Here is a 60,948-nt window from a genome sequence, read left to right on the forward strand (position 1 = left end):
ATGTTTCAGTTCCTTCATGTGTGACATACGCATTGGGTAACATTGTGAAGAAGCAGCCCTTTGTATGATCCTCAGTGCATGAATTTACTGACACAACCAAACTTAAATAACAATTTCAGATTTTTTTCAGACTGTTTCAGACTATCTTCAGCAGTGCTCGAGTCTCTTCAACCTCAACCAGATTTCCCTTTGAGAACAGTCTCACCCTACAAATGAAGTGGTTTCATTCTTTGAAATTGATATTCAGCCTTGTTGGCTTTAAGTGTTCTAAGCTCTTACAATTTCCAGTCCTGTCCTCTACTATTCTTGAGATAAGGGTCCCTGCTGCCCAGTCTGTTAGTACATCAATGTAGATTTTCTTCTCTGCTAGGCATAGCCCTTGGGCCCACTATACTGCAGCCAGAAGAACTGTGCTGGATATATTCAGAAAAGCCATTTAAGAATGCAGTATTTGCAAATGCTGCTCTCTAAGTGGAGATCCTGGAGCATGTTGTGTTCCAGCAGAACTGTTAAAAAAATCATGCCATTGCATTCAATTTATTAAGAATTTGGCTAATGGCATCTCAGAATGGCTTTTATTTCTTATGGACAAGTGAAAGCATTTCCTTTCATTTGTTTTTTTGATTTAACTCCTTTGAGTTCACAAAAAGTCCTCTGTATGCTCTTTCCTGATCCTTATGAAGTCAATCCAGTCTATTGGTTCTTTTATTCTTCTTTCTGTTGTACAACCTGCCTTCTATCCTCTTTTAAAACTTGCAGAAATTGTCACACCCTGCAAACACTGGATATGCTGTTGGATGCTGTGGGGAGCTCTCCGCAAAGTCTGTTTAACACCCATGTGTGTGGCTCTAGATTGTCCCGAAAAACAGTGGCATGTAGCCTCTTGATCAGACTAAGGTACATATATATTTTTAACTCCCCACAAAATGACTTACATCTTAATTTCTAACCTTTTCCCATTATCAAGGCATGCTCTTCCAGCTCAGTCACTGTTCTTCCAAATAGCAGTTGATTGCAGATATGTTTTTAACCCTTCCATTTTGACATACACCTTACACTGACCATGCTGTTGCCAGTGACGGATGGGTTGTGACTATAAATTGAAAATCTCTTTTCATTTTGATGCCTTGTGTTACAATCCTAAATACACCTCCTCCTTGTCACATGAAGAATCCCTTTCCTTGCTCACTATGCAATTTTCCTGCTTTTTGTAGATGTTTTAACAGTTGCCTTGATCTGTTCTACATATTTTTTGCATCATTTGTGCTGATCACCACACCACTGATACTGTTTTCTGCTTTTCATGTTTCTGCCCACCCATCGATTTCATTCTGTTAACTTTTTCATAAATAACATAGCTATGAGCACTGAGTGATTTTTTCAGCACCTTCATCTTCAGGAAAGACACACCAGGAAGGTGCAGTGGTGGAGTTGCCCTCTATATGAGGCAACACATGGAATGCATGCAGCTCTGTCTTGGGGCAGATGATGAGCACGTAGTGAGCTTATGGGTTAGGATAAAAGGGTAGACTAGTAAGGGTGACACCATTGTGGGTTTTTGCTACAGGCCACCTGATCTGGAGGAGGAAATGGATGAGGCCTTCTACAGGCAGCTTGAAGCAGTGTCAAACTCTCCAAAAGACACTGGTTCTTGTGGGGGATTTTAACTACCCTGACATCTGCTGGAAAAGTAATTATCCATCCAGCATCTATCTGGTCAGTAAACTTTTTAATATCCCTTACTGATAGAAATAAACTCTTAGTCCTGAACAAATATCTGTACTATTTTCCCTTTGCTGTCACCTTGAGCCTTTCCTCAGTAAATGACTTTTTTTTTGCAAAAATACCTTAGCAGCTCCAGACTTTTCACAAAATGCCCTGTCTTACTCTCCCACTCCATCACATGGTGTGATGGCCTTACCTCACACATGCGAGTCTGCATTGTTGAGCAGTCTTTTATATTCCTCCAGTTTCATTGTCTGAGTAACTTTTAATTTCCCTCAGACACTTCCACATGTCTTTAATGTGTCCCATGATGCTCAAGGCTTCTTAAGCTCAGGAGCAGCTTTCAAATATACCTCTCTTTCCAGGTGTCTCTCATTTTGTACTGCTGTTTTCTTGATGAGCAAGACAGGTTTCATGATAAATCCTTCATGACAAATGAAAACGATGCATGGAAAAAGATTTGGGCTTTTTTAAATCTGCTCTTCCCTAGGTGCAGGCTGTCACCATACGCTGTCCCTGCGCTCTTTTATTTGACATTTAGCAGCCTGTGTGCTGAGACACACTTGTTGAAGCCTGCCACAACTGGATGTCTGCACAACTTGTCATCAAACATGTGCATCTCATTAAACTTCAGGTTTCAGTGCAAACCCATGGCTTCCCTAGATTATCTGAAACCTGCTGAGTTTCTGAAGCTTCTAGATGAGGCTTGACTGGAGTGAGGTGACTTCAGGTGGAAATAATGAAAAATTTGAACGTTTTTCTTGGATTCACCTCAATTTGACTCCAAAAGGATCAGAGTTAAAGCAGAGTAATCCAAATGAGTGTGACATTTGAGATTTCCAGTAATGGAATAACATTTGAGAGTTATATATAATGTATATACCACTGTAATTCTGCTGTCCTCATGAAACTCCAGATTGCTGTACAACCAAATATAAACATATATATTTTTAAGCAGTACTTGATAATGAAGTTCTGAATTGACAGTTCACAGTGCAAAAAGCTGTTATTATTAAATTACTGCTATTCTACCTCTTCAGATTGACTATCAGGACTGGCCTTTGCAATATTGCACTTGGCCAGTTCATCTTGTTGATAGAAATCTGCTTTTGCTCAGTGACATATTCATATTCCTTATAGACAAGAGAGAAGGAAAAAATTATTTCAGCTTTTCTCTACTTTTGTTGTTATCAAATAAGTCTGTGTGGCAGAGTATTCCACAAATACAACCTTCATCCAGTGCCATCCTGTCTCTGCTTAGAGTCAATATCCACATGCTCATGGCTAAAGGCTCTGGGAAGAATTGCTGCCATTCTGAACACTGTTTGAAATAGCAAAAGATTTCCGCATGGCTGAAAATTTTCACTGCTCCAGGAATTTCATTGTAACACAAGCATGGATCTGTCAAACCAGCTCTGCCTCTCCTTTAGCATATTGGCATCCGAACACCAATCATGGTAAAATACAAGGCAGCGTCAACAAAGCTCAGACTTGAAGAACTAGCCTTCCTTCCCTCATTCTTGGCCTGCAGCCGTGCTGCCACTGGCTGTGATCTTGTCACACACAATCCTGTATCCTCAGGAAGGTCAGCTTGGGTACTAGCTTACACAAAACTCAGCTGCTGAGGGGCCAGAAGGGTTTTGTGGCAAAAGGTTATTTTTTGGGCTCAGCCTGTGTTTCCGTTCCCTTCTCTTCCCTGTGAACTTTTAACTCTCCATGTGGTTTCAACCCAAATGCCACCAAAGTTAAACAATACTGAGGTCAATCTTTCAGTAGAGTCAAACTGGATGATGTGGGATTACTGGACATGTCATGCCACCCTTCTCAGTGGAGAAGGTTGTCCCTGGGGTGTGCTGAGTCCCACTCTAGATGTTGACTTCTCCTTCCTACTGTCTCACCTGTTCCAACAGTTTCAGTTTCCCAATTACAAACCCATGTGTGACACTGAGGGTCCAAAGAATGCCAGTGCCAAGGCATGTGTAAATATTTGTGTAGGTGGAAGAGCAGGGTGAAGTGGAGCACTTCCAGTTTCTGAAAAGCTTCTAGGTCAGTCTGTGGCAAGTAAGGTCTAAATTTAACCCTGCCTATATATACACACATACGTATGTGCACACGTACACATGCAAAGATCCATATCCTCTCATTTATGTAGCTCCTGTCATCTTCTGACTACCTTACAGTATTAAGAAGAACATCCTCTACGACTCCTTGAAGCTACAGGGATGGGCTGTGTTTCACTGAGTATTGAAGAAAGCACGTATTTCCCAGCTCTCCCCAGAGGTCACTGAATTCACTGAGCTTTGGTACAAACTGTAGCATTTCCATGAGTTACGACGTGTAAGGATAGTTCACATTATCAGCTTTATCAGCTTTTTAGTAAGGAACATCTCTTTGCAAAGGGCATTATAAGATGAATATTTTGTGTCTGAGGGCCCTGAAAAAAGGGAGTGTCACACATCCCTTTCCATCGTGCTTTGCAAGATGATGTGATATGACTTTGAGCAGTCACAAAAAAATACTCTTCTTTTCCCTCTTAAAGAAAAATGTTCATTTTTCTTCCATAAAGAAGGTGCAAGCTTTGGGTCATGACAAGATGAATGCCTTGTGAAAAGCAAGAGGCCAGCATGGTTGGTTTTCTCAGGGTAAAACTAAACCCAGTGTTAAATGGAGAAGTTTATTGCTAGCCATAAAATTTAAATTATGTTAGTCAAAGCTTTGATTTTGTCAATTAAGAGACTATTTTCCTACAAAGTTTTTCCCGATTATATTGATTCTGTAATTGAAAATAAAATTAAGCAGAGAAAAGTCAATAAGCCTTCTACAAGGTTTTAGTACTATCACTATGTCAGTCAGCAGCTCTTTTGCTTCACAGTTCACTTAAAACTGGGATCCTGCTGGCAGAGCTTGTGCAGTCCAGGAGTCTTCTAGAAAGAAGGCTACATGATTATATTTCTGACACTGTGCATGGGAAGCAGAAGGCTGGTTTATATCCCTGGGCCAAACTGAGTTCAATAATTTGCTCTGGAGGCATGGCAGATATCCCTCATGCCAAATGGGACTGCACATGCTCATACTTGGAAAGACTTTGGACTTGCATACACTTCTGAAATAAGCTTGAAAAGACCACATGGCAATCAAGACATGTCATAAGAAATCCTAAGTAAAGTTTAGAATTGCTGATATTCAGAGATTCTTGAAAAAATAATGCTTTTCCAGTTTAAATCTTAAAATAAAAACTCAGACCTCATCACCAACACAGGGCCAAGTGGTGAGGATGTGCCTTTGTTACATGAAAAGCGTAACACAGAGTGCTGTGCACATCCCTGGTCATGCTGGAAAATAGAGTTCCAGGAGCAGAATACCCTAGATGTGAAAATGGACAAAAATATCCTACCTGCACCTTTCAAGGGAGTGAAGGGTTACTACTTAGGTCAGATGCTGTGGATAAACCTTCACAAATTAAGGATAGATAATAACGTGCACACTGGCATGATGGACTTTGGCAATTTCCAAACTTCTGTACTGAGATCTTACTTTATGCAGTACCATTCCTTTTTTCTTGTCAGGAAATGGCTAATGTAAGAATCCAAAAGTATTAGGGTCAACACCCTACCTACAATTTTGCAAGTAAAATGTATATCACTTGCCTTTGAAGTGTTAATTATTTTAGCACCTAAGAAAATATGATTCCAGGGTAAACGAACTGATGATTTGATGCAGAATTTGCTCTGCTATCCTCACTTGGCGGAGACAAGTATCTAGGCTATTCTCTACTTCAGCCAAAAGCTACAAGATCCAACTCAAGACTAACAGAAAGGAGCTTTGTGCCCTCTGTGAGGTGGGAAGGGTGGAGCTAGGCAACGATAGTGATCCTTTTGATTTAAGTTTGTGACCCTGCCTTTCTACATTAGCCCCATGGGAACAATCACACAGATCTCTGACAGCAGCAGAGCTTATAAAAGAAATAGTGGGAAGGCAGGATGATACTCATGGCAGAGCTGACAGTGGTGGCGGCTGTTGCTTAGGAGTGGACATAAAAAGCAGAATTACACAGTGGCTGGGAGTGCTTTCAAGAAAGCAATGGCTGAGGCTTTACTACAGAGACTTAAAAGCTGAATCCCCAGGGAAAAGGAAAGCAAACTGCCAGCATATGTTAAAAAAGCCCTTTAGTGTGGGGTTTGTTTTTTGTTTTGTTTTTATTGTTTGTTTGTTTTTAATTTTAAAAAGGTAAATCGCCTGAGTTTTTGAGAAGGCGGTGTTTGCGCCTGGGCGGTGCAATGAGGGAGCTGCTCCATCGGCAGCTCTGCCCGAGCACCACAGCACAGCAACAACAGAGGAGCCGGCGACAAAATAGCGGGGAGGAGGCACAGTCTGACTGCACAGAGATTAACTCCTTCCCTCCACTTCCCATCTCTCTGCAAAATTCTGCCGGAGAGGGAAGAGAAAATTCCATTTATGTCGCTTGCACTCCTGTAGCCGACCAGAAGCACGTTATGCCGTGACTGATAAGGAGGAGCCTGCTTGTCCCGTCCTCACCTCCTGGCATCCGGCGACTGAACGGATCACTTGCAGTGAAGACGACTTTCCAGGGCTCGGAAACACCAGCCGGGTTTTCCTTTCAGCTCTCATCAGATGCTGCACGATTCCCTTAATTCTTTGGGTTAGTTCCCGCTTTCATTATCTCTGCCTTTGTCTTGCTGATGCTGGCTGCACCTCGGTCTTGCTGAATCCGGGCCGTGCAGAGCATGATGCCATCCCAGCTACGGAGTTCGGGGCCATCCCGAGCCACAAAGATTTTGCAGTTGTTTCTTTCAAAAGCGAGCAGGAGAGCCTTTCTCATTCTAAGGTACAACCCTGGGAGGTGAAAAGAGGGTCAGGTGATTCTGTCGTTTAACTCTTTTCTAAGTAGTCAAAGAAATATCAGTGTAAATTAAAAACCAGTGTTAACACATGCATCCCCACCCCAAGTCTGCATTTCTTGTTTGCCCTTTTTAAGCACTTTGCTCCAAAGATTTTTTATTTAGCCAGTATGCTCAGGGAATGTCGGGTTTTCATACCAATAGCCTCGTATGGATGCAAACAGTTCACAAACAAAGGAACCGCCCCTTACTCGTTTACTACAGTCATCCTGGATTAAAAAAACCCAAACCAACAGAAATCCAAGACACCAAGAACAGGAACAAACCCCCAGTTGATTAGTAATTAATTTTCAGAACTCAGTTTGTTTATTCACAAACAAACCATAAGCTGAGTCAGCAAGGGGTTTTTTGTTTTGTTTTGTTTTGTTTTCTTTGCTAGGTTGGGACAAGGAGAAGGTCTGTCTCCTCTTGTTGGTATTTGGGAGATGACACAAGGGATTTTCCTCTGCTGCTAAATCACATCACCACCAAACATTTCCCTTATCTATCTCGTAAACCACAACTGGCAGATAATTCAAATCCACCAGCCCAGATACACCTGTGGGATAACCACATGCGATCTGTTGGCATCCAGGGGCTGCCCAGGCCAACCAGCTAAGGTCTGGGTCTAGCAGCTGGACTTAGTGTCTGGCTCTCCTGCTAGGGGTCATTAGGGCAAGCGACTTCTAGGTCTCACTTTTCTCTGTCATTCTCTGTGATGTGTTTGCAAGAGCAAGTTTGCAAGAATAAAGCACTGCAGAGAAGCAGATAATATGTACATACAGTGCCTTCTACTTGGCACCTTAACCCCAAGTTTTTCTCCAGGCTGTACTCTAATAATAATAATGTAGAGATTAGTCAACTCATGATACCAAAAGCAACTTGAACATGCTGAAACAAATTCCAAGAGAACAAAGTAAAAAGAAAGTAAAAATCACACATTTTGCTTAGCAGCCACAGCAACATCAAAACCATCAGCAAGTATGAGATTTAATAGCCAGGGCATTGTCTCATTCCATAAGCAGTGTGAATATGTATTAATTGGCAGGCTCATTATAGAATTCCTTGAGTTAGGGCAGCAAGGGTTCAAAATAGAGGAAGGTCTGCACTTGAGCCTTCTCCAGTTGCCTCGGCTTATTTAAACTGTAGCAATGCCTTACTCTGTGCAGGTCAGATTTAGGTTCCTGTGAGACTCAGGGTTTATGCAGGGCTGCAACTATGCATAGGGCAGGATTGCTGCTGCTATGTGACAGTCCCCACAGAATGTTTCTGTCTGCCATTTCATGCATCATACCACTGAATAAAATCTGACTGCACAAAGCACAGTTAAAGGGTGGTATGGATCTTGAGTACCGGACATCCAGCTTTGGCTTTCAACATGTGCATGTGTGCAGGTGTATGCTGATTCCTGAAATAAATGGAAAGTGAGAAAGTGGAAATATTTAATCATCATTTTCCTGCCAATACTACCTCTCTGTAAGAAAAGAGATGCAGAAGTGGGACTGCAGGTGTACACTTTTTCCATATGAAAATCACAGAGGTCTCAGTGTAATGTAAGATAAAGATGAGAAGGTTAGAGGAAAACGGTAAGAATAGCAAGTAGATATTGTGAGAAAATGAGACCTTTTCCATCCTGCCTCTTTAATCTAGCTGGAGCATCTGCTATCCAAGTTGACATCAGCAGTCCAGCTAAAGAGAAATGCCTCCTGTCTCTTTAGAGCTACTGATGTGTTACATCTAAATGTTGTCAGTTCAAATTAAACAATGCTGTTTTCACTCTGCACCCTGCCTGCTGCCTGACTTGTTGCACTTCTGGGTGCAACTGCATCATATATACCCTGACAGAGGCTGGTAACTGCCCTACTACCTGCATAGTTTGAGGAAGCAGCAGTCAAGTTGGCAAAGCACTGGAGTAAGAATCAGACTTGCCCAGCTCTGCAGCTCTCCGAAACTAGTTCCTTCCCTCCTTATTTCTCTCTAACTGTTCATTTACAAAGAAAAACATCAGTTCAGCAGGCATTCAGAACAGGAGTCTGGTGCTTGTGCAGCCCACAGCAAACAGATTTCCAGACTCAGCTAAGTACATGGTCTCAAATGAATTGCAGCAGCACTGAAAGTAAGTGAAGAGTGTCCAGCTTTTGCTATTCTATATATTTAATAGTGTTCCATATCTAGATGCTTCTACTTTCTCCAAAGACCATTTTTCAACTGATTTGAAATGTCAACAGGGAATATTCAAAAGGTACAAATTGATACAATACTGTAGCAAGGATTTTTGGAGGAGATTAGAAAACCTCAAACTACCAAGATGTAAAATCATGTCTTTTTGACAACTGGAATAGACAAAACATATAACAACATTTTTTGACCCTGTGGCTTGCCTTCCCAATTCTTATGGTAAATATCTTTTTGGATCTAAGACTGTCATGGTTTAACCCCAGCTGGCAACTCAGACAGACAGAACCACTCACTCAATTCCTCACAGCAGGATGGGGTAGAGAATCAGAAGGGTAAAAATAAGAAAATTTATGGGTTGAGATAAAGACAGTTTAATAGATAAAGCAAAAACCATGCACACAAGCAAAGCAAAATAAGGAATTAATCCACTTCCCACGAGCAGGTGTTCAACCATCCCCAGAACAACAGGACTCCATCAAATGTAACAGCAACTTGGGAAGACAAATGCCATCACTCCAAACATCCATCCCATCCTTATTCTTCCCCCAGCTTTATGTGTTGAGCACGATGCCAAATGGTCTGGAATATCCCTTTGGTCAGTTGGGGTCAGCTGTCCCAGATGCATCCCTACCAACTTCTTATTCACTCCCAGCCTCCTCACTGGCAGGGTGGTGTGAGAAGTAGAGGCTGTGTAAGAACAGCTCAGAGATAACTAAAACATCACTGCATTTTCCAGAAAGTGCTGAAATCCAAAACACAGCCCCACAATAGCTACTGGGAAGAAAATTAACTCTACCACAGACAAAAACAGCACAAAAACCAAACACTCTTCATTTCCTCTCATTAAATGACATCACTGGACTGTTGAGTACAAGAGATTAGATCACAGCAAACACAAATTTTCCCTCATAACACACTGAAGATCAACTTTGACACCATGCCAGACTCTGAAGGGCTACCAAATTAGTGCTCTGTTTCATCTCCTTGAACTAGCAGACTGAGTTTCCAGGGCTCTTAGAAGTCATGTATACAGGCTTCAGATTGACTACTTCAGGTAAACAAGCATGGGTCAGAGAAAAACTTTTGTTTTAGTGTGGGTTGGAAAAAATGTTTTATCTCTCCTGATTTTAGAGACCATCATCCTTTTCTAGATGCTCCAATAACATTTTAGGGCTTCATGTATTGGACAAAATGAGGTCTATTTTGCACAGTCCAAGCTTTTCTTCCTATGTTCACCTGGGAGATATTGCTCTTTTGAACATCCTTCCTTATATAGTCATTGACTTCAGCTGCAATTATGCCCCTAGGTCCATGTGGCAATGGGAATTTCTTCACAACATGTGTATTTTTTTATGAGCCACTACACTCATCTCACAGGAGGAATTCCTTGCCAGAGCATATTTCCTCTTTGTGAAGACACACACTTCACTGCAGAGCAGTCCTTTGTTGGGCAATAAAGGAGGCTGCCTTCTCTCCCAAGTACAAAACAAGTGTCTCAGAAGGAGATGTCTATTCTCACAATTTATTCATGAAGTCTGACCAAAGAAAAAACAAAAGACAGACAAAGTACAGGTTCAGGTCCCTTAAAGTGTCCTGAGGATTATATACACTATCCATTTGGACAGACTGTAGTATCTATCCAATGGGAAACACCATTCGAGTCCATAGGCATAATGAGCCCATAGGACATCCTAACAAATTTCCAGCCTAAACATGGAACTCTAGCCTCTTGATTACTTACTTTGTGATTCTTTTTCCTTTGCATTTCTTCTCTGGTTCCCAATGCATTAATTTATCTTGTCCACAGACCCAAAGAAGCTCTAAATATTGTCTTCTCTGCCTGTCTCCTCTTAGATAGGGCATTGCCTTACTACTGAAGACTTCAACGGGATTCCCTGTCAAGTAAAGAAGAGCAACTGGCACTTGCTGGGACTTGCACATACAACCACACCCTTTCAAACCATTTGGAAGGAGTGTCTCAGAGCAGGTTTTCCTACTGAGAGACGTGATCTTCCACCTGTTGACCTCTGGCATGGAAATTAAGAAAGAATCCATCTCAGTAGACCATGCAAGTGTTGGGAGAAACTCTATTCCTGATGCTGTTGAGAAAATCCTCTCCTCCTCCTCTTCTTTTCTTGCAACCCTTCTTCCCAAATTGAAGAAATACTTCTCATTGGACATGCCTATTACATTTAGAGATACCCTGCTGCTTCAGAAAGGGTGATGTAATTAAAGATTTCTGTAGTCTCCTTCCAGAACTTCATGGTGCTAGAACAAATAACACACATTCACCATGGAAAACAAAAGCTGCATTTCCTACAGCAAGGCACCTATGGCCATGCCACAGGAAAACCACCTACAGAAAAACGGAGATTGAAAACTGGTGTCACCTGGAATACTGTGTCCAGTGTCATCCTAGCATGGAGTATTAAAAGAGCTATCCCTGAAAACCATAAAGCACAAGCAGCATAAAGATTTATACAGGCTAATTTACACCACTCTGCAGACCAACAGTAAGAGAAAGAATGCCAAAAGCTTAACATATAGCATAGTTTTTACTATAATTACAACCAACCACAATCTTTCTGTGATCATTATTGCAGAATAAACTGATTGGAAAGAGCAGGCAAGAAGTGTTTTTAAGGCAAAGGAGGTTTTGAATTTTATTCCTTTCTCTATTCTTTGCACAGTTTTGGCACTTACATTTAACAACTGTTCCAGTGCCTCTCACTGAACAAGGAGCTAGGTGTTACAGTAAGTCTCTGTCAGTAATGCTGGCTAAACACTTGTTGTCCTGAGCAAATGGAGAAATGCAGCTGAGTGGCATCACATGCGTTTTATTCGTTTCTCCTTTTCTCTTCTCTCCTAATCTCCACTGTGGAAATAAGGATTGCTGAATCCACTGAGTCCTTCCCTAATTTAGTGTCAATATCCAATTGCTTCTGTACTATTATCTACTGCTTTATCAGTCCAGTCTTACATGACTCATAAAAAAGCTTTCATCACTTTCTTTGTGAAATAATTCATCAGTCTCCTAGACAACATGACAGCTGTACATGGGTCCTAAAACTAAGCAAGAGAAGCTGTATTCTAATTCATTTGTAAAGACATCCTGTGAACAAACCTGGCTCCACAACTTTTCTCTTCGCATATTTTAACTACCACCAGATAGTTATCAAACCTCTGTAGTACAGCTAAGTTCTTCTTTATCTAGTCCTTTTTTCCTCATTATCTTGTTCGAATGTAAATGCAATTCCTGGTTAAAACCAGAAGCTGAGTGCTGTCACTAGGTAATTTTTAGTCTTGTTTGACGCTGAAGTGACTAAGCATTTCATTTTAACCCAGATGATCCCAGCTCTTTGTTGAAAGTTGATAAGGTATATTTGGGACATTTTTCTAACCACACCAAGTTGTTCTGTTTTCTCTCAGTTTCCTGTGTAGATCTTCCTCATTCAAAAAAGGCCTTCCTTTGGCAGAGTATATTGGATCAGATATTAAATTTTTTAATGACTGGCACTTGTTCTTGTTAAATCAGAAATCCAGCAAACCCAGACAGAGAGATTCCTAGTTGTGCAATAAATGGTCCTTGTTTAAGCCAAGATTGTAGGTGTGAGCAAAGGCTTCTACAGAGCTGAAGTTGCAATGCTGTTTAGTTTACCAGTAACCACACATTCACTGTAAGTCTTCTGCGGCGTATACACTGAGGCCCAACTCCTAAGAGGTTGCTTAAGCAACTAAGTGGAAATTAGAAATACCATTACTCACGGATTTGTGATGAAACATACTCAAAGTGATGACCAGGATGTGCATTCAGCATCTCTGAAATTCAGCCATGATCAGGAACTTGAGGCCAAACTCTATTACAAAACAGGGTGAATCATGAAGAATAAAATTGCCTTGAAGTTCTCTCAGTTAGAGGCCACTGGGAGCTTGCCATGCCTATGCAGAAATAACCAAAAGTAGATTCACCCTTGTCAAGATTTGGACTGCTACTCTGTCATATATGAAACTTGAAGTTAGTTGATAATTATTTATGTAGGCAAACAGTAGTGTGTTATAGTTTTACAACATGGGGACTCAAATCAACATAATAGAAAGAAAGAAGCAACTAGAAAGAAAAATCAGAGAATTTTGAGGGGATAGCATCTTTTTCTCATATCTTACTTACTACTGAAAAAATGCATCAATACAGGCTGAGAGTCAACCTCCTGGAAACCAGCTCTGCAGAGAAGGATCTGGGGGTCCTGGTGGACAAAAAGCTGTCCATGAGCCAGCGGGGTGTCCTTGTGGCCAAGAAGGCCAATGGTATCCTGGGGTGCATTAGGAAGAGCATTGCCAGCAGGTTGAGGGAGGTGATCCTGCCTGTCTGCTCTGCCCTAGTGAGGGCTCACCTGGAATACTGTGTCCAGTTCTGGGTTTCTCAGTACAAGAGAGACATGGAGTCCCTGGAGCAGGTCCATCAGAGGGCAACAAATATGACTAAGGGCCTGGAACATTTCTCTTACAAGGAAAGGCTGAGAGGGCTGGGCCTGTTCAACCTCAAGAAGAGATGACTGAGGCAGAAACTGATGCTCAGGAAGTTTCATCTGAATATGAGGAAGAATTTCTTTACTGTGTGGGTGACCGAGCACTCAAATAGATTGGCCAGAGAGGTTGTGGAGTCTCCTTCACTGGAGATATTCAAGAACCACGTGGATGCAATCCTGTGCCATGTGCTCTAGGATGACCCTGCTTGAGCAGAGAGACTGGACCAGATGATCCACTGTCGTCCCTTCCAACCTGACCCATTTTGTGATTCTGTGATTCTGTGAAGTGGTCCCAAACAGACAAGTATAAATAGAGACTTGTGTCATTGCAATTGAGATTGAGTGCTATAACATGAATCTGTAACAAAATGTTTATTAAGTAGAATTAAGTAAAATGCTTTGCTAAATCAGGAAGATGATTGCCTAACTGTGGACTTTGAACTATTTCCATTGCCTTTTTAAAAAAGAAAACTTAGTATCTTAGTGTTTCCCCCTCCTGAAATACTTTTATTCTTCTTTAAATGGGGCCATCACTGGGAATTGCTCAGCAACGCACAAGGAATGCACAAAGCAAGAAATGGTAGCATGCAAGCATGCATTTTGCCCTCCCTTTAAAACATACTACCTATTAAAGATAAAAAACCCACACATTTTAATCCCAGATCATTAGTATTTCACCCATTCAAAGATGGGAGAAATATTCATTCAGAGGTTAAGGAATTAGTTCGTCCACAAGAGGGGAGAACAAAATGCTGCTGCTGAAGGGAAAAAAATAAAGGGAGGGGAACATTAGAAATTAAATATAATATCCCTCAGGCTATTATGTTACCCACTTGTGTTTTTGTTAATATTCAATATTTCTTCTTTTAAATTGCAACTTGTATGCCTTGTATTTTAAGGCATCAAATTATACTGCCATATTGAGGATTATTTAAGCAATCCCAGAAAGTAGGTCAGCCAGTAATTTACTCTTGGTTTATTAGAGGGTGCTAAAAGAAAAGAGCAACACCGTTATTTGTTAAATGAACAGCTGGACCCAAATTGTTGGGGGAGAAAAAGCCATTAGTTGAGAAAGTGTTTTGTTAAGATTTATAGCATAATGAAAAATATGGCGAAATCTTTGTTTACCACACAAATTTGTGTAGGGAGCAAACAAAATCAGAGCAGTCTCCTTTGCACAGCAGGTTGGATTAAGCATCGGGAGCAACAATGCAGAGAAGAGCTCTGATGACCCAGGGGACAAGGTGGACGATGCATTAGGTCTTGTGTAGCCTGATTAGACTAGGTTTTTTCACAACTATGTTAACAGTCCAGAAGCTGCCACTGGAAGAAATAAAAGGAAAGGAATCTTTAGAATCACAAACAAAAATCATTCAGTTATTAATCTGACACACATAAAGGCAAAAATTATTAAATTGTCCTTATGAAACCAGAATAGCCTTCTGGCGCCAGACCTCAGATATTTACTTGGTAACTAATCTCCAATTTTTCAATGTTCCCACTGGAAATTCTCTCCAGTACTGTAATGCATCAAATGAATTTTAAAGAGAATGTATTGATTTTGATGTGTGGCTGTAGGTAAATATGTAAAGCTAGCATAAAGCTTTTAAAATACACTAACTGAATGGCATAGAAAGGGTGAAAAGGGTAAAGATTCAGTCTTAAAGCTGTCAGATCAGGGCTGTAATACTTATTGTTCCTTCTGAAAGCAATATTAGCAACTCCCCCATGTTAATACTCTGTGGTGAGGGATTTTCATGGATAGAGATGATGGTGATGTCCTGTCTGTGCATCATCATCCTCACAGTGACCCAGAATGGGCAATTGTGTACACTAGTACTTACCATTAATAACAGAGGTAAATGGTAATATTCTTTTGGCTCAGTTATTTTACAACAGTGTAACTGTGCCTGGACTGTGGTAGTAAACCAAAAGTTTTGCTGATGTTGGCCTAAAATGCTTCCTTGAATGCTGGCTTTTCATTACAGTTTGTCTTTTCCTTTGCTTCGAAACTTTGCTCCTTAAAAACAAGTTTTATTTGTGAACCTAGCTCTAGCTGGCCTTCCTCGGTGCAGGAGAGTGATTTCAAAAGTTCAGTTTCCCTTCTCCACCCTCACAAAGAAATTTTTTTCATAACCTCTGAAGCAAAAACATAATTAAATTTCCAAATCGCTGCTAGACAGCTTTATGGGAGGCTTAACTTTCCAGAGAAGCCTGCAATAAATCAGAAAGACTTTATTAACAGCTAATTTAAAATATCCTGATAACTTTTTGTATTTATAAAATCACAGAGAGCAAGTAAGATGGTCACATCTTTCTGCTATAGAAAAGAGATAATTTTGGGCATTGAGCAAGAAATGGGTAGTCAGAAGGTCAATACTGGGACGGCCCCTGGTCTCTATGTAGTTTAATTCTCATTTTTTTGAGTTCACAGCCTGTGGTGGATAACAGGATATTCCTATTAAACACTGGTCAATATTAAGCAGTTACAGAACACATTTTTGAACATATTAGAAGGACCAGCTTTCTGCAGAAGGCAGTATGTGCAAGTCCCCATAGTTCAGAGCTTTAGGAAAATATGGACAAATGAATGCACACAGGCTTCTGAATTTTTAAGGATTCAGGAAAACAAGTATAGACTCAAAATATGAACTGAAAATCAATAAATTAGGGTACCAATCTGATGGGGGAAACACATTTCATCATAAATTAATTTTCAAGAAAAGTCCTGGATCCTTCTCTGGCAACTGTCTTGTGAAGAGTCTATTAGCCCAGATACCTCAGACAGTCTTGTAAGCAGCAGTATCAGGCTCTCTTTTTCAGGTAACCAGGAATCAATCCACTTAGGACATCATGCATCACATTTCATCTGACAATCCAGAAGCCAGCAAAGATTTGTGTACAGCACAAATAGTTGTTTCCTGAAAACACTCTGCCCATTGACTGTTGAAGTCCTGAGGCACAAGGAGTATAAAAAACACAGGGTGTGTTTGACATCCTTCAGGTGACACAAGCATGGACTGCTGTTTTCTCCAAATTCCTAACCTAACTTCATTCCTGACAGTGATGGTGACCATGTCTGTATCCAGGCCCTGCTGCCAGCAGGACAATGCATAACTGACCAAACAAATCAAAACAAGAAATTCAACACCTTGCAGGCAGCGTGGCTTGCATGGTCTCACTGTTACCTTGAAATGGCTCTAGCACTGAGGAGGGGCTGACAGAAAAACTTAATATTCTCAATTCACTTTGAGATAACAGAGGAAGATGATGGAGTCAAAACAGGTAAGTAAAGCTTACTAGAGTCTTCTGCCAAAAAGTAAGGCCATCAAAGAACATGATGTCTAAGCATGTCAGTATTTCCACGGTCAAGAGAATCAGAGAGAGATGACCCAAAAGGATCAAGTGTTGACCACAGGCAGCCACAAAACTAATGCAGTCACCCAACTTTGTACAGGGTACACAAATTTATCCACACTCCAGAGAGTCAGAGGGTGTCAGGCATCCTGAGGGATGAATCACCTTTCTTCACAATTCTCTCCTAAAATAGGAGGATTATGAGTAGACTCATAAATAAGGTTGCAAACACCAGGAGAGCAAACAAGGATCTAGTAATCCCTTGTCTGAAAGCAAGCTCAACCCTGTGCTGCCCTCCCTCCCACAGAAAAGGGCACTGTCAGTCTGTCTTGTACACCTAACATCTCACCACAAGACGTTACAGAGACAGTCCATTAACAGTTTCCCTCTGCAAAATTCCACTTAAGAAAACCTTTTACTTCAAAAGAAACTGAAAATTTCAAAAAAAATCAGATCATCTTACCCATAAGACATGACAAAAATTTTCCACAAGAAACAGACAGAGGAACAGCTAGACTAAGGCAGCAGGATTTTACAAAATGCCTGCTCTATAGTATCTATCTGATATTATGAATCCCTAAATTACTGGCTTATAACCTGTGGAGTTGCCATTCCCTTACACAGCAGAGAGGAATATGGTCTAGAACATGCTCTAGCAGAACAACTCAGTAGTACAGCACTTAGGCACTAGCCACAAAATGCTGCGGAAAAATACACCAAAAGTAGGACCACTCCTGCTAGTCCTGCAAATAGCACCTTCTTGTACTTTAACCAAACACATTTTTCTGCCTTGAGTAAACAAATGTATGAGGAAAAAATTAACAACTAAGGTTTGTTGGTTTGGGTTTTTTTCCTTTTTTATGTCTAGTTTAAGTAACAAATAGATTGCTTCTAGGCTTATGAGTTCTCAATCAGGAGGGGCCATTTGACTTTAAGAGCTTCCAGGGACTGTAATTAGACCACTGCTGCTTGCTTGTCAAATATGGTAGTAACCTAAAGTTTCATCCCCAACATAAAGCAGTTGGAATAAGAATGCAAAAGAAGTATTTCTGTGTGAATGCAGAAGGGGTCGCATGAAATCCACACACAGAGCTTGAGATCAAAGATGCAACAGCATTACGAGGAGTATCTATTGTGCAACCCAAGGATTACCAGATGGTCAGAGCAGCTCTGACAAGACAATAATTGGGGGAGGGGGCATCAGTGTCAAGTGGCCTCTTTGGGGTATGGATGCATGAGACTGGCCAACCCTGTCTTGGCAGAAGCCAAGAGCACACCTGCATCAGATATTAGGTGTTACTACGAAAAATTAAGAAAAATTTATAGTATTTAACCATAAAGGAAAGACGGCTAATACTTTTCTGGGAGATATAATAATAAATAACAAGTTCTGATTTCAGTCATGCAGTCCTTTAAAGGCATTGCTCTTACATACCAGCTCTATGGCTTTCTTGGAGAGGGGAACACACCACCGAAAGAAAAGCTGGACTGGAGAAAAAAAGGTTATTCTTCTTTGCTTCTCAGTTTCAGCACAGAAGCTGTTTCGAAGAGAAGAATAAACTCGCTGTATTTCTTGAGGCAGCTGAGGAAAACCTTCAGGGTTTGCTGTCAAGGTGCACTAATCTCTCTGCATTCAGCACAACGCTGCACATGCAGCAACATCTTTGGCAGCTGGGCCTTACACACAGTGTCCTTTATGCGTGGGAACACAAGGCAGCCCTTAATGCCCAATTTCAAGACTGGAATTCTATTGTGGGTACATAAGGCAGAATCTATCAGACTTAGACATTTAACAAGACATTGCTCTTACCCTCAACGTCCTCAGTGAAACCAGCACCTTCCCAGTGCCTTCAGCTTTCCCTAAATCACAAGCTGTATGCATCCTGCAGCCACCTAGACTGCTGTTCCCAGCCACGTTGCCTACAGATTTGAACCCAGTAGCCTTTTCTTGGGACTAAACATTTATTAGCTGTCTGGCAGCCAAGTAGTTTTTTTTTTCCAAGATGATTGGGATGTGAAGAAGGCTGCATTGATAGACTGGGCTCTGACTCCTTGAGAGAGAACCATCCCTCTCTGCTTGTGGCAGGTCAGGCAGATATGCCCTTTTATGTTGGCAGACATCTGTTAGAGAAGCAGCTTTCTGAACAATGGTAAAGTGCACTTCATGTTCCTCTTCATGTGAAAAACCACTGACTAGAAAAGCCAGCGTTCCTTAAAAGAAAAAGGAGCTTCCCATCAATATTCAGAAAGTTCAAGAAAAATTTCCCCTATCATCAGATATACTTTTGTATTCAGGCAATAGAAATGAGAAAAAACAGCAAGGCAGAAGAAGCAAAATTCCTTTCCTTTCTGTATGTAGACACATGTGCAAGCATCTACTCTGATCACACCATCATTATTCTCACTAATCCTGAACATGGAGATTCCTTGTTTATCCTGATGCACCACTGACCAAGTTTCTCTGTTCCTATCCACCTCCCCTCAGAGGCATTTTAGAGCTCTTCAAAGAAGTAAATGGGTTTGGCATTTAAGTGACTGGCCTTCAGCTACAGACTCAGAGCCCTGAATCACGTCAGCCAGACCTGCCCTCAGTCTTGGAGCACAGGCTGCTTCTTTGTCAGTGCTAATGCAGCATCTGCACACCGAGGCCTCCTTTCTACTGCTGGTAAAACTACACCTCCTATAATGCTGATTCGGGTCTTGAAAACACACAGAAATTTCAGGAAAGCCAAAATTGCCAAACCAGTCTTCACCTTACAAGACCTGACACTGCACTTCCATGACCATGGTTACTTCTGTCAGAAGACTGAGAAGGAATATCATAAAGTTACAGCAAATCAAATAATAATGTGGGTACAATCTGCATTTGTAATTGAGGAGCAATAGTCTCTACAGCTTTGACAATTTTCCTTCTGTATGGTTTGAACAAGAATGACAATTTTGGGCTTCTAATAATACTGAAGAACTTTTTTTCCAGCTCATCCAGAAAGCTGGATGCAAGTTCATTATTTCACTAAAGGGAAACAAGGAGAATGTGAGAGGCTGAAATTCAGGAGGACCTTTTACTTTACTGTAATGCACTTTTTAAACATTCTGAAGTCATTGGAATAGACAACTTACTGACAGGGTACAAAAAAGAAGACTAGAAAGACAATAAACTAACAGAGAGAGACAGGAGATTAGTGAAATGTTTCACATGCAAAACTAAAACAGCCTTGATGCATCTGTCATCCCAGTCCTTCCCTAACCTTTAATGGCACCATTTGCAGCAGGAGGATTTTATATTTTCATAATGCTTCCTCTGTAAACTGCTAGCAAAGTGCTACAACTAAGTGGAGAAGCAGACAGATAGCTTTTGAGATTGACCAAGAGGAAGGTGTCTTCTGCAGAAGTCAGAAGAATAGGCAGGCATACCTAGAACACATTATAGCCCTTTTTTTTGAGTTTGTCTGATTATATCCTTCTGTCATTTAAAAGTATTAGCCCACTCATCAAGTTCAGAGCTTGCAATCCTGCCTCTTACACCTACCATTTTCTGGTTTCACACAAATGCCAAAGTCATAAAGATGGAGCCCGTAAAGGAGCGGAAAAAAAAACCCAAACAAAAAAAAAAAACAAAAAAAAAAAACCACAAAACCCAACAACCACACCAAAACCTTTCAAGCCAAAAAAAACTTGTTGCCAAGGCAAAGCCCAGTCCAGATGTGTTGGTAATTTCACACTTGCCTGTATGAAAAAATGAGTACAGAAAAAATTTCCATCCCTTGCCTTCCATTCTGCCTCAATGAGTAACACAGTCTTTCCACAGCTTAAAAACAGAGGCCTCAAACCACCTCCATATACATCCATGGCAGTAATCAGATATTGTTTTCCAAACTTCAGTTCTGGACAGAGATGAAAGAAGAGTGAAAAGGTCTTTTCCAGTGACATATTTCAATATGTTTTACAGTCACAAGGAAGCAGGTCAATTATGACAGTTCCTGAAGTGATAATAACGAGGCAGATTTACTGCATTGCTCTTTGGAGCCCAGCAAGACTTTCTATCATATTTAAGGAAGACATCTTACCAAAGCTGTAATTCCATTGCACTGAGATATACATACTTATCACAGGCACACTGAGTGAAAGCCTCAAAAGTAAGCACAGACAAATGATCTACTTTTTTTCACCCTGAGTGAACAAATTATCCACCATAGGGACTTTAGCAGAACTCACCACAGCACAGAGTAGCCAACTGGGCATTGTGACCAAAATTTTGAAAAGCAGATAGAGACAGAGCACCCACTTTGTGATATTTTACAGCGATCTCTGATTACCGAAGAGCAGAGCAACAACCTCTCTTAATTAGCCTGAGTTTGGCACCTTAAATGGATAGTGATTCCAAAAAAAACAAAGCAAAGGTCACAGAAAATTCCACCTCTACAGAGTGAATTTGTCTTGGACCTTTGTGAACCTCTCCTGATGCTGATCAAGCACTTCTTTAGGGCCAACATCCTGTAAAGTGGTGTGACACTCCCATCTGCAGAATTGTAAGGGTGGTACAGCAAAACCAATACTTTGCACTGTAGAGTTGTAGCAACAGAGAAATACCAACATTCCTTATGTCTTTCAATCTGAAATAAAACTGAAATTGTTTTGCCCACATAACTCATAGCTGGTACTGTATCCAAATGCCTTAGAAAAATTGGCTGGCTTTGAAAGAGATTTTTCCTGGCTTCCTTCCAGCCTGGTCTCAAAGCTACCTCCATAAGACACAAGCTTCCAATGTAACAGAGATGTAAGAAAAAAAGATACTCAATAGTTGCATATTAAATCCTGAGACATTTTCCATTGTTGCAGGTGTTAATAGAACATCTAGTCCAAACTTACTTCAGCTCATACTTTTTATTCTTCCCCAAAAGAAAAAGAAGCCGAAAGAGCAGAATTTTTTTAATTCCTCATCCTTCCCTCCCCTAAATTAACCTCTTGCATGCTTCCAAAATGTGTAATCACACGGTAGAAAACATTTTCCCTTTTCTGAGCAAGCAATGAACACAGTAAACTATATTCTTCTTGATGAAAATGATGCAGAGATACACTCAACTTATTTTTGTCACTTGACAGAAATGTTCTATTTTCCTTTTTTTTTCTTTTTTTTTTTTTCCAGGAGAGGAAAAATTCTTATGTCAGCCCTGGGACATGAAGTCAACATTACAAGTGCACAAATTATCCATGTCACTGCACCATTTCTGGGTAAGGTAGCCTCTCTGGAAACAATAGCTGGGGCTTGAGGTATGCACAGGGAAAACAGAACATCGGGCTTGATTTAATGCCCTTCTCTTGGGATTTACTCTTGGCAAAGTGCCTGTGTGGTTTATGTCAGAAGGGATACATGATTTGCATGTGGATCCAATGCTCACTGTGAGGTAATTCTTTACTGCTGATGGAGCATAAAAGGACTGAGCATTCCATGAATTAAAAAAAGCAAAAAAAAAAAAACAACCTAAAAAACACCTGAGAACCACCCTCCATCAGGAGAAAACCAAAGGCCTGACAGGCTCTGGTAGGAGAGGGAGAAAGATGAATAGCCATATAATTCTCCAACAAATCCAAAAGCAGTGATAAGAAGAAATTAGTATTAGGTTCTATAATCAGATAATGGCAGAACAGTGTCAGTGCATAAAAATCTGCAAAGAATATGAAACACATTTTTGTGTCCTTTTTTTGCCCTTTTTCTGCTCTTTGCATCATTTTAGAAACAGACACTACTTTTTCCAGGTGTGAGATAATTAATAGTAGTAATTTAGATGGACAAATAACACTTTGAACAGCATGCTTAGCTGGAATCAGATCATTACCCATCAGAAATTTTCCTGTACTTTAAAAGACAAACCAAACCAACAAAAACACAAACAAACAAAACCCAACAAAAAAAAGGAACAACAACAACAACTAAAACAAAACACCAACCAACTTAACTTGAGTTTGAAAAGGAAAGAGATGGATTCAGATACAACTCAAGAGGAAATGAAGGACTGTGTTTCAGAACTGACCTGGAAGTTGCAAATCATGGGCAGACTGTGGTCCAGCTGGTCATCTGCTACATGTATACTTCCTACAGCTAAAGGTAAGCCTGAAGAATCAAGCCTTCTAATATATGCTGCTGCAAAACCATAAGCAATTTTAAAAGCATCCAGAGGCGAGCATTTCATTCTAGAAAGCAGAGGGGGGGAGGAAGAGAGAAAAAAATAGCCATTTTTTAAACACCTTTTTGATACCTTTCTTTGCATTTGTATAATATCTAACATAGTGGGATCCTGATGTGATTGGACTTTGTCCATGACACTGTAGGATCAATATCAGGCTTACTGAAATTAGTAAACTCATAATTAATTGAAAGGGCTTTGCCTCAAGGCAGCAAACAATTTCTGGAGCGTGTTTTTCTTCAAATTCTAACCTTTGTTTTCTGTACAAATACTGCCTTCTTGCATTCATATCTCTTATGCAGAGACAGGCCAGACAGACAGACACTGGTGAAGGAAAGCAGGAGTAAAGCAGTGTTTGTTTGGTAGCAAAGCAGCATTCCTTGCAGCACTCTCCCAAGGACTTGTAAAATCTAACTATCAACAAATAAAACTAATCTCAGAGAAGAGAGGAGAGTAGAGAGAAGGCTGGAAGGGTTTTCACTGGGATCTAACCAGCATCCAAACACTTGCTGTGAGTTCTCTCAGGAAATTCTGCATCTTTGGCAAATATAATGTGCGTAGTTATTTGCAAATTAATTCTGACTGTTCCTTCCTGCCATGCAACTCTTCATAATTTATTCTCATCTCCCTTTTTCTCTTCCTCTACAACTTGCATTTCATTTTGGAAATGTACCCCATGTTTGAGAAACAGGATTTAGTATCATCCTAATCAGCTCTTAATTTTTGGGGAGGAGGAAAAAGAAACAGAAATTAATATTATTTCATTTGCTTGCATATGCTCACATGTTAGAAGGGTGTGATAAAACTGGGATCCATATTCAGAAAATTTTGATTTTCACCATACAGGAATTCTGTGGCGCAAAGGAAGGGTTTTCTCTCTGAACAGGAATAGTCTCTTCCTTGTACACAAATAATTTTGGTTTCCAGGCACCTTTTCTAGCCTTCTGTATCTGTTGCCTTCTTCCTAAACAGAAAAAGCCAGTTATTATTAGAGAGAACACTTATTCCTGTTTGTCTCTCTACCGTTTCCTATCTTTTTGTGCTGGACACAGCTCAGTGTGCACAGAAGCAATGAATACAACACTGAATGACACATCTGAAGATACTGACATGATTTATATTTGACAGTGGGGGGGGAAACAAAACCTAAAACAGGACTTATGCAAACCTCTGCAGATATTGATTAGACTGTTTCAAAAATAATGGAAAGAGTTGCTGTTGATAAGCATCAGTGGAGAATGTCTGAAAAATCTGCCTTTAGTGCAGTCAGGCAGCTGAGCTTTTATAGTTAGCATTTCCTCACTGTGCCCCGTCTTAGACTCACAGAAGAGATCCCTACAATAATCAAGAAATACAAACCTACACAGTTTATAAATAAAAATCTGCAAACCATAAGTGAATACAAGGATGTAATTCAGTCTAGGATTTCTGCAGCTGTTAATAAATCACTCAAGCTGCACTCTGGCAGCTTATGACATCAGCAGATCCCCTCAAGTGAATTACAGCCATTAATTTACACAGAGCAGGCCATCTATCATCTATTATTGACCATCTGCTACTAAGTATATGTACATTTTTGATAAATTATTAAGATTTTGGTGGGAAACATCTTTAATTTTATTCCTGTGTATATTCATCTGGGATGTTCAACTTTGGGGTTGTAACTGAAGCCAACTTGTGACACCAGCCAGAGGTGATTACACCTTGATGGTCACAGTCTCCCTCAAAGCACCTTTATAGAGGCATGGTGGATCGTGCTGAAGGTCCTGCTCCTGCACAGAGGGAAGGGAACAGTCCTCTCAAAGGTGTCACAGGAAGGTATGTTCTCACCCAGCATACAAAGGAAACAAATTCTCACGTGACCATGCCAACAGGAAAGTGTCGTTCACAATGTGGAACTTTGTATATCATCATTTCTTCCCAATAGTGAAAATAAGGGCTACAGAGCATCTCCTTGCTGTGCACAGAAGACAAAACATCACCATGAATGCAAGACCAAACTCATTACCCCTGATGATTTACTTTGGCTCCTTCCTTGTAGTTCACTCAGTGATATTGCTGGGCTTGGAAAACTGGCATAACTGGAAGTAAGGGCTTTGTCACAGCATTTCCAGTCTAAAATTCCAAAATAAGTTCTATGTAAGTCACAGCACAAGTCACAGTGTGCTTTAAAACTTCTGTTGAAGGTGCCTTATAGCCTGGCAGGCCTGCTAAAGAGCCAGAACGTGTATGACCACCCTGCTTTGACACTGGCACAGAAACACTCCCAGACGTGTGTTTCAGAACTGCTTATGCTGGGTCTGTGTAAAAGCACTACAGAATAAAAGTAAGCAAAAAAACCCCAAATGGCTGAGTAGAACTGTCAGGCAGGTGATGGACTTTTCAATTGTAATGATACGTTTGTAGATCTCCAAATTACCCACAGTATTTAGCTCAGATTTGCGAATAAAGTAAGAGTGGACACACAGGCACAAAACATCATTTGCTCAGCTAGAGCTGTATCTTTTTCAGCTTAAGCTGGATTTGGCTTCGTATCAATGGAAAGGTTTTGTTGCAGAGGTGGCCTGGAACAGGGAGGCTTTGGGCTGGATTCTGGCTCTGCAGCTATGAGCAGGAGTCTGGGCCGACACAAAGCCCCAGCGATTGCAATGCACCAGCAAATTCTACATGTAACTCAAGTCTAAAGTTCACCTTTTGCCTCTTAAAAGACATGGTTTGTACAAAACCCCTCATCACACAAATATTTTAATGACTACAATTTTTCAGTAACAACTGGATGACCAAAAATGTTTGCGATATTAGGATTGTACTGTCGTAGGACATGGGATGTTGAAAACGTAAAAACTATTCCCAAAGTGGGAACACCTACAAAATCTGCAAAAAGAAATTTTTCATAACTAATAATTTAGGAAGGCTACTTTGGGAACAAAGACTAATGATTCTTGCCAATGTACACTGAAATAAACTTACCCATTGTCCTAAGCACGCTCAAAATCTTTCCATCTAATAGTACCAGAAAAAAGCTCTCCAGCAGAAGTCACAAAATCATATTTAGATGGAGATACTTGACATGTATCTGCTGGTTTCCAGAAAAAAAATAATGGGCACATGTTTAACATAGTAAATTTATTCTTGAAGCATCCTCTTTGACCATGGTTTGACCATCCAACTTCCTTATTTTCAAAAACATTGTTTTATTGAATCAAAAGCCTATAATGGAAGAGTGTTATAACATAGAAGAAATAACAAACTCAGCTGTAATTAAACTGGAAACAGTGTTTATTTTTTTATTTATTTAACTTTATAACTTTTACCAGCATAGCAGAGGAAATAAATCTTAAACTAACGAATTCTGAAAAAAAAAGTATCATCCTTTCAGATGTAGCCAGGGCTTTGTTACCAGATCACCTGCTGGAGTCTATCAAAGGGATATAAATGGGGTTTTTTAATGTGTGCTGCTTCAACCACATTAAGACTCACCAACCACTGTTGGAGCTATGAAAAATTCTCCTTGCTGTAGGGACTGAACTCAGCATCTCCCAGTTTAGCTGTATCTAACCTTCCAAGATGAGTGTAGGCATTCCCATAAATATACAGAGCAACCTGGTGCACTATAAAACATAAACACAAGTCGTTACTGATATTATCACAGTGTCACTCCTTGTGATGTTTCTGACAGTCCATTCCAGCTTGAATTAAATCTTTCAGAGGTTTATAATTTATCTACATAGGCCTGTATTAATCTGGTTTAACAACTGGGCAGGCAAAATCTCAGCTTCAGAGGAAATTTCTTGTTACGAAATTATAGTAAAATCAATTTCCCTAGCAATTTAGCTTGTTGAGACACATGACCTTTCCAATATCATCTCACTTGTGATATTAAAGCAAAATTAAACAACGTCACATGCAAAATTATATTTTATTGAAAATCTTTAGCATCCTACTATGAACAAAACTGAGGATTTGGTACTCCTGGTGAGTAGCTGTTGACAGGAGAGGTGTTACATGGCAAATCCATTCCTCTTCCACAGACGTTTCTGGTTACTTTAGACCAAGTGCAAACAATCTGAAAGCTTTAGGAAACGTATAAAAATAAAGCTGGTATTTGCGAACGGTCCGTTCTGTTATAAGCACATCCAAAATACAGAAGAGATAACATGAAACATTAGGCCCGTCGTAAAATTCCTGAACGTCCAGCTTCCCTGAATTCCGAGCTTTCCAATCCCCGTGAACGCCAAAGCGCTCAGCAGCTACCGCACTGAAAAGCCTTTTCCCCCACCGACGCGTTTAGCTCAGCCTGTTCCCGAACTAGGGCGGTATCGCGACCGCCCCTCCCCGCCCCGCTATCGCGACAGGGCGCGACAGCCACGCACCGCCTTTGTTCGGGGCCCGGCGGCGGCGCTGCCCCGCCCCGCCGCTGGGGGGAGCCCGCGGCACCGCCACGCCGGGAGGGGCGCGGGCACCGGGCAGTGCCGCTGCCCCCGGGGCTGCCCCGGGAGGGGACGGAGGGAGGTGCCGCCCCAGCCCCTCCGGCCCGCGGGGGCCATTTTTAAATGCCTCTGTCAGGCAGCGGCTCCGGCCGAGCAGGTGCCGGAGTCGCTGAGGTTGCGGTGCCCGCTCCCCGCTCAGGCAAGGCAGGACGCGCTGTCCCCTCACAGCCCCCCGGGACAGATGGGTAAGGGGCTCCGGGAGGCGACACAGCCACAGACATCGCAGCCCCATCCCGGCACTCGCCCCGCGGCAGGGAGTCCCCCGCGTTTAAAGGGCAGCTCCGCGGAGGGATCCCGCGGCCGGCTCTTCTTCCCGCACACACGACCGTGCGAGGCGACCCGGGCCTCGTTCTCCCTCCCTCCGTCCCTCAGCGGGATCCCTCCGCCACGCAGGGCGGACATGGGACCCGCGGCCGCCGCCGTCCCCGCTCCGCGGCCGGACGCGCTGCCTCGGCTGCCCCCGCGCCGCCCGCGGTGAGGCGGCGGCGGTGGGAGGAGGCGGCGGCGGGAGCGGCGCGGCTGGGGGCGGGTGGTGTTTCCCTGCGAGAGGTGTATCCTTCCGCGGCGGCGGGAGTGCGGAGGAGACGGGTGTCCGCGGTGTCCCTCCGCCGCCGGGAGCGCAGGGGCACTCGGCGTCTCCCCGGACGGGGCGAGGAGGTCGCGGGATCCGCTGGGAGGAACAAGAAGAAACTTCGGGGCGCGGCGACCGGCGCGACGCCCGCCTGGCTTGGCAGCGCGGCGGACCGAGGGCTCCCCGCAGGGAAGGAGAAGAAGGAGGAGGAAGCGGCGGCCGGTCCTCGCCGCCACCCCGCGGGGTCTCTGCGGGGGAGCCCGAGGGACTCTTTCTCGCGGGGCGCGGCGGAGGGATCTCCAGACGGCTCTCCCCGCCGCCTCCCCCCGGTGCCGCTAGCCCCTCGGCGCCGCCATCTTGGATTTTAATCCGCCATTTTTTTCCTCCCCCCACTCGGAATTATTTTTTATCACTATCGCCGCTTTTTTTTTTTTCTCCCCCCACCTTGGTTTTCCTCCCCGCTCCGCCTCTCCCTCGCCCGATCTTCGCTTTCCCCCCGTCAGCTTCCTCCCTTTCCCTCCCCCCCCGCTGCCTTCCCTTTGATGATTCATTTTCCCCCCGTGGCAGCGGGGGCAGCGCCGGCGGTGAAAGACTCAGCGCGGGGCGGTGAGTGCGGGTCTCTGGTAGGGGGTCTGTGTGTGCTCTGCGGGGCGGGAGCGGCGGCGGGGCCGTGAGGGGGCTGCGCCCCTCCGCGGGGGGGGCGGTGAGGGGCCGCGCCCGGGGCCCGGCGGCGTGCGGGGCCCCGCGGGCAGGGCGGGGGGGCCGCCGGGGCAGTGACAGCCGCGGGCGGAGCGGGGGCCCGCGGCCGGAGGGACGGCTGCGGGCGGGGCCGCCACCCCGGGGCCGGGGGCGGTGGGGGCCGCGCCGGGCCGGGCCGCGCCGGGAGGCGAACGCCAGAGGGCAGCACAGCGGGCGGGGGCGGTGCCGCCCGGGCCGGGGCCGGGCCCGCGCCCCTTCCGCCCGGTCAGCCCGGGTGCCGTGCCAGGAGTTCCAGCCGGTGCCAGCAGTTTCGGGTCTGGTTGGAGTGACCCTCCCTAGCTTGCCTCAGTTTGGTGGAGAGCCCTGAGGTCTTGGGTTGTCTATTATTATTATTATTATTATTATTATCATCATCATCATCATTATTATTATTATTATTATTATTTTGTGTGCGTGATTTTTCATCGGGGAATACAAGCTTTCAAGGAAGGGGGTAAGGCGAGTCTTTGTCCAACATCTGTGTCTCAAACTTTAACGCCAAGTTTCCTCCAAGGCGTTACTCTCCGAAACATTAAAAGCGTGGGGTGGACGGAGGGGGGGGAGAGTACGGGGTGTTTGGTTGAGGTGTGTCACAGGCAGCGTGAGAACCTGAAACGTAGAACTTTGTGGAGTTTTCTAGTCTGTTGGATTCAGGCAACACGTCTCAGGACAAGAGGACATAGTCTTAATCTGCACCGGGGGATGTTTAGATTGGATATCAGGAAGCATTTCTTCACAGAAGGGGTTATTAGATGCTGGAACGTACTGCTCAGGAAGGTGGTGAAATCACTGTCCCTGGTGGTGTTTAAGGAAAGACTGGATGTGGCACTTAGTGCTATGGTCTGGTTGACGGGGTGGTGTTTGGTCATAGGTTGGACTCGATGATCTCAGAGCTCATTTCCAACCTAATTGATTCTGTGATTCTGTGTTATGAGATGGCAATCTGATCGAAGTGTTTAATAGTGTAACTATAAATACACAGTGTGAGGTTTTAATCACTGAGGTTAAAATGTATTGTAGGATAAGTTCACACGGAGCCATGACTTGTTTCCATAATTTAGTCGCTCTAGCTCTGGATGCATCCGCTTCAGTTTTTATTAAAACTGAACTTTTCTCTCGAGTTTTCTGAGCTTTATTCCTTGCAAGTAACAATGTGTGAAGAAATCAAGGCTTATTTGATTGAAAAGTGAGATTTTATTGGGTTTTTTTAATCAGGCTATTTTGTTATTAGGACCAGATAGACACAGGCATCTCTGCTTTACACCCATCGGAGCTTACAAACTGGAAAATCAGATTTATTTAAAGCAGTTGCTAAATGTATTGCATATTAAATGAATGAGTAGGATGATGTATCCTTGTATACTCAGTAGCAGGACTCATCAAGGCTCTTGAATATTTGTTCTGCTCTGTTAGCACTATCCTGTTCCAGGACTACAATTCCCAGTATGCTCTTCACTTCAAACAGCACTGTGCTTTAAAGCGACAGACAGTTCAATTAACACAGTAAGTGTAAGGTGGGATAGTTTTGTGCTCAGCAGTGAATCCAGAGCTGTGATTTGAGAATGCAGAGCATTTGGGAGAAGTCCCAGCTTCAGTACTCCTGACCACTTCCCCACCCCTGTGTGTTCCCCCTGCCCCACAGCATCCTCTTGTGCCATAGCTCAAGACAGCACCGTTCAGGCTTGTCTGACTCCCCCCTTGATTCGGTCACCAAGCCATTGGAGTCACTTGACTCTGTATTTGTTTTGTGGGCACAGAGGGAGGATGGCATGGAAGTGGGCACAAAAGTTGAGGAAGCAGCAGGGCTGCTTTTGCTGTTAATGCTGGCTTGGCGTCTTCACTGAACTGCTTGATACAGCCGTGGTGGGACTGCCCTGAACTGAACCTGTGTAAGTCATGTTGCTACAGACACACACAGGTAAATTGTCTTGTGGAGACCTGAACTCCAGAGTTGGTGGAAATGTCTGTGTGAACTGACAAGCAGGAGGAAGGAGGTTCTCCCTCTCCTGGAAGCAGTGAGGTTTTGGATTGTCTCTATGAACGTCTGCTGGAGTTGTTGCAGTCAGTTGGGGGGATCCCACAGGCTTCAGGGAGCTTTGCTTAGCCAGTTACTCAGCTTCACCCGGAGAGGGCACCCCGTGGAGGACATGGAGGGGCAGAGGAGCAGGGGCAGGAGCTGCTAAAGCACTTCTGTGTGTGTAATTCCTTCTCTGCCACTCACTTGCGCTCGTACTGGATTGTTTCTGTGCCTGCATTGTGCTTGGATTAGTATCCAAATTGACCCACACAAATCACGTGGCTGCAAAAGAACTGGCACAGGAGAAGGGGGGAATGTACAGACTGAGCTACTGGTGTGAGACTGAAGCCTGGGTTTGGGTCAGTTCTGGATCCATGTGTGCTTTCACAAACCTGCATCCTGGGGCTGCAGTTCTGTGACAGTGTGTCAAAACTGACTCAGGTCAGTTCAAAATCTTGCAACCTCCCAGTGTCACTGTTAATCCACGTACAGTTCTGCACAGAGCCTGTTCTCAGAACTAACTAGCTGAAAAGAAACACTTAAAAAACAGGTTTTTTTTCTGGGGGTCCAATTTACTGAGCATTCCAACTTACATCCCAAGGGCAGTAACCAAAATAAGATTTGAGGCTGTTTTGAATAGCTCCCTAAAGCTGTGCAAATTTTTATTCAGCTTTGATTTTGACCAGTCTTTTTTACTCTGGTGATCCTGTAGGAAAACTAGTTGCATAGTTTTGCTCTGCTTCCCAAATTCAAAGCTCTGTTGCTTTTTGTAGAGCTATTCATAATGAAACCTACATCTTTCCTCTTGATATCACTGATTTGTCCAGAAGGGCTGAGGCTGCCATCAGTGGGTCTTTTGAGTTTGTTTTTGTGTGTGTCTTATATTTGCTTTAGGCCACTAATAAACAAAAAAGGTGAGCCAAAATTTAGGTGTTTGCGTTCTTAAAAAAATGTTGAGAAACCATATTTTAGGAGGAGGTCCTTTGCCTGCCTGTATACTGGAGACCATGGGAAAGGGGAGGATGACCCTGCCTGTTAGTAAAACCTCCTGACCATAGTGTCTTTGCTTGTGTCCTGGAGAAGGAGGAACAAAATCCACTGCTTATCTTAGAAACTGTCCCTGTTCTTTAAGTAATAAATACTTATATGCAAAGAACTATGTTATGGAAGACTAAAATAATTGACACTTGAATTTCTTAAAGTAACCAGTGTTATTGTTGCTATGGTTTAGAGTTTTAATGATTTGGTTTTGTGCAACTTTTTTCCCCCTCAAAACAAGAATTTTCTGAATTGATAGATTTCACAGATGAGAACCCAAAATCCAGGAGGCTCAGACAACTTTTGAGATACATTTTAACAGCCATAGAATTTCTTTACTCAAATTCATAGGGATTTACTACACTTCCCGGTATGAAAGGACTAAGGCTTTCCAAATGGAATATAAATCTGAATGATACTGTTTAATCAGTCTGGCAGACACTTGTGGGTAACTCTGGCTTTGTTAGTATCTTGGGTGATGGCAGCATTAATGGTGTTTGTGCTTTAGTTGTTGATTGGTGCTTCCAAATGTTACTGAAATGCAAATAATGCCCAGAAAGCATGTTAATAGATTTAATAAATTTAAATACAGGTAAATGAAACTTGAGTTTTCATCGTTTAGAGTAGTGTTAAAATGAAATGCCAAATACCTCAATGAGAGGTGCTGAATGCAATTGAGCTATATATTGTCATTTGAGGAAACATGCCTGTAAAACTACCATAATAGCATTATAAAAAGCAGCAAAATTATAAGGAATAGTGGTTAAAAATGTAAAGAGTAGGGTTAAAACAGCAGTGTGGACATTTACTTTGAAGTAAAAAAGGTCCCTTGGAAGCTCTAATTGTGCTGGTAAACTTAACAGTGTAGATAAACCTGAAATCATAAGTGGTCCATATGTGGTGTTTTATTTTTGATGGCAGAGCCCTGTAGCAAGCATTTCGAATTATGTGGTGGTGTAAGTATATTTGAGTTTTTTCTTCAGTAGGAAAGATAGTGTTCATCTCTTGCTTTTCTCCCTCAGTTCCTAAAGGACTTCTCAGCATGAGTCTGATGTAGAAAGTAGTGAGAACAAATCACATCTGAAGATGTATTAAAGATCACATGGTGGTGATGAGTGGGGCATCTCTTGCTCCCTTTTAGGTTTTCTGCTGGTATTAGCAGCTGTGACATTCATAGGGAAAAGAATCCTGTCTTTTGATTCTGGCTTTCGATATCATCTCTTGAAAGCAGTGTGTGTGTGTATTGAGAGAAGGAATCACAGAATGGGTCAGGTTGGGAGGGACCACAGTGGGTCATCTGGTCCAGTCTCTCTGCTCAAGGAGGGTCATCCTTGAGCACATGGCACAGGATTGCATCCAGATGGTTCTTGAATGTCTCCAGTGAGGGGAACTCCACACCCACTCTGGTCAATCTGTTCCAGTGCACAGTCACCCACACAGTAAAGAACTTCTTCCTCATATTCAGGTGGAATTTCCTGAGCATCAGTTTCTGCCCGTTGCCTCTTGTCTCTGAACAGAGGGGGAAGAAGCACACTTGAAGTCTTCAAGTTGGTAATTTGGCTGCTATTAGAAAATAAAAGGCAGCAATAGATGGAGACAAAGGTTTTCTTGCTTATTAGGCTGCCGGGCTCAAACAAATAATGATTTTTCACCAGAATTTTGCTAGGCTTCACTAAATGATTTAATTTTCTTGAGGAGGACTTATGTTGCTGTATATATCAATCTATTTTGGAGCATAAGGAAGTGTTTCTCCTAACGTTTAGTATAGTTTGAGTATTCTTCTATGGCCACATTGCTTCCTATCTTTTGTACCTTTCTTGTCTTTACTGTTATTTGTTAAGCAGAGGTGTGTTAGCACAGATAGTACTCACCCTCCCCAGCTGGACTTCCGAAAGATGGGTTTCATTCTCAGTGCAGAAATACCTTTCCTTCAGCCAAAAGTGTAGCTACTGTATCTGTTAGTTATCAGGAACAATACCCTAGGGAACATTTTCCCTCAGATTGTTGGATACAATACAGTGTTCTACAATTAGACTTCATGGTAGACGTCATTCACCTGTACTGCCCTTGAGCTGTAGCACACCACAGGGTGGAGTTCAGTCCTGGTTTACAAAGAGACCAAGACTGAATTTAGTGCAAGTCTTTAATGTAGTTTCTGTTTTAATGCTCTTCATTACCACTGTTACAAAAATGGGGAGTGGGGCTTAGTTAGACTCTATAGACCTGTAAAATGAATAGATTGGGAAACAGGAAAAGGGAAGTTTAAGAGTGAGTTTGTCATTAAGTGTTTACATGATGGTCAGTCAGTGGCAGATCTTCACAGGGTTGGTCTTCTGAGAGAACGTGGGATGCTTAACAGGAAAGTTTTGATTGGTTGTTGGGTTGTTTTCGCATTTTTGTTGGTGGTTTTTTTTAGATATGTGTTATCAGGCAAACTCTGTGAAGAAAAAAAACCCAACCTATCCAAGGATTTTTTTGGAGGTACTATGTAAAAGTGTCTGCTTCTGCATATAGCTGAATACAATGAACAGAGTTTTCCCTAGAAAATTTTAAGTTTCTGGCTTCTATTAGGCTTTGTCTGATAACTTCCTAAAGAATTGTGTCAGTATGCAGAGTGACTTTTGCATTCTGGTAGTCCAGCTGTTCGGTTATAACTGTCTTAAAAAGCTGTGTTAAACTTGCTGGTCCTGTAACAAAGACATTTAAACCTCTCTGTCTGTCTCCCCCCTCCCTCTCTCTCCCTCTCCTTTCTTATTTTTTTTTTTTTAATCTTGAGGTTAAAGCAAATCCTTTCTATCACTAGCAGCAAGAAAGTTGTTTTTCCTTATATTGAGGCAGTAGTTGATCTGGCTTTTCCTCAGTATGATTCCATTACACTTTGTTGATAGGCTTTGCTGTCTTTCTGTGACAATTTGTAAAAGGGTCTAAGACGTGTAGATTTCTGGGTCATATGTTCTAGTAAGATGTTTGAGCCAATGCATCTGTTAATATGTGATACACTTGTCTCTACTGTTTTCTCTAATTGCCTCAATCTTCTGAATTTTTGTAAGTAACTTATTTACCAGTCGTCTGGCTGTAAACGTTTCTGTAGTTTTCAGTGGCTGGATCACATAGGTGTCTAACAGAAATCTAATAATTCACTACTCTTACCTGATTAAAAGCAGAATTTCTACAAAAGACAGTATTTCAAACATCTGTTAGTTTGTTGCGACATTCTTCCACCAGATTGAAATGCCTTTTACAATATGCCTGTTACCTGCTGTGAGCAGAGCACTGACGTTCTTTTCATAATTACAGTAAAGTGAAAAGGCTCAATTTATTTCTTTGTGAGGAAGCAGCGAGGAGGGTGAATTAAAATCAAGTGAATTACTAATGCATAAATGCAAAAATAACTGTGTAAATCAGTGTCAGATTTTTTCCTGCAAGTTGTACAGAGTGAGGCACAACTGTGTACAAAAACATTATTAGCTTTCTTATGGTTACTTATGCAAAAGACATTGAGACTGCTCACAAAAGATAGTGTGTGCTTTGCTAGACATTTATGTACTGTAAAATTTCAGCTCTACTTGTGACCCCACTTAGTACTGTCACCTTGAACCAGGTGTGTTGTGACTGTATTTTTTGTTGTACGGAACAGTACAAATAGTAACCTGGGTCCTCGAGTTCATCACTGAGGGTTTTTTGATCTCTGATTTTTAAATAAAGATTTTACATCTTTCCCCCACCCCATTCAAAAAATGTCTGCTTTCTAATTGGGTTTTTTCCCTTTGTTTTTCTAAACTGTGTTCATCTTTAGTTCTTGAAGGATGCTTTTAAATCTCATTCTTTGCTGTAGAGCTCTTAATAGGTCATGGGGTTTATTTATTAGGGGATATAATCTTGATTGGGTATGTATCTGAAAGTACTCTGGGTTTGGAGTCACATAGCTCTGTGTGTGTTTATCTGTGTGTATGTGTGCTTGTACAGGTACATGTGTGTGTCTAGTCCAGCTCTTAGAAAGGAGTTGTCATTAGCAATTTATCAGCTTTAGAATTCAGTCTCTCCTGCCAGTTGTCATTGTAAGTTGTAGGACAGTACTTCACATGTTCACAGTTCCGTGTACTAGTGCTAATGAACTGCTTCTTTTTTTTTCCTAATGCAAATGCAGATCACCATCTTTTTTCCTCCCTCTCCCCACTTTTTTGTTTTATTATTATTATTACGGGATATTATTATTTTTGTTAAAATCTGTGTATCGGAAACAGTTTCCCAGTAAGTTCTAATCATGTTTGTTTTACTTCCAGTAGGAATTGGAACTGAATTTATTCATCCACTTCTCCAAGCCTTTTGAAAAGTGACTAAATGCAACTGAGTCAGATTGTCTGTGGGTATGAAGTGGCTGGGAGAATCCAAGAACATGGTGGTGAATGGCAGGAGAAGTGGAAGCAAGTCGTCTAATGACCACGCGCAGACCAAGTTGCAGCATGCGGGAAAGGAGAATCCAAAGACAGGCAAAAACGGGGTCGAGAGAAGATCAAGCAGATGTATGTACATGTTTATGCTGCTTAGTGCTGTATGTGATAAATTAATCAGTTTGCAAGTCATACTTCTGTCTTATCTTAATTCATCAGGGAGGTCTGCAGTCAGCATGGAGCTAACATCACAAGTATTAATTATGTTTGTATTTTTTGGATGTGTTAACTCCCTTCAGATCAGTTTAAAAGTTAAGTAAGAATAACTGGGTGCAAATTAATTTTGAACTCATATAATTATAAGATACATGGTTGGCCCTAAGTAAAAACAAGTATGATTTGAAGTGGATAACATAATTTGAAGTACTAGTCCAACTTTTGGTGAATGCGCTTATAGAAGGAAACGCCATTTTTTAATGAAGTCACATACATCGGTATCACTGTGAAATGGTTCTAAGGAATATGGGGTTTCATTTTTGCTGTTGATTTGGGTTGAAGGACTTAACACAAATTCCTAAGTCCTTTATTCAGATCTTGGGAAAGTCAGGTTTGAAATTTCATGTCTTCATCATGTTTATAGGTCAGAAATTTTAGAGGTAGGCATGACTGAACTGTGTAGTCTGGAAAGATGCTTGTAGTTGGGGAAGGAAAGACAGAAGGAAACCAAAATTAATTAAACAAACCCATAAAATAACATTCTAAAATACTTTCTTCATTGGCCACTACCTAAATCAACAAAAGCAAGAGGGAAAAATTAACTGTGCCTCTGCTTCAATAGGTATTTTATCATCTTCCTTAATTGTTTTATATTTTTTGCCTCCAACCTGTGGTTGTCTGTCCCCAAATGTTGCTGGGCTTTATAATGTCCCTTAGATGATACCTAATTTATGCTCTCTTGTTCGCAGGTAGCGGTGCTTCAGGATTTGAGGGTCAAAGTCGTTATGTGCCTTCCTCTGGAATGTCTGCCAAGGAACTCTGTGAAAATGATGACCTAGCGACTAGTTTGGTTCTTGATCCCTATTTAGGTTTTCAGACACACAAAATGAATACTAGGTAACTTGTCTTTATATTTCTAGAAAAGAGTTTGTCTTCTTAGTTGGAATTTCTTGCATGTTTAAGAAAGCGAAAAAATGCCAATTTGTGAGTAGCTTCTGCCTTTAAAATGGTGTTGCATGCGAGACTGGAACTCAGCACTACAAATGCACACTCTCACAGTGCTCCATCGTAGGTCTTTCCATTAGCCTCATGTATCTGTGCTGTAGGGCAGGTTGCTACTTGGCACCATTTCCTGGCTGAAACAGTTAATTAATCATAATTTAAACCACTAGTCATTTGAAATGCTTCAAAGAGAGAAGCCAGTGTTTGGTGACTTCTCTGTTTATATCATATGCCTGGATGCCTTCCCCTCACCCCTTCCTTACTCTTTACAACATCACAAGAAAGATGTAGTTCTGGAGCAGTTCAGTGTTGGTGCCACTTGATTCGAAGTTCTTGCAGACCCATGCTAAGGAATTGCTACTCAGACATGTCTATGTGCATAAGATAAATTTATGTGCCAACTGGAAACTTGCTTACCAGAATTTCACACACTTTTGTACTGTTACACATCTGGTGTAAATTCATGTGGTGGTCTCAGGGTTTAGTTGTTTGCGCTTCTCCCTCTTTTACAGATGTACTACTGATGATAAGTATATTCTGTAGAGCTCTACTAAGCTCTTGTTTGCATACAAGATCTGCATTGATAGCTTAATGGAAAAGCTATATATAAATTAAAGTTTGTAAGGACTGGAATCAGGTGCTTATTAGTGTGCAGTAATAAGAGCTAGGGTTTTGAGGCAGCACATCTTGGGAAACAGACTACTCAGCTCTTCAAACTATTGCTGTGACAATTTTTCAAGAAGGACAGTTCACCTGCACAGCACAGTCACATAACCACAGTGCCACTTAAGCAGATTTTGTGTGTGTGTGTGTATGCAACAAACTGATTGCTTCAAAAATGACTTTTAGGTTAATTGGTGTTGTCACGTTACATAAGTGCTTGCTGTTATAACCTGACAGCATGAGTTGCACATGAAATTTCAGCTGTCTGGTCCTAATAAATGCAAAGACTTACTCCAAAGAGATTTTTCTTTTTTTACTAGAGAGTGCAACATCCACCTTTAAGAGGAATGTTTGAATTCTTCCTATTCCCTCCATGCTATTGGTTACAGTATCACATTGTGCCCAGTGTCCAGGTAGATATTTTTACAGTTTAGTTTGAAGTGTCTTTGTATTCTGATCAGTTAATCAAGCTAAATATATATGCTCAAAGGACTTCTTTGTTTTCTTGCACGAATGATAGTCTACAGATTACACACAGGTAGTTAATTCTTAGGCTTTTTACAAAGGGAATGATGTATTCATTGTTTAATAGTTGGAGAACCTACTGTCATAAATGGTGGTTTATGTTGATATAGTGTCAACACCTAAAATACTTCTTTAATTACTATTTTGAACCAAAAGGCCACACAAAGATCATCATCCTGTGTTTCTTCCTTTCTCAGACTTGGAGAACAGTTACAGGCAGTCTTCAAGGAGAGTAGTTAATAGTCTTGGAGCAGTATGGGAAATACTTAGGTGAGGTTTACAACTACTAGAAGTACATCTGCTTGCCTCTTTCTTGTCCTATTGAGAGAGTTTCTGTTGTTGTAATGAATTAAAATAGAGGCATCAGCCTAGTTCTTGTTTATCTTTTTGGTGCGGTGATGACATCTGCTTGTTACTGTAGCTGTGATGCTTAGTTTACCCTCCTTCCATCAAGTAAACTGTAGTCTTTCTAGAGCTCCTAAGATTTATTGTTGTTTTTATGGCTTTTGAGGGAAGGTGGGGGGAAAGCAAGTGTGAAAAGCTAGACTGTTTACAAAATGCCAGATGCCAGTACCCAAATACTACGATGTAGTAGAAATAAAGATTTACAGCTTATGTTTGGGCATCTTGGGCTTCAGTGGGATGGAGTCATATTAGTTACATAGTTTTTGTATTGAGGCGTGCTTAACATAAAACAGCCATTTATGGTGGCAAGCAAGTATTTCATGTTCCCTTGTTCTGATTTGTGAAAGCGCCTGTGCCACCATTCTGCTCTGCTGTTGGAATCACAGAAGAGGTTTGTATTTTTGCAAGTAGCAGCCCAGGATAAGTTGATGACCACTTAATGAAGTTGTACTTCACCTTACCTCTGTGAGCCAAGTCTGCATTTTTCTCTGTATGAGTGTTTTCTCTATAAGCACTTTTTCTGCTTCATTCATTCTTCTGGTTGAAGAGTTTGTGAACTTGATTTGTCCAGAGTATATTGATTAGAGGAAAAAAACCTTATAGTAAAGTATCTAGATTGCTGTTGAAATGTCTTTATACTTCATCTTCTTTATAATGAATTAGTGATCTGGTGCGATGGTGACAAGAACTTGATTGTTATTTTACTTGTTTTGTGGGGATTTTTGGGGGTTTGGTGAGTTTTTTTTGGGGGGGGGCAGAAAAATGAAGTCCTGCAATTCCTGAATACTCTCCATCTTGGGAATTGGGCTGTTAGCTCTGGAAGCTGTCAAGTCAGGAATATCTGAAACAGCTGAAGACTAGCTCTCAAAAGATTGCAATTGAATCCCCCAAAGTGTTTGTCCAATGTTCCTCTGAAATGTCTTCTTGTCACCAGGGATTTGATGGACAGCATAACCTGTAGCTCTGGAAATGTCTTCAGTGGCTGTACCCAAAAGTAATTTTTTTCATTGTCTTAGATTTCTAAGAGGAAGCAGGTTTTTTTCAGAGCTTCCAATCCTCTTTACATGCTGAGTTGTCATTCTTTCATCCAGTTTGTAGCTCTTATCTCCACAGAATAGCGGGCTAGCAGTTAATAGAAGAAATCCCATATCTTAGGTAGTATGTTCTTGTCAACTATAGCTGTTCTAAGAGGTTTTGTCACTTCTTGTACAAATCCTGTTATATCAGGACTTATTTGGTTGGTTTTGTGTTGAAAACAAAACTCATTTTGCAAGCTATACATCCTAGGTTGAAGATTGTCAAACACTAGAGATTAAAACTGACACTTGTAAAAAGTGAATTCTTGCCTATCTTACCATCTCTTATTTTCAGATACTTTTCCCTAGGCTCAGCACTGAATCTTGAAATTGCATGATTTAATGGCTAATCTGCTCCTTACTGTCTCACATATGAAGTGTTAGTATTTAAACCTTAAGCCAGACTTCTGATCATACTGCTGCTGTTAAGTCAGTGTTGTTTCCTGGTTCCTTAAAGCACCAGCATCATGCTAGGGAATACTGAGAGCAGTTCCAATGTATTTCTAAGTTTGCAAGTGGTTTAGGAAGTCAAATACATTGTGGTCTGTTCTAGGAGAATCTAAGGGTGTTTTTTACCTCCATATTGCTGCTTTTTGTGACGTTACAAACTGGTGTGTGGGGTGGGTGGTGTTGTCTGATAACACGGGAGGAAAGGACCAAGCTTTGAGAATTTCCATGTTTCCCACTGCAAACATAAAGTGCTCAGGGATGATGTACAGGAAGCAGCTGTCTCTCAACACTGTATCAGGAGTAGTCTCTGACTTTGGTATAAACAGTCATTCCTGAACTTGACAGGGTACACCACACTTCATCCGTTAGAGTCATCATTGAGCAACAAAGACAAAAAAGACAAAGCAGTTCCATATCACTTGCATTTAAGGGTCTGTGCTGAATCTCTTCTGCATTCTTCAGCTCATTTCAATATAATAATTAATCTTATTAATTTCATCTTGAATGGGGTTTGGAGGTTGAAAAAGTTACGTGAATTCTGCTAAATAAGATATTGTGGCTGTATAGTTCAACTTTGGTGTTGTGGTGTTATGGAGATGCTGGGTTAGAGGTACAGAGCTCTTATGTGGTGACAACCTGTTTCACACTGAAGCTTTTACATTTTTCAGACCACAGTGTCTGTGTACTTTGCAAAATTTTTTGTTTGACTTTTGTGTAAAATCTACTTTCTCTGGGTTTTTTAGATTATTTTTACTGGTAACTTAATTCAATAAAGTCCTTTACCTTGCTTCTGGTCGTCTTCCTTCACTGTGTGTAATCACACAGTGATTACGTTGGAATCGGCTGTTTTGTTGAAACCAACATTTGCCAAACACCCTAAACAACCAAATGACACCCTGCCCTTCAAACCAACACCCACCACCTTACTTTTACATTTTTTTTAGTTGTACTTATGGCTTCAATAAAAATTGTTACATCTCCAAAAGATGGAGTGGCTTGCATCCAGTAGACATGGTAACTGCTAAATTGAATTTACCATGTGGAGTGTCAGAATAGGAATGGGGGAGAGTGTTGGGGGCGAGGGGTTTGCATCCCCCATATTTATTTTTAAAAAGTATTTCTTATTAAGGAGAATGATATTATATAAAGAATTTTCTTTACTTCTGCCCTAGGCTGTATTGGAGTTTTGATCTGACCTGGTGTGTGTTTAGTGTTCAAGAAATTTAGATAACATAGATTACTTTCTTCATTAAGAATGCTTGTTTGAAATTTAGCCTCTAAAGAACATGAGGTCCCATATGGAAGTACTGGTGATTAAAGGCAGAAAAAGTTGATCATAACTGATACAACCAGCTTTGAGGGAGGAAAAAAATACTCATACTACAGAGTTGAGCAGGAAAGAAGCCAAAATGTATGTTAATTAAATTTAGTTGTTTACACTTATTTTAAATAGATGATTTTCAAGTCTTGTTGTGCTGTCTTGAATGCTTAACAGGCTTGCAGTTTAGCTTTTGTGCTCAATCTCTGCTACTGCGTGAATAGTAACTTGCTGTCTTTCCACAGCCACGTAAATAGAAATATCATCCAGACAAGGTCCCTGTTGTTAAGAGGCTAATTGGATGATATGTTTTGATAAATTCACTCGTCTCGATGTTCCCTAGTCAGAAATTAAGAAACAGGTTTGGAAGTATAACTCTTTATCGTGCGCTCCTATGCTTTGGGGAGTTTCACTCTGGATCTCCTTCAGGATCAGTTTATCCTTTTTGTTCAAACTCACTGCTCTCAGTGACTGAGACTGAGCAAGGTGCTGTGCTTCTGAACTTACCAGAAACTCTCCTTTAACTTCCTTTATAGGCAAGCATCTCACTGACCTTTGGCTTTATACCTTGGAGTTTCAAGAGTCTTTAAGTACTCCCGAGGTAAGAGAAACTTGAGAGAGAAAGAGCTTTGCTTCCCCCAGCCATTTTCCTGTGTCTTCCTTATTGAGACCACATCAGTTTGCCCTTAGCTGGGATAAGATCATCTTCTGTCTGATTTTGAAACTGCAGTAGCCATAGTTTTGTTGGATCTTGTTGACTAGGGAAAAACAAGTATTTTCTAGGGAAGTGTGAAAAGTTTCTGTTCTGCAGCTTGTGAGGAAGAAGGGCTATTATTATTTCTTTAAAGATAGTGTCATAGCTGGGTTTTTCATTCTTAGCTTACTTTTAACAACAGACTATTTTGCAGAAGATTTCATGTTCCATAAGACATGACCCCTGAAGTTGTTTGTAGGGTGGCTCAAAGAATCTGTGCATATGAGCAGATTCAAACACTAAAGTGTCTTGTTCAGCTTCCCTTACAGAACTTAATAAAGGTACTGTTCACAGGAGCAAACCAGAAGTCTGCATAAACAATTCTGATTTTAACCATTTAAAGCGGTTTAGAGACTGGATTGGCTGGTTTGTTCAGTTGGTTTCCTTGTGCTCTATCTCTCTCTTCTTTGAACTAGTTCTCCTGTTTTACTGACACTTAAAAACCAGTTTCTTTGGCTCGTTTTCTATACATTTTGCTGTGGGGCCTTTTCAGGCTCTCTTCGTGGTGGAGCTCAAAAACAGCTGTGTAGACTCTTCCATCAGGTTTATAGGTTTTGGGGGGGTTATTGTCCTGTGTAAATGTGGAAGCCCTGTAACACCAAAATGGTAGGATGTAAGATTGCTTCTCAAAACCAATTGGCTTTTTGGTTGCAAAGGACTAATAAAGAAACTGTGATAATATAGTTACATAGTCTATATATAATATAGATAAAATATTATACTCCTGGGACAAGTGAGGTATCTACCAGCAGACCCTCAAATTCTTAAAGAACACTGGGCTTCTAGGCTTTCTTGTCTTCTTCAGTGTCTCAAATCAGAAGGTACCTTTTAAAGTATATATGGAGATACACCTGTGAAAGACTGAAGCTTTCATGAGGAGTCTGGACTGCAGTATTCTGAATTTGCTTGTAAACTTTATATGCTCTCAGTGCAGTTTACATATGCTGTTGAGCTCTGAACAACTCACTAACTCAAGCTCAGGGTGCACAGTGTCATTCTGTTTCACCTGACTTGGGAACCCTTGAAGTGAAATGTTGTACATCACGTTGTTTTCCAGCATCTTCCCGTGTATTTGTGGATACTTTTTGCTTATTTGGATTCCTGCTTATCTTTTCTCATTATCTCTGTTTTGTCACCTTGTAAGTGCAACATTTTGATAGAGGTGCTGCAGGAGGTCCCTTGGTACTGATTTTTGAACCCTTGGGTGCAGAGAGTCATGTTGTTTAAAAAACTCAGTTCCTGTTTGAAATGCCTGACATACAGTGCAGCATTCATCTGACCTTACAGTGTTTGGGGGTTTGTACAGTCTCTTCACCCCCTTCTTGTTTCCAGCCACCTTTTTGGCCTTTTCAAGACTTCAGCATACACTAACTATTCTACTTCTTCGAAATGGTGTTACTTGAGTTTCTGCTAATCATTTAAAGGAGTGCCACTGGCAGTGTAGAATGCCTGAGACAGGAACCCAAAGAAACACCTACTGAATGTCATCCATGGAGGTATGTGGGTGACTTTTCAAGGGTTGAGGCCAGGTTCCGAGCTACCTAAGGTGGCTGGTCATGTAGATGTTGACTCAGCCTCTGAGAATGGGAGGTTGTTAGAAACCTGAAATATAAACATCACTTTGGGGCTGTACAATGTGCTTCTAATTGCTAGAAAATGTAGGGTGTTGATTCTTTTTTTGTAGGTCTTGAGAGCCACTGTCAAGCTTGGCATCTGCCCTGTTTTGTTTTTTTCTCTTTATTTTTTTTTTCCCAATGGAGGTTCAGTTGGGATAGCTTTCTTCCCGCTGGTAGTTGACTTGGGATACTGTTTTCTTTAGCTAGCCTGTACCAAGCTTCTTGATGATAAACAAGTGTGATTATGTCTATCAGCACATACACTGCCTGAGGTGCTAATGCAATTTTGAATGTGGTGGCTTTTCCACCTGTCTTTACTCCTGCAGGTCACATAGCTAAAAAAAATGGTGCATTTCAACATGTAATATATAGTGTAAGGGAGAGGGCAGTCATTCATGTAGCCCAGAAAGGACAGACATAGCTGAAGACCAATTTTAGCTGTAAATCCTGCAGGTTTTTTCCTTCATGTAATGTTTGCAGATAAAGGTGTAAGCAAAATGTTAACTCTTCATATTTGTGCATATTCTACTTCTGCTTCTCCTGGTATAAGTTTCCTTGATGGAAAAATGTTTCTGATTAAAACTAAAAATGACAGCAGGTCACATTCTGAAACTAGTCAGGTTCAGTTCAGGCTATATGACTTCACATTCTCTTGATGTATGAGGAAGCTCTGTGAGTTATGATTATCAAATCTGGGAGAAATCTTTCTGGTTTTGGGAGAATAGAGATACTTCTGTGTGTGACTGGCAAGTTGAGGGAGACTTTAGTGTGCTGCAGAACAGAAATAATGATGATCATGTCATCTGTAGAGAGTTTTCTTCCATGATACAGTCTCAGCAGCTTGTTAGGCAGTTAGCTTTTTGGGAGGATGGGATAAGTATATTCCTTAATGAAGAGCTTTTTTGGAAACTTCTTGACATGATGCATGCCACAGTTCTAAGCAGGCATCTGTTTCTTAACTGACTCCTGTTTTGTTGTTATATCCCAGCCAGAAGAAAATTTACCTGTCTGCTCAGAACTCCTTACTGTGCTGTGTTCTCTGAAAACTCACAAGTTTATGCTGATAAATTTTGCTGTGTTCAAAAGTGTCTCAAAGGTTGCTTAGTCATTATATTACAAGGAAGTTTTTTTGAAGGGAGAATGCAGAGAAGATTTATAAAAGCGGTCGCATGGAACGCTGATAACCTGCTGAAAGTGATACTGCTGTTAGGAGGTCTGTCTTTATTGTATCAGGAGCATAAATACAGCACTTTCCTTCTAATGAAGGAAATTGAATCCTCATCATTGTTAGTTCTTTCTTATTAGATTCTTAGCATCATAAAGGTGAAATAAAATTGAGAATTAACACTTAAGGTATTTTGTTTCCTTCACACAAGTTGCATAGAAGCAGCAACTCTTACTTGGTCATTTGAAAAGAAGTTACTGGCAACATTCTAAGATAAGAATAAGCCAATTTATGTGGTAATTTAAAAAACAGCATCAGTGAGGAAGTTGATGAGGTTTCCTTCCACCAACTTCAGTAATTTATTTCCCCTTGTTTACTTTTGTCGTCAAATACCGACTTCATTTGGTAAGTAAGAGGAAATAAAATCAGCATGGTAATGCAAGTCAAGCAGCAAGTAACAGGACTTAGTCTTACAGATTTACTCAAAAGCTGTTAGTTTGTTTAGCTCTTCTGTCATATGTTGTGTAGGCAAAACATACAAATTGTAAAAAGATCTGCAGAAAACCATTTCTCATGACCCTAGAAAATTTTTATCTTTGTGAAGAGTCCCCTGGGATGTGTCATACACTTAAAAGTACACACACCCAACCTCTGTCCCAAAGCAGAGCATATATGGGTATGTGCTCAGTCAATTTATAGAGATTCAACATAATCTCTAATTAAGTGCTGCTTTCTCTTGGTGGTTTTGCAGCTCAAAATGGAGCTTCTGCTTCTGGCAGTCATGCAGTTTTTTTCTGTTACCTGGTTTTTTTACTGTTGAATATATGAAGGGCAGTTTCTCTTAAATCTCAATCTTTGGGAAGAAGGTGGAATTCTCTGCTAATGTACAGGGGTTCATTTTCATATTTTACCTGCCCATGATTTTTCAGCTACTTGTTTCCTGTAGCCAGTGTTTGGGGGAAAAAATTCTTACAACTGCACTAACTTGTGGAACCTTAATCTTCCACGGATGTAGTAGCTCTACCGTGTCTTACTATTTATAGATACTTCTTCTGTAGCCATTTAGAGGTGTGTTTTGTATGAATGCACATGCTAAGTTTGCATTCCACATAAACCTATGTAGTGAATTTGTCAATATAATAATGTTTTGGGTTTGGCAGAAGTTGATTTGAAATCACTCAAGATAGCTGTGCGTTTTTTCTGTTTCGAGATTTCTTATTTGGTCTTTTTGGTTGCACTGCCTATTTGTTTGCTCCCTATTTAAAAAAAATCATGTGGCATGTGATGTTGTAGAGGGCTTAAATTTAAAATCACATATACCCACATACACAACCCAGCTACAAAAGCCAGTAGTGTGCGCAGATCCCCTAATACCAATGTTAACTGGGAAACTTAACAGCATCCAGTTTATTTGCAGAATTTTTTTGCACAACTACTTTGAATGATAACAAATTTGTTAACTAAAGTTATACTATTATTAAAAAAGTAACACTTTTATTATAATAGTTCTTTAGCTGCTTTGTTCCAAATAACAGGTGCTGAAAACAGGGAAATATTATTGTGCATTGGTTAACCTTATCAGAGATTTGTTTTGTAAATAAATCATGCTTGTTGGCAGAATAGAGGATTTTAAAGGTTCCAGGTAGTACCCTTGGCTTTGCCGTACTTCTGCCCCTTCCTCAGGAAATGAGGACCTGTGATTTGAGTACCTGATGGTCAGTCTCTTTATGCTAGGAGTTAAATATTGATATGGCTAGCAAAAGAACTCTGTACTGTGAGTAACTGTAAAGGAAGAATTGAGAATGATTGACAATGGACTGGAATAGCTTTATTCTTTATTTCAGATTTCGACCTATTAAAGGAAGGCAAGAAGAATTAAAAGAGGTGATTGAACGTTTTAAGAAAGATGAGCACTTAGAAAAAGCCTTCAAGTCCTTGACGTCAGGTGACTGGGCCCGGCACTATTTTCTTAACAAGAACAAAATGCAGGAAAGGTTGTTCAAGGAACATGTAGGTGTATTTGTAATTAATGTGCTTTTTCAGATGGTTGAAAGGCTAAGAAAACATAAAAATTTCTTAGGAATGTAGCAGTAGTAAAGCAATCAATTGCTCCGTTACATGTTAATTGTTTGATTGTTTTTTATCAGAAACTTCCTTTGTTTTTTAAAGCCAACTAGACACACCCTCACTTTTATTTTTGTCGTTAACTTACAGTGCCATTTATTAATAGACATGTAAAAAGGAAGGTGAAGTTTTTTCCCCCTTCATTGTTTGTTTTGTGGTTTGGTTGGGGTTTTTTTCATTTTTGTTTTTTGGTTGGGTTTGTTGTTTTGTTTGGTGGTTTTTTTTGTTGCTTACAGCTATTTTTAATCAAGTTGGGTGACAAAGGAAGGTAAAGGAAAAGGGAGGAACCTTGTTACCTCAAAATACCTCAGTTGTTTTGGGTATAGGGGCTTTATGTGGGAGTGTTATTCCTCTTCCTCCACTTGCCATACCCCATATCCATTTTGTATGTAACATAAAAGTTGTTGATTCTCAAAGTTCAAAGCAAGAAAATCATCTTTTGTTTTGTTTTTTTTTTTACTTAAGAAACTCCTTCAGGAATGAGTCTATTGTTTCCAGATACAATCAAAAGGAATTTGGCCTACTTTAGAGTGCACCAAATCTAGTAGTGTAGAAAAAAATTAGCAGAAAAAAACTCTGCTTTGTCAAATGCTTTTTGAGTAATACAACCACATTTCACCTGAAAAAAATTGATCCTGAATTCATTATCTAAATTTACCGTGGAAGTAATATCTTTTTTTCAGGACTTCAAATAATAACATGAGTTCCTGTAGATTGTGAGATCTCAGTGGTTCTTAAAGATTTGAGATTACTTGAATGCAACTATTCAGTGACTCTAAGGAAAAAAATTATCCATTTTCATTGGTTGGTCCAGTTTTGTACCATTCAAGGCATTTTTAATTTTCTTAAACTCTTTGGATAGTCACATTACCCACGTGAGGATTCCTGCAAGTCATTGTGAAGAAATAAGACCAACATAATGTGTATGGCTAAAATGTACAGAGATGCATTTCAGCAGACAGTATCCCATTGCAGTATCCATTTTGTGTGTGTTTTTGTGCAGGTCACTGACTTTCACTATTTATATAAGAAATTCCTCACTGCTTTTGTTTTGCTTGTAACAGGAAAATACTGGGTTTTTTCATTGCAGGTATTTATTTATTTACGAATGTTTGCAACTGACAGTGGGTTTGAGATCCTACCTTGTAATCGGTATTCTTCAGAGCAAAATGGAGCCAAAATTGTTGCAACGAAAGAATGGTAAGAAATGCATTTACTGTTGCATTCTGTTTCTGTCAATTATTTTGAAAGACCCTAAAAAAGATATTAAAAAGGGTGATTTAGAACTAAAACTGCAACCCATGAAATACAGTTCTGTATTGTTACTTGCAAATTGAATTTTGTGTGTGTTTTTGCTAATTACTTAACACAGGATACATGCCTCTGGAAGACATTCCTTTGTATATTTGGGCGTATCCATATAGTGTTCATTATACAAGTTTTTTTTTAATCTTGTTTTCAGTCAGATAATTGTTTTCCTCTAGTCATGAGCTGTTGGCCTCCTGTGAGAAACATGACATTACAGTGGATTTGCAGCAAATTGTTGTGGGGGAAATGAGTTTTTCGCCTTCGTGAAACAGGGGTGTTATTTGCATATTTTGATTGTCCAAGATAAATCTCTCTTGGAAACCCGAAGTTGGAACCCCATTGTATTTCTGCATCTCATTTTGGAACATCTGAGTTTCATTATAAGCATATGCATGGCAACACCAGTAGATTCCAAGTTAATTCAGATTTTAAAATAAATTCCCACACAAATTATGTTAGCTTTGCTTAGTGGCAGTACACATTCACACCAGCACATCTGAGGTGATGAAATGCTGTTATGTGCAGGCTAGGATGGAGTGGCTGGACACTGGGCTGGCAGCAACACAACCTCCATGTGTTGTTGAGTAATCTTTAAGTAGGCTGAGGCTAGTTTCTAACTCTTCATGACCATAGTTGAAAGTTCCACAATCAGGATACAACCCAAAAAAAAAATACTGGTTGGTGATTTTTTTGTTTAAATTCACCCCTTGGCTGATTCTTGAAGCTTTGTATGTAGGTGTGTTGGAAATGAATTAACTTTCCATGCTCAAATCTTGATTTGCCTGAGAGCAAGGAAGACAGGAAAGTTGCTTCTTAACCCTCTTGGTATCTGGAAAACTATTGAGACTCAAACTTGATAGAATTCTCAGCGTTCTCTATCAGAGGAGACTTTTGCACCTGAAAGACTTGGCTTCTAGTGTATGTCCTTCATGTGTGTTTAATATCTCCATATTCATCTGTGTCAGAGTAATCTGACCAAAATATGGAATGGCCACTCTGAGGAGCAGTGGAAACAGTGCCCATGCAGGGGAGCAGAAGTGGTGTGCTTCTTCCTAGGCTGAGCAGTCAGTGCCTCTGCTCTGTTCATGATGGCAGATGGGCTGCCTGCACACCAAGGCTTCCTGGATTTGTGGATTTTTGTTGGTGCCCATCCTTCCCCCTTCCTCGGTCTGTTTCAACTAACAGCTTCATGCTGAAGATCTGCTCATGAGAGAGGAAAACATCTTGCTTGAATTCTGGCCTTTGTTCGAGTCAGTACTGGGCCTCATTTAAGAAGCCATGGAGTTGTAAGCATTTTCATTATGCCTGGTTTTCCTGGCCACAGGAAGAAGCATAGGAAACGCCAAGCAGGAGCAGCTGTAGGAAGTCAAAATATCTTAAGTGTCGATGGGGAGGGAGTGTACACAAATGAAAAGATCTCGCTTTTGGTTTTAACAACTGTAGAAGCTGAAGTAATCAACTCTTACAATTTCTTGCCTGCAGTCTCAGGAAATTGTAGAAATAATGGTCATAATTGTTACTGACGTCAGATTTGATTAATTGATTCTATATAGTAGCATAAAAACATCTATTTCGAGTCTGGAAAAAAGTTATTCAGCCTAATATCCTGTCTCTCAGTGAATTAAAACATGAGGCTTATAGGGGTTGTGGAATGGTTTGTCAATAACAAGAAGTGTTTTGCAACTTTTGTGAAATTATTTTGTAATTTTGACACGTATTCCTATTTCTGCTACTCTTTGCACTAAAGGAAACGAAATGATAAAATAGAATTACTTGTGGGCTGCATTGCTGAACTATCAGAAATGGAAGAAAACATGCTGCTGAGGCATGGGGAAAATGACTTCAGCGTCATGTATTCCACACGAAAAAACTGTGCACAACTGTGGCTTGGTCCTGCTGCATTTATCAATCATGGTGAGTAGTAAACGCAGGAAGCATGTTAAAGGGCATAAGCAATTCTACTCATAAGCATTATTATATGTGAGCTGAATAACACAAGAACTTGGAGAAAAATATCTGAATCTGACATACAGTATTACTGTAGGACAAAATCTGTTGGGATTTTCCCAGCCAGAGCTGATCAGCTGTGAACTGGGAAACTCCCAGAAGGCTCTAGGAAGTGATGCCTTCTTACTTGAAATCAATTTTGGAACTGACAGCTAAATTAGTGGGGCATATTGTGGGTTACCTTGAGTTCTTTGTGAACTTAGTCAACAGTAACATCTTTCTTAAGTAAACTTCTTATGCCTCTTTAACATTTTACACGGAAGTTTAGCAATTCAGGGAAAAGCAGATAGGACTTAAGATAAATCTGTTCACCCTAAAGAGGAGGGAAACTGAACATTTGTGGTAGAATAGGGAAGAGCTCAGAAACCCAACTATGTCAAAACAAGTACCTTTTGAAGTATGATTTTGTGCATTACTAACTTAACTCCCAATATTTAGTTGAGATTCTGCAGTTATTAAAGTCAGAGTGAATCCTTACTTTAGATATCTGCAACTATTCATGTTTCAGGTCTTATCCACAGTTAATTGACTTTATCTTTTGGACCTTTTTCAGATTGCAGACCTAACTGTAAGGTAAGCAAGAAATTAAAAGTAAATAAATAAAGCACCCTGCTTTTTTGTTTTGTTTTGTTTTTCTTTGTCCCTGCAACTTTTCTTCCCCGACTGTTTTACTTTTATTTCTTACTCAGATACTATACAGCCTTAATGGTTAACCTTATTTTATACCTTTTCCCTTCCTGTCATCTCCTTCCGCAGTTTGTATCAACGGGCAGAGATACAGCATGTGTGAAAGCTCTAAGAGATATTGAACCTGGAGAAGAAATCTCTTGTTACTATGGAGATGGGTTTTTTGGAGAAAATAATGAATACTGCGAATGTTACACCTGTGAAAGGTATACATTGATGTAAATAGGTTTCATGATATATTTTGTGAAACTGGAAGTCCTTGATTATGAGTACTCAGATTTTTGGACACAAAATAATTGCTTCCTAGGTATTTGCTGTAATGATTTTTCTATGTTGTTACAGAATGGTCATGATTCCTGAGAACTCTGCATTCTGTTTTTCTTCTGAGTCTCTTTCTGGAGATAGGCCAACATGAGACAAAGTGGATCAAATCATAAGTGTAGATTCTTAGAAATATTTGTACTGAATAAAGTAGAATTGGAAGGAAAAACAGTTACAGCTTCTACAAGACCATTGTCAACTGTTCCCCAACATTTGCTCCTTTTTGCACTAGAAAAAGCAAATTTCATTTTTATATGTTGACCTGAAGTTCTCTTCTGCTGGGAATGGGCAAGATAGTTTTTCACCCAATGCTATTAGAATTTGGGAGTTTGTGTATTTGTAGAGATCTACTAGTTTGGACAGTATTCCCCTATATCTGTGCATCACATAATAGCAGCAGAGTTGTTATATTTGGTTTTCACCTGTGCTGTCCCAATCTGCTTTCTTCACAAAATCAGTTGAAAGAATTTCTTAGTTGGTTTTTGCCACACTGAAATTTCTGCTCACTGTGAGCAGACAGGCTCAGCATCATTTGAGAGAGCTTCACCCAGTTCCAAGAGGAATCGCATGGAACTCTTAACGGTTCTGTTACTGTTGGATCTAACTGTAGAAAGAAAAACCCTACAAAGGACAAAATATTGGTCATTTTGAGAATATGACCGATGAGAATTTGTCATATTGACAATAGCATAGTGCACCTACATATAAATAGTTCAGTAATCTTACTTTGATTTTTACTGGCTAGTTTGGTCACTAACAAATCTTGCACATCAAGGGAAAACCTTCTGGTAAGGGCGTCCAAGCTCATGTGATGTTGGTGGATCATTCCAAGTGAAGGGTACAATCTCAGACTTTATCTTGAGAGATGCTGGTAAAAATGTACTTCAGTCCTGGGGACTATTCAGTGTTGAATAAATGGGCACCATGATTGTTGATTTCAGTGTTTTACAGACGTGCTTTCTTTTTGAGGGCAAACTAGTTTTGCGTGTCTGAACATTTGCATTACCTTGTCATTTTTGTATTTTAAGTGCATGAAAACATTATTTTTTAAAGCTAATGTTTGGGTGATTCTAGCTTTAGGAATTTGCATTTCAGTCACAAGGAATGTTACAGCAATCAAATATGAAAGATTTTGTTTTAGGGAAGTTAGTAAGGACTCATTTTTCCTTGTTCAAGACAGATGAGGCAACTGTTGCTTTGTACGCCACAAAAAAAAAAAAATCATATTTAGGTGACTCAATTTTGACTGTGCTGTAAAGGGTGTTAATTTGTAATGTTAAAATGCTAGACTTTGAAGAAACTGTGGGTATGTTTGGAGCAGTGGGAAATTTGGTGCTGTACAATTTTTTTCAAGCTTCCAAAAGTCATTCCCAGGAAGATTTGCTTTTGTCCATGTACTCTTTCTAGGTGAGCCTGCTGTTCGTGCTGGCCAACTGAGACATGTAGGCACCAAAGATGACCTGTCAGAAAACAAAACAACCTACAAAATGCGAACCAATTCAGTGGCTCTTGGTATCATTTATCCAGATATTCCTGGGATTCAAACTACTGTATATGAAACAAAGCTGTAAGTTTACATTGAGATTTATTAATACTTTGTGTCCTCTTTTTCTTTGTAGACGTGGAACTGGTGCTTTTAAATCAAGAGTGGGATTACCAGCACCTACTCCTGTGATTAATAGTAAATATGGACTGAGAGAAACAGATAAACGATTGAACAGGCTTAAAAAGTTGGGTGACAGCAGCAAGAATTCAGACAGCCAGTCTGTCAGCTCTAACACTGATGCAGATACCACTCAGGAAAAAGGTAGTGCAAGTAAGTAAAGGGAAAAGCTTGGAGACGTTAAAGGTTTCTTAAAAACATGGAAAACTTTCACTGTGATGGAATTCCTCTCTTAGTGTTGAGATGTTCTCAGATACTGGTCATTAAAACTGTAATTTATTGAGGAATCTGAAGGCAATTTAAATAGCAAATCCATGGCTTTCCACAAGTGTTTCAAGAACAATAGGTGGCATGTTATTGTTTTGTTTTATTTATATCAAAATCATATACAAAGTGTAAACACTTAACGTCCTGTCACTAATGTCTGTATTTCAAAATAAGGTAAACTACCACAGGCAGTAGTGTGGTTTAGGAAAGGAAACTTACACAGTTTGAATTATCTATATTCTGTAGGAAAACAATTGTTAAATAAATACCTTTAGTAGAGATTACTAAAGGAATAGTCATTTCCTTTAGAGTTTGTTTAAATTGGGCTGCTCTTCCCTCTCCATATTCAGAATTGATAGGTCAGGTACCTATTCTGAAGTGAAAGTGCACACAGTTAGTAATTTCAGAAGAAATTGGAAGGGATTTTTGTTTGTAATGTTCCTGCAAAACTTCCCTTGATGGAGTAGTGAGTATCATTTACTTGCTTTCCCCCCTTTCCCACCCTCACCACCCTCAGTATGGGCAAAATGTAAATAATTTAAACTTTGACTTTACTAGTTAAGTTTGGAGCCACATAAAATATTATGGTGCCAGTTGTTTCCTGTTTGCTGCTGTGATATTAAATAAACAAAAGAAAACAAAAACAAAACACACACACACAAAAAAACCCCACCTCAAAACATTTCCCCAAAAGGTTTTATAGTCTCTAACTACCTGGATTTAGAGTTGCACATCTGTTGAGCAGAGGAAGGTTTTCTTGGTTGTGACAGTTAAGTGATACCTGAAACTGAAACCACTACATTAGTTAAGGTGTTTGGGGTTTTATCTCCCTCTTGAGGAAAAAATCCCAGAGTTAATACTGAAGCATGCTGATCCTCAGATTTTGCTGGAATAATACTCAGTAAAAACTGTGGATAGTATCAAATAGATGGGTTTTTTTAAATTGGTAGAAGAAAAAATTCAGTAAAAACCAAACTTGGTTGGTGAGGGAAAGTTTATCTGCAATGTAGTTGTACTTTTGGCTCGTTTGGCAATTCCTTTCATGTCTTGAGTTGCAAGTTAAGCAGTCTCATTCCTTACTGCATACTGTCTGTCCTATTTCATGGATTCTCTTGAAGTGTTCCAAATAAATGAAATAACTACAGTATTTGGGAGTGGGAAATTCAGGATAAAGAAGTGTTGTAACAAAACTAATTTCTTCTTTTGCAGCTAACAGAAAATCTTCAATTGGCGTAAAAAAGAACAGCAAAAATAGAACGTTAACCAGACAGTCTATATCAAGAATTCCAGCATCATCAAATTCTACCTCATCTAAACTAACTCATATAAATAATTCCAGGGTACCAAAGAGACTGAAAAAGCCTGCAAAGCCTTTACTTTCAAAGATAAAGTTGAGAAATCAGTGCAAAAGGCCAGAGCAAAAGAATGCCTCTAGAAAGCTTGAAATGGGAAATTTAGTTCTCAAAGAGCCTAAAGTAGTTTTGTATAAAAACTTGCCCATTAAAAAGGATAAAGAATTGGAGGGACCAGTCAAAGTTGCAGTCTCTAGCGGATGCTTAACGAGGCACGCAGCGAGAGAACATAAACTGAATTCTGTGAAAGGTGCTCATGAGCATGGTGATATTCCACCCTGCACATACATAACAAGGAGGTCGATGAGAACAAGGATGAGTTTGAAGGAGACCTCTGACACAAAGCTTGAACCAAATACGTTGGATAGCTATAAGAATAATTTGACTGGAACACAATCGGACGTTGTAGAGCAGCAGTCTCGTGCAGGAAATGAAAACGAGGTGGCTCATGGACCATCACATAAAGGGGAGGGGAGGTGCCAGAAAAATGATGCAGGCACATCAAAAAAGAAATCTCGACAAGGAAAGCTTGTGAAAACATCTTCAAAAACAGAGGAAATTGATACTATGCACAACACAGCTGTGAAAGACAAAGTACCAGATTTGATTAGTTCTCATTCAGAACTTGAAGAGAGGAATAATGTGGTGGACACACCTGTTGGCTTTAAAGACTGCATCCCTGGATCTGGTGGCTGCTCTGTAACAACTGACAATTTTAAAGCAAAAGACAGCTTTAGAACTGCAAAAAGTAAAAAGAAAAGACGAATCACAAGGTATGATGCACAACTTATCCTTGAAAATAGCTCTGGGATCCCTAAACTGACTCTTCGTAGGCGCCATGATAGCAGTAGCAAGACAAATGATCAAGAAAGTGATGGAATGAATTCTTCAAAAATAAGCATCAAATTAAGTAAAGACCATGAAAAGGATAATAACTTATATGTAGCAAAGCTAAATAATGGGTTTAACTCAGGATCAGGCAATAGTTCAACAAAATTAAAAATACAGCTAAAGCGAGAGGAAGAAAACAGAGGGACATACCCTGAGGACCTTCATGAAAATGGTATGTGTTGTAGTGAAACTCTGTCCGTTCTGGAGTCGAGAATGGAAGTAGATGATTATGGTCACTATGAAGAGGAAACAGCAGATGAATCTTCATCAGAAGAGGACGATGAAGAGGAAGATGATTATGATGATGAGTTTGATGACTTTATTCCTCTTCCTCCAGCGAAGAGATTAAGGCTTATTGTTGGCAAGGATTCAATAGATATTGATATTTCTTCCAGGAGGAGAGAAGATCAGTCTTTAAGGCTCAATGCATAAGCTTATAGGTCTTAAACTGACCTGGATGTCATTTTTAAAAAAAAATATAAAAAATAAAATAAAAAAATAATAATAATTAAAAAAAAAAACAACAAAAATTCCATTTGATTATTCCTCAACTAAAGAACTTTCTGAAAAACTTAGTGGCAGCACTTCTTTATTCACCTGTCAACGTAATATTGTAGAAAGTGTACAGCATCCTGACTCTTCTTAAGTCTGATTTGTGCAGATTTTTATTGTACTTTTTAATAGCCTTCTTATGTGCAATTCCGAGTTAGAGGTAATGCTCTGTTGTAAAATAAAGGCTCAAGCAAAGTTATGAAATTGCATCAGATCTTTCCATGCAGGACAATGAGAATACAGTGTGGCTACAGAATTATTTTTGGTTGGTAAGAGCGTTAGTTTGCTCTTACACTATTTGACTAAACAATTTACAAAATCATAGTAGCAGCATATTAAGGTTTTCTAGTATATGTTAATATCACCAGCAATGATCTACAGCTTTCCAATTTATTTGCTAGATGGTTTTTTCCCCCCTTGGAGTTTGTCAGTTTTAACACTGTATGCTGTCCCAGACGTACTGTTTGTGGCCTTTGTTATAGTAGCAAACCGTTGGTTGGAAGTCAAATTGATTTCTTTAAAAAAGAGAAAAAAATATGAAAAGGTGTTGACAATTTGCTGACTTTTTAGTACATTATATGTACAAGGGTAGCAGTATGCAGAATAAAAGTTTGGATATGGTGTATTTATTGCTTGTTACGTAAATTAAACACCTTGTATTTAACACTTTTCAATACTTTTAGATAAAATTGTTCTTTGCAAGAATGATTGGTGCTTATTTTTTCAAGAATTTGCTGTGAAATAATGTGATTACGACGGGCAACATTTATCCAATGAACTGCAGCTATCCTAAATTGGTTCTTCATATTTTTCTGTTGCACTTGTAAAATGCTACAAGGAATTTAAAGAAAATCTATTCACTTTAACTTATGATAGTTTTATCAAATTAAAAACAACTAAGTCACAGCTTTTGTTCTGTGGTAACCTATAAATTGTTTGTCTTTTAAGAACCAGTTGTAAAAGACTGAAAAAATATGTATATGTTGTAAATATTTGTGTGTTGTGAGAAATTTTGTCATATGAAATTGAGATAACTTGCCAGAAGGGTTTTTAAGTTTAGAAATACATCCATGCCAATAAAATAGGAAACTGTAAACCTAGTTTTAAACTCTGCATCAGTTGGAGTTCTTTGCTCATACGTAGTTCACGTAATACTTCAGAGTCTGCTTTATAACAATGAAGAGCATCAGGGCGATCTTTGGCTCTTTGGTTTTTAATAAAAGAATGTTAGGAAACCTCTGGGCACAATGGACTTGTTTGTATGTATAAATCAGCTTGTTCATAAGCCATTTCTCTGAAACATCATAGTTGACATAACTGTGTATCGCTTCAGTCTGTGGTATTTGCGTTTCTACTCAGCCATGGATTAAGGTTTAGAGTTTCTATATCTGGGGGTGTAGAAACGAGTTTCATCCTAAAACAGTTGGTGTTGGATTGGTTAAGTCTACTGTTGGCTGCACAGGATTATCGTGTCTGCCCGAAAGAGCAGGAGTTTGAGATGCATGGCCCCTGTGCTACCCAGTGGTGAACTGGAGAACATCCATGGAGAGAATTAAGTGTAGAATTAAACCCAATACTTGTAACTTTGTAACTTGTAACAGTCTGCTAAAGGTCAGGTCACCATGTCTCATGCACAGGGTGTGTATTTTTTTAAAACATGGGTAGGTCTGTCTGTCTGCAATGTACAGCCTCTCCAGTCAGACCTGGGCATTTGGTTCAGGGAAGACAACACGAAAGCTTTGGTGAGTACGCTGACAGCTGTGGTGGATCGTCTTCTGGGATCTTTAAATGTCCAGTATCATATAAAATGGGTTATTAAATGTTGGGTTAAAGGAAAGAGAGCTGTGTTAGTAAGGGCTTGCTTTGTAGTAGGCAGTGTACTAGGAAACAGTTGATGGCAAATGACAGTAGTATAGCTCTTTCCTCAAGAATTGCCAGGCGTTTTCACTGGGTGCTGTGCCCTGCAAGCATGTGGCTGTATCACTGAGAGCTGTGAGGAGCTGAACAGAGCATCTGCTCACTTTTCCTTCACTGCCTTATAGGTTATTGCCGCAGCATCCTCTGGGATACCAGTTCCCCTGCTCAATCCACAGGCAGTTTTCCTTGCAGCCTTCTGTCTCCCTGCTGCTCCTGCTTGCAGATTCATCTGGCAGCCTTAGTGGTTGTAGTGTGGAGGTAATAGGTTTACAGAAATGTAATTCACCTGGAGATGTGAGGGAGAGGGAGATGATGCAGCAAGTAAACATTGCCCACCATTGTTGGTATTTACTGACCAGTGTACTTGAGAGCAAGTTTAGGGCTTGCTAAACCAACATCAAGCAATGAGAGCAGATCATAAAACAGGTGGGGAAGAAATTGCTAATTAATCCTCCCCTTAGATGTAGAAGCTGTTTTCCTGGCCACTGAATTCATAGTTCAGCCAACTCCCTAATGAAACGTGCTTTCCTTTTTCTCTGGTGTGAAAATAAGTGTAAGTAGCTCTTTGGGCATCAGATCTCTGGATTGGTCTTGTTTATTGAACAACCTTCTTGTCTTGGAGAGTCTGAGCAAAAGCTCGAAGTCATTTCCAGGGTAATAGGTCCACAGCTGTGTCCTGCTACACAGATGTTTGTGTTACAGATACCTTGAAAACAATTAAATGTGTTCCTCCAAGTTGGTGAGATAGGCAGGGCTTCCACAACCCCAGTCTCTTCTGTCCTTCCCCTGACACAGTAAGTAGGCATTTTTCTTTCATCATCTATAGGTGAACTGGCAGATCTTGATGTTTCCCTAACCTTAGTGGCAGGGGAAGGTGAATGTTTGTGTCACCTGAAAACCTGACCGTGTTTCTTGCTGTCCAGATTGCAAAGCACTGTGGAGTTAATAATGACTTGACTGTCAGAGAGCCCATCTAGCCCATCTAGCCATCTCGTTTGCCAAGATATGGGTAAGAAAAGATGCCACAGCTGAGTAAGTTTGAGATGACCACAGCACACCTTTTAGCAGGTTGAAGAACTGGAGGAAGCGTATTGTAGACGTGCTTTGCCAGCTCATTGTGTGTTATGTGTGGCAGGTTATTGGGCTATAAAGGAAACATCCCAACCACCATGAAAATGGCAGGTTGGCTGCGGATTTGGGAGTGTCCAGGCACGTGCAGGGCATACTGAACTGATACGTCATTGAGGGCAGATTTAGCTTTTGAATGTTTGGGTAGCGGGCGTAAGTGTATGCTGACTTGCATCTGTGATGTGGTGAGTTATTGGGGTTGGGGCAAAGGCGTTGGTTCTTTGTAAGACAAAACCAGATACTGTTCGATCATAAAAGTGTTATGGAATTGTGAGTGCTCATCAAATGCTGTGAGCACAAGAGAGAGGGAGCACTCCTGAACACTGGTCATCTAGAAACTTGCATAGACACTACAGCAAAATTGATGCAAAATACATGACATGCAGTTCAATCCTATTGGACACCCACTGATGTTGATCCCAGAGACAGAAAAGATGATTGCTCAATGTATTTCTGTGTGCTTTGCATAGGGCAGTCTAACCTTTCCCAGTGTCTCTTTGGAGTGATATAGAAAGGAGGGACAATTTCATTGGATATAGCTGAATAAGAATAAAGCCTTTTCTGCTTCACATGTACAGGGATATTTCCATGGACGCTGGGCAATTTCTGGAAAATAGCTTGTACCAAGAAGCAGCAATGTTTCTGCAAACAGCAGAAGCTTGTGACTCTCAGATACTATTGCAATATTTTATGAAATGTGTCCCCCCTCTGCATCAGTCAAGGTCTTCTCTGCCCCATCTGTAACTCCTGCTGTAATATTGCATGCAGAGGGTTTCAGACCCGAAAAAACTGTCTGATAGAATTGTGGATTCTCTGCAAGATTATTGTGAATGTCCTGTGACCATCTTTTTTTTTCTCCTGTATTTCAAATGCCCAGTTTTAGTTTTGTTGTTTTCTCCCCCCCCCCCCCCAGTATATTTGTTGGGCATTAGGTGTTGTTGCTGTCTGTACTCTGAATGCTCAGGTGTTGCCTTGCCTGAAGCTCAGTCGTTCAAGACTGTTACCCTGTTGTTCACAGTGCACTGGCTTTATTCAGTTACTCTGCCAGCCCCTGTGTGTTACACGTACCCAGGGAATGTATTCACGTCTGCTTTGGGCTGGTTTTTTTCTGGTTCCTTTTTGTCCATTTTGCCTAGTGCTGCCAGTGCACCTTCTTTAAATAAGCTCAGAAACACAATTCCCTTGCTCCCCATAATCATATAGTAGGTTGCCCTGTTAAGAATGAAAGGTTGAAGGTTTGGGAGCTGTGCAGGATAAGGTTTACTGAAAATTAAAAGCAAAAGCACTGAAGTTTGCATTTATCTGCTAGTATCATGCCTTTTCCTAAATCCCCTTCCCCAGTGAGTATTCTCTTGTTTGGGCTGGGTTTTAAGTAAACCTATGGCCTTGCATAATCTCTGTTGCCCCTTCCTAAACTCTTGATTTCA

At 40.5% G+C, this 60,948-nt stretch overlaps 1 protein-coding gene across 6 annotated transcripts; it reads left to right on the forward strand.

The window, feature by feature from the left end:
* Nucleotides 1–27,520: 27,520 nt before the first annotated feature.
* Nucleotides 27,521–57,724, forward strand: KMT5B (lysine methyltransferase 5B). 6 transcript variants are annotated; one of them, XM_051804166.1, is made up of 10 exons: nt 27,521–27,544; nt 36,010–36,246; nt 37,080–37,227; nt 47,149–47,314; nt 48,519–48,628; nt 50,484–50,650; nt 51,297–51,316; nt 51,500–51,636; nt 53,371–53,567; nt 54,891–57,724. In XM_051804166.1, the coding sequence occupies exons 2-10, from the start codon at nt 36,093–36,095 to the stop codon at nt 56,354–56,356; spliced, it is 2,565 nt and encodes an 854-aa protein (XP_051660126.1). In that variant the 5' UTR covers nt 27,521–27,544; nt 36,010–36,092; the 3' UTR covers nt 56,357–57,724. The 6 variants fall into 6 exon arrangements, with proteins under 6 accessions (XP_051660126.1, XP_051660124.1, XP_051660127.1 ...); XM_051804164.1 differs by lacking the exon at nt 27,521–27,544 and adding an exon at nt 28,000–28,536; XM_051804167.1 differs by lacking the exon at nt 27,521–27,544 and adding an exon at nt 28,002–28,536 and having other exon boundaries at nt 53,371–53,558.
* The last annotated feature ends 3,224 nt before the right edge of the window (nt 57,725–60,948 follow it).

This window comes from Manacus candei, unplaced genomic scaffold (assembly GCF_025592945.1).
Source record: "Manacus candei isolate 608988 ecotype Guabito, Panama unplaced genomic scaffold, ASM2559294v1 h1tg000060l, whole genome shotgun sequence".
Classification (NCBI taxonomy): domain Eukaryota; kingdom Metazoa; phylum Chordata; class Aves; order Passeriformes; family Pipridae; genus Manacus; species Manacus candei.

Bases quoted from the DNA above. Each gene is read 5' to 3' on its own strand.
- KMT5B (XM_051804166.1), top strand. From the start codon at position 36,093: ATGAAGTGGCTGGGAGAATCCAAGAACATGGTGGTGAATGGCAGGAGA. The intron at 37,228-47,148 runs GTAACTTGTCTT...TCTTTATTTCAG, and splicing joins ACACACAAAATGAATACTAG to ATTTCGACCTATTAAAGGAA. The intron at 48,629-50,483 runs GTAAGAAATGCA...TTTGCACTAAAG, and splicing joins ATTGTTGCAACGAAAGAATG to GAAACGAAATGATAAAATAG.